This window comes from Ylistrum balloti, unplaced genomic scaffold (genome assembly GCF_031769215.1).
Source record: "Ylistrum balloti isolate Yb309-2 unplaced genomic scaffold, AGI_CSIRO_Ybal_v1 Utg371686, whole genome shotgun sequence".
NCBI classification, from domain to species: domain Eukaryota; kingdom Metazoa; phylum Mollusca; class Bivalvia; order Pectinida; family Pectinidae; genus Ylistrum; species Ylistrum balloti.
This window is the reverse complement of record NW_026782852.1, coordinates 103,362-175,450: the sequence shown is the minus strand read 5'-3', so window position 1 is coordinate 175,450 and position 72,089 is coordinate 103,362. Positions and strand designations below refer to the sequence as shown.

The following is a 72,089-nucleotide window of genomic DNA, read 5'->3' as shown; positions in this document are numbered from 1 at the left end:
CAGTAGGTACCCTTGACAATGTGCATATACGACATTTCTTGTCACTGTGTCCATGCAGTTTCACGGATACCATAAACCAAGTTGTGTGAGTAACAGAGTAGACCCTGGTGATTAGACGCCAGCTCTGTCGCAATATCATGCTTTGTAAACAGCAAAAACCTCCATATTTGATAGTTGTTTGTTTTAATATGAAAATGATATCTTAAAACATGGATTGCTTTCCAGTATTTAGTGACTTAGGTGTAAGCTATATTTTGACTTTTTACCTGCCAGAGTGACCTACTTTTCAAATCCACGTGAAATGAAGCATGGTATTACAGGAAAATCATATTACAGATACACCTAATAGCTGGATTGCTTTATTCGGCTTTATATCTATACCAAATTTGTTTTCTCAAGGTTTTTCATTGCAATGATGTGACGATATGATCGACAAAAACAAAAAAAAAAAAAAACCCAAAGCACGTGGATCCTAGCTTAAACTATACTTTTCCAAAACACCAAATAAAATTAACAAAGTGATAATTAAACACTTCTAGCATGTCTCATTAAACATTTTTTTATCATTTATACATAAGTAGTTAATTTACTGATTCCTGGAATGTATAGATAGTGTACTCATAATAGCTTCAATATTACTGTAGTTTTATGGTATACTTACGTGTGTTTTTCTTTGCATTCCTTTCCAGTAACGTTTGCGTGTCCTACAATCGAGTCTATTGCTATTGGTGTCGTCGTCGTTGTTGTTGTTGTTAGGCCGTTTACAATGTGACATACAAGCAACACATATGAACAAATGAGGAATTGCACGCTTAAAAACCTGGGTCCCGTCATCATTGTGTCAGCAAGGTATGTGTAGAAGTTCACAGCACAGAAATGAGGGTGAATATGACAAATATATAAACTTTATCTCTATCTTATAGTCCCTCGTGAGAATTCGTGTGTAACGACAAGAAAATACCTGTGATTACCCTCTGGCGAGTTTGTCAGATTTTCTGCTTTTCCTCATTTATAACAGGCATCACTCTACAAATACACAAGAATGTGGCTCTGTCAGACGAATCTGCAAACAACATGAGGTAAAGCAACCCACTAGTAAATGTTATTGAAAAAGTGTACATGTTGTAGATTACTTTCATTCACGGTCCAATGGAGATTTTATTTATTTACGAGTATACAGCTTCATTTACAGTTTGAGATTCAAAAGTCACGGTTGACTTGCTTCAATATATTCATTGTATAGACGAAAATAGTTCACGGGCGTATATAAACTACAGAAAAATAGTATACTTTTTTAAAAAATTCATATAGCTTTAAGGAACAATCGTTTTATGACCATTTAGTAATCTACTACGTCTATTCATTCACATGACAAAGAATTATGCTGCATATTTCTGGTAATAAAGAACACATATACAAGTTTGTTTTCGTTTTGTGTAGTTAAGGGGCAATGAACCATTAATAGGGAAGTCAATAAATACATAGATACAACCATATAAGTCTAATTGTTAGTCTTAACATCCTATTTCATTTACTCAATTAAAAATGCAATATTTATCTTTATGATATATCTAAGACTGTTTATTTATCAATTTCCAAAATAAAAGATAGGTTTTCTTATGATTAATCATTCGTAAGGGTTACAGCTAGCTTTTTCTTAAACTGATTTTGTATGCATGATATTATTGAGCCGTTGGCAATCTTGATCAAATCCCTCTTTTGATGTCACTATCATCTCTAAAATATCTCGAAGATCGGACAACAATTGAAATCAAAGCGATATATATATATATAATTTTTTTTTGGAAGGAGAAAACATTTAAATTATTAATGCTAAAGTAAAATCATACGTATATATACGTGCGAGATATCTTTTGCATTCACATTTCAATGTTATATTTCAGTCTTTGCTAAGGGAAGGATCAACCAGTCTTTATAGATTTATAGACAAGTCAAGCATGCCTGTTTCTGGAAAGATTTGTTCTTCACAAAGGGATCAGACGGTAGCTCTCTGTACCATCACATCATACTTGTATAAAGCATCGTGTTTTTTTTTTGTTCATCGTTGATGATTGTGCGGTCATCATATTAACTTTTAAATAGGATCATAATGATTTAAACATTAAAGAAAGACAAATGAAGTAAGTACCCATTTGTTGTACAGACAGATAATATTTCTCGACGAAAATTTAAATCTAAAGGGGAATCATCTTATAATCAGAAATCGACCTTGTTCCCTTTGTTTGTAATGTTTTCTCATTAATTCTATCCACGTAATGTTTTAATCAGTTGAAAACCTTGGTGTCAGGGGAAACCCAGATGGTGTTGTATCTCGTCAAAGTTTATTTTGATATTAAGTTTATTTTGATAAAGTAATTTACAGGTTTGATTACATGTGGCAAAATGCTGATACACTATTTAGCATGAGTCAATGGGTGAGCGGCAGTGTTGTTAGCCGTGCTCATATCTAGTTTTAAGAATGCCTTATTATTTATTGTCAGTACCCTTTTCATCTTTACAAAGTGTTTTTAAATATCGTATTATCTTATTATTACATCTTATTTCATTATTGTTGGATACGTATAATATGTATGATAATATAATATGTCATTTAATTCGTCAAAATAAATGACTAGTTATAAGTTATAGAGAGTTAAAACAAAGAGTATGATACAAATGTACAATTTTATTGCTCTTACAAGTATACTGAATGTCATTCGTTTAACAATATACAGAAATGTACATGATAATGATATATTACAACATACTGAGTTCAAGGTATATATGTACAGAGGTTATATAAACTGCTGCAAACAACATATGCCGAGGGACACGAGACCGTATTCACGTGTTTCAAGGTTTAGTATCTCTAGGTACACATTTGTCATACTCATTACCTATCACCGTTGTTATCTTGCTGTTATCACTTTTGGGTGTCATGTGATCATACTGACCGGAAGTTGTAAGATTTGACATCTTAACACTGTCATACTCAGTTCCTATCACCATAGAAGCCCGACTAGTATGAAAAGTGTCATACATTCCAGAAGTCATTTTCATTTTGTCATAGTCTTCTTTATACGTTGAATTGTGGACTGGTTGCTGGTCATTAAAGGAATTATAATTTCCTTCTGCATTTGCGTTATCTGTGTGGTTTGTGATGGTGGAGTAGTGGTCATTTACGGAGTAGTGGTCATTTACGGGATGAGGTGATTCTGTGGAAATGAAATTCACGTGACATTCATAACATATGCTTGCATAGTTTTTTGACCTGGACGACTGAAACTTCAAACGCAATAACATAAGAAATAAATATTACTTTAAACATTATTCACACCATTTAAGATATGTGTATATAGAGAGAAATACTGAAATATTGTATACAAATGGTAACAGAGACGAACATCAACATCAATTTAAAATAAGGAGATGTCGACATCGTTTCATCGTTGATGAGCTTTACATTGAAAAAAAATAATTTGAATTAGTTGATGTTGCGGTATTTTTCTTTGTTAAATGTATTTATCTTAATTATTTAAAAACACTGTTTATGAACAGGATATGAAATCATCACCAACTCCTGTATATGCGTGAATAATATAGTTAAAATTTGATTTGACATGTTAAAGTGCATAATATTGAGAAAAAAATAGTATGATTATACTTACCTGATTCCAGATTGTTTAGTAGTATCTTTTTTCGAATCCTTGCTCGTCTAGATGTTGAGAAAATAAAAAAAAAAAAATAATAATAATAAAAAAAAAAAAAAACGATTGATTAATTGATGAGTATCCTTCATAGCTAATGAGTTTAAATCAATCTATAGATTAGATAGGAGACGAGGTGTTCGGAAAGTGCTTATCAATAAGTGGTATATAACACTTATATCAAGTCGAAGTATGTGCACAATTTGCAGACTAGATTACCTCCCTTAAGTTTGTTCAGTGATGAAGCTGCTAATTACCTCTCTGTGATTTGAAAGAAAATAATTTCATCTACACGCCATGACATCAATATATATAAATTCCTTATCAAAGAAGTCGTTTATGTCTTAAGTTATTTTCACACTTTTATCAGTTCAGTACCTATACAGCTGATTTTAACTAGTTCAGAATGAAATTTTCTGTGTACCTGATAAACAAATAGGGAGGTAGGTCGAAAGAATTTTCGGTAAAATCAAATGTTTTATAATGGTGAATAGTAACTGTAATAATTGATGGTTTACGTTACAGTCTATATTCAAGCATATGAATAAAAATAAGTTGTTGCAATAAACAGTTATGAGTGACTTACCTTGTTAATATGGCTATACCTATAAAGACAGCGATAAGAATGCCACCCAATACGACTACAGACGCGATAGCTACCCAAGGCATTGCGTGATGTGTGGTAAGTACAACTGTGTTCGTATCATTTAAATCTGAAATAGAACATTGTTGATGAACAGCTTTTTTTTTTGTATTTACTGCCAAATTATTAATATCATTTTGACAGCCGTTTTATATGATTATTTTTAAAGCAAATTAAAAAAATTCCAGAAAAGACCATCTATATAATTAAGAATGGTTAATTAAAACATATTCAATATTATCACATTTGCTATGCAAAATCCCTAGATTTTATTTATATTTAGCATGGATATCAAGCTTATATGTAACCGTGTCACTACTTTGTGTGTGTAAATGCGCGATGATTACTTGCATCATTTGATAGCATAGAATTATTTCAACGTGAAAGAAAGGTGTCAGACATGCTTTAAAAAATTCTAAAGTCAATAAAAAACGATATGAATACAACAATTGCTTTTTAAACTTTTTATGAATATCCGTGGCTATCAAATGTAATTATCACAATTGGGAAAAATACGATTAACTATCATGATAGATGTACACAACCTTGAAGTTAAACTTTTTTGTTTTCTAACTAAAGGTCAATAATTTCTCACTTAGTAACTAAAAAAGGGCTCTGTATCACTTACTTATGTCACATTTGTCACCGGCGAATCCTTGTGGACACTCACAATCTCCACTTACTGGATGGCAGACCTGATAGAATTCACACTGACAAGTTTCGTTACAGAATGATCCGTATTTACCATCACTGCACACTAAAGAATACGTACACAAAACAATAAAATAAATATATATATATATAACAAGACAATATCATTTAAGCGATTTCAAGAAACCGAAATAGCCTGGTCCAGCACTAAATGTTTACATTACTGAAGTTAATGAAATATTGGGCTAGTGAAACTCCTCGTCTGCATTTTGACATTTCTTTCAATCAATTTTGGTTTCAAAATTTCGGCTCTTGACAAGTCCAAGAAGGATGGATGTGCTATATAATGCAGTTTCATTTATCATTTGGCTCTAAACCTAAATTGGTATTGAACTATGTTATTCACCGATGTGGTTTTTGCGAAATAATCGTAAGCAAATGAATTAAGAAATAATTATGTAAATAAACAACAGATATTGAAATCCCTATGGTTTTGCACGTACAGTACTAGTTTGTTTTCTTATAAGTTAACCATATAAGTTAGCAACGTTAACACTGCAATATTAATCAAAGGGAGATAATCATGAAGACAGTTTAATTCATAGTGAGGCTGCTGCATCATAGAAACACTCACACTCTGTGCAATAGTGTCCTTGCCATCCTGGCTTACATGTACACTCTCCAGTCTTGGGGTCACATCTCTCAGATCCCATTTGTTCACAAAGACACTTTTCACGACAGGCTGGTCCGTATGTCCAATTACCAGGGGCGCACACTGTAAGGGAAAATTAGTCGTAGTATGTTCTATTTACGGGTCTCTGAACATTTTATTTTAACATGTATAAACATATAATATAGATAAACATATACCACAGTCACATGGAAACAGTAAACCTACGGAATGACAATACACAGAAAGATAATTAGATATCAAATGAAGAGAAGTTATGTAAACACTATATAATTCTTCTTAAGTATTATCATGGATACATCCTGATGAACTGATGTATATTGTTTAAAATGAAGTGTTGCTGCCGTGTTTTGCTTTTTGAAAGAATTTCCATTTAAAATTTCATGTAATGTACCATCATGGTTTAATTATTTTTACAAAGTTGCGAAAGTAGCTAGTAACTTGTAGAGTTTCTTGACTGAGGCTCAAGTTGGGGATAACTGTGAATCAGACAGGAATACCCGACAAAAATTACCCATTTGGTACATTTCACGTCCGATCGAACTCCGGGCACCTAGGTGAAAAGACGGCTATGCTATCCGAACATCCTTCGTTTTCATCTTTATATCACAACTGTTTTCTATGTAGTGTTACACATATAATCTTGGTCTGATTATGTGATTATGTCAGGGTACATGTGCTCACATACAACTTTCGGCGTATATTTGTATTGGGGAATGTTTCACCTCCTCATAACTGCTGTTTGTATATGAAGATGTTGATCCAGTCACTAGGAACCCTTTGTAGTGCTATCATTGTCGTTTAAGTATATCACACATGGTTTTCAATGAAAAAACGTCACTCCTTTGGCAAATGATTCAAAGACAACATAGCTAAAAGTAGATTTGAGTGTCAGTAAAACGAGTTTTGTGACTTTAAGTTGTAAGCAATGTCAAACCATATAGTTCAGTAAAGAATGCTTTAAAAGATAGTAGATATCTTTAATATTCCTTGCCATTTATCTCCATTTGATTCTGCTAGTGCACCTATAATACCACCCGTCATACGACATGGCGGTATCAAAAACATAACACCTTGGCCTTACCAGCCGGTAAAACTAGCTGTTGCAAGGCAAATATGGTTACCTTCATCGCAGAACTCTCCTGTGTATCCATTGTTGCAGATGCATCCATCTTCTGGATCACAAAAGCGTTTGGAGTCAGACAAACAGTCACAAGTTCCAGCACATAACACTCCAAATTGATTTGGTGGGCAAGCTGTAAAAAGTCAAACATGCAAAAAACAATGATAAAATGAAATGGAAATTGCGTTATGTTATGTTATGAAAGTTTTATTGTGTTACATCTTACACTAGAACAGGACGTATGTATATATATATCGATGCCAACTATGATGAAAAATCGACAATGTACGTCATTCAAATACTCAAAATCGATATATGAGACTAAAACAAAAGAAAGATTCACACGAATACCATTGTAAACGGACAATGAGAATATGACATTCAGGAATAACAGGCGTCTTGTACTTCACCAACGACAATACTTGTGATGTAAATCTAGGCAAATCTAACTAACTACGACACGTTTGGGGGTTCATATAAACTAATAGTTGATTGATCTTTTATAATTATCAATTCTTTGTCTTTACATGTTCTCTCCAATAATCTTATTTCTGCATGAAAATTTGAAATCGTTGGTCTACAAACCCTCTGTGCATGATATGCCTGTCCATCCCGGCATAGTACATGGACATTGTCCATCGGTTTTGTTGCAAGTGCTGTTGTCTTTACAGGTACATGGGTATCTACAATTCATTCCAAAAAAGCCGTCGGGACATTCTACAAACAATGATATCAGTTTATATTAACCTTTATATCTATACACATATAATGTTTTGTGCCCAGTACCTTTAATTGTTTATTCCATTTGGGTACAACAAAATTAAATAGATATCTATCGTTAAGACATACTTGCGAAATTCAAGACCACCGTTGAATTGTTGAGTATTAGATATGCTCTCATAGTTAGTTTTCCCCTTAAATGACCTTTAAACACACCAGATTCAACACTAAATCAATTCGTAAGTGATCTTATGATGTAGCACAACCTATTTGAAATAAGAATAGCCTCTATTATTTTTACCATTACTAAATAATAAACACATATTTACTTTGTTAAAATGATGTCAAACAATGCCACATATATATTTTTTCATACCGTAAAAAACAGTCGATATTAATACTATATTGCTCGTAATTTTCGAGGGTTAAATATTAATGAATTAAAATTTTGCACTCTGGATTTAAAATTATATCTTATACAAACGTTTCTTACTTTTACGGATCAACTTTTCGTGATCAATTTGATGTACTGTGAAATAGTGAAAATATCATCCCCGAAAAAAATAATCGGCAATAAGGTATTCTGAATAACAAACAAAAACTTTAGTTGACTCGTTCTCCAATAGTTGTGAGAATATTTGCTTCATGTCATTGATAGTGTAGAGGAAGAATACCTTAATTGTTTTGAACATCCAGGTGTTGAGCTTCCAATAAAATACATCTTCTAATCAAAGTCCTAGATATAAAACTCGAAGCCTTCCGATATCAAACCAGCCAAAGCCAACATGCATATTATATATGACAATTCATATAAAATAGATATCAACGTGAATGTAATTAAACCCGTATGGATGTATGGAATATGACAACTTACCAGAATTACACTGTGGTCCGTCGTATCCTGATTTACAATAACAGGTTCCCGATCCCCTTGCACATCCGACATTTGCATTCTCCCTGTTACAGTCACATGGCTTGCACTCCCCCTCAGTTCTATAATAGTTCTCATCACAGCCTTTTCACATTTGTTATGGAAAGTAAAATTACATTAAGCATGCTACGAATATCTAAATTAGTGAAAAGGGACTAAACAGACAGAAAACCTGAAAGAATTGTATAATTACTTAATATAACAACAAAAATATAAATACAACAACATTTAGAAAGATTCCAGTGACAGCCGATTTCTATTGAGATCTGAAAGCTACTTCCTGTAGTATAAAATTGATGCCGTTCAAACAATCGTGTTGTTTTTGCCTTTTGAAAGGATTATTGTTAAAATATCATTGCTTATCAAATCAATATCCAGCTAATATGTTTAAACACCAACAGCCTTTTAACGTTTCGAATGTTATCAAATGTCAAGGCAGTATGTCTATAAACTATAAACAAGTACACAATACAAGAGATAATTTGCTAAAATATTTTCTGATACGTGAAAAGTATGGCAGTATCTAGAAGGAATTACGCAAAACGGAATTGTGAATAATGCTATAGGTATTCTTTCTTTAAAAAATTAAGATTGGTATTGTTTCTTTACTATCTTCCACGTCATTTTGTCGTTCATAATAATAATAAATCTTAATAAGTCAATACAATGCTTTTTCACGCATGCGTTTAATTTAGATTTTGCGAATATCTTATCCCTAAATTAACTATACACTTAATTTAGCCCTTCAGTATCAGACAAAATGTCTTACGGTTTATTTTCTATACCTTGTTCTATCGGTGTGCATACATCTCCTCCATTTTGTTTTGCGTAACCTGGACAACATTCTGTTCCGCTGAGTTCGTAGCTATAGTACATTTTGCTTTTCAATTGGTAGCTGTAGCAAAGACATAAAGAAATATTTTCTCTTCTCGAAATGTGATATATAAAATAATTTGTTTTTAAAAGATATCCGAATTATTTTGATGGGTTGAAGTCGATGGACGTCTATCCAGACCGATAAGAAAAAAAATCATCGGACGTCAGGTAAAATAAATCATTTCATCAACATTGCTGCATATATTAGTTTATATTAGTGTATATATACATAAAACCAACTCTCCACTCGTTTCATACCTGTTTGCCCATATGAGAAATAGTACCGACTCTAATCTCATTATTCGATATACGGTTTCCATCTTGCGCATGCGCAATGGTCTTCTAGTGAATTCTTTATCCGAGTTCATCGATGTAGGTACAGAATTCAGGTCACGAAATCAAAATAACCAAACAAACAAAGCAGAAACAAAATAAAATTAGTCTGGGAATCACAAAGTTGAGGTGTATGGTGATATTTTGTGGTGTAAGAGACAGAAGGAACTCTATTTCATTGTATGCCTCTTGCATGGCAAATATATGGCAATTTAATGTTTGATTGTCCTTATAAAACTGTACTTACTCTGGCCTATATCCGTTCAATTTGCACATGGGTATTACCAAGAGTTCACGGGGGAAACAGGGAACCCATTCCAATTGGTACCCAGTGTAGGAATAAGTTCTTCGAGTCCTATTTAAAAAAAAAACAGAAGATTTCACAAGTAATGTTTGAGGATACAGAGAACATAAAATTTCTCCAATCTATTTACAAACTTACGTTAAGAACGTTTTTGTTTTCAAATATCAAACAACAAATAGGTTAACATAAAAAGGAGACATTATGAAACATTAAGCAATACTTGAAGCAAGCCCTGATTGGGACTTAAAGAAATTACGTGCAGCCTACTGAGAAATTTAAGAATTTAGATTTGAATGTGCTAAACTAATCCGTTTTTGTTTTTTTTTGTTTTTTGTTATTTTAATTGATCGCTTCCTCCACTGCTCGCGCAAACTGTGTGTCTCATAAATAAGAAACAGAAAATGATGAAATGAACACACTTTGAACACATGAAAGGATAATTACGTGGTGATTAATACAAAATATACGTTACTTACAACAAATGTATCGTACAAGTATCCACTGTCTGGTGAAGAAAATAGATAGATAATACAATTTTCAGGATAAGAACACTGATATACATATCCATGATCTTTGCTACAGCCTCCTCTCACTATAAAATATCCTGATATATGCTCATTGGGCCTTAAATATATTAATGTTTGTAGAATTACGGTAAATGTCTTCAAAACAGCACACTCAAATTCTGAAGCATTTATCTGTCGTGCTTACGCCATTTCAACAATATACTTATATCAAAAACGGAAATTAATGTTAGTTGTTCTGTGTAATAATGAAAACATTGGGTAATGCTCCAATCGAAATGATCTCTCAAAGAGTAAATTAAATACCCTTTTTATAAATATGAAAAAAGAAAAAGATTTTGAATATTAAGTTTTGGTTTGACATAGGAAAGGAAAGGAAGTAACGTTTTCAGGTATTGTCATCTGTGTAATAACGTATCTATTGTATACTTCGCTGAAGAATTAAAGATCAATTGTGTTTATATAGTTTAATTCACATTTGTGTTGCATTGACGTATCAAATTTGCAATTTGCAATTCCTGAGAACATTTGCAACCTGATCATCCCTGAATGTGACCATACAAAACCTACAAACATTCCTTCTTCTTCTTTTTGTTTTTGTTTTTTGTTTGTTTGTTTGTTTGTTGTTTTTTTTTGTTAAAGATATCCTTTTTATCTTTTTTTTTTTATACTTTTAAGAAAAAAGTGCTCCTTTCACTTACATAAGTTTTTTTATCTATATGGACATGAATGCATCTTCTTGTTGTATGTGTCCTTCAAGTAACCCATTTGCGGGTATTAAGATATTTGTGAGGTCCACCCTGCAAGCTTTTACATCGGACTCATTTCTTAAAAATCTCCAGACTTGGTTCTCTTTCCAAGGTGTTCTGATCTGATGTACACATTGTTGCTAGTTCAATGAAAAAATATTGCAACGTATCGCGAAACCTTGGATATTTACCGTAACTAGTCGATATTTGCTTAAATATTATGTAGATACACAATAACAAGAAATGATAGAGTAGGCAAGTGGAGAAAGGACGGACACCATGATTAGCGAGATAGCTATAGGACATAAAACGGAAATATTTTTGTCGTGGCAACACTTAATACATATTCAAGTGCGAATGACCTTAAAGTGAAAAGTATTTACAGTTTATACAAAAATGAGTAAAACTGTCGACAACTCATCAGTGATGCTAGTGATCAAACTAGAGGGGAAAGGGGGTATGGATGGGGAAACCGATGTCACATTTCGTATGAAAATAGTGCGGTCATATCGTGATGCACGTTCACTTTGTATGGCTAGTAGTGTGTACAGTAAAATAAAGATCATAGGGGAAAATTGAAAGTACATATTTATTAATATAATATTTCATAGTTATTAGCAGTAGTTAGTTAAATAGATGCTAGAGAACTATTTATATACTTTATTTTATGTCTTGTATTTTATGTAACCTCTGAATAGCCACATACAATCACACTCTTTCTATTCCCTCCTCTCTCTCTCTCTCTCTCTCTCTCTCTCTCTCTCTCTCTCTCTCTCTCTCTCTCTCTCTCTCTCTCTCTCTCTCTCTCTCTCTCTCTCTCTCTCTCTCTCTCTCTCTCTCTCTCTCTCTCTCTCTCATCCTTTTAACCCACTATCCACGTTCTATTTCTGTCCCCTGTCTCGGATTCTCTCCCCTCTCTCTCATCTTCTTCCCATTCTCCCCTTTATTGGTACAGTGAATGCTATCATGTTTAAGTGGCCGCACGAGTTGAAAAAGTATTAAGGCGGAATGCGCTGTCATTTTATATGTTATCTAATGGAGTAAAAAATGTATAAATTGGTTTTTAAAAATATAGGAACAATGAAGTAACGTACGAATATTTTAACTCGAAACCCAGATATGGGGGAACTGACATGAGTTTAATCAACTGTGGCAAGGTGCATTCTAAACCATGCACGAGGCAGTGAGGCTGTGATCGATGGTCCTGTGGGGGTGGCATCTTTAGGTTCTAGGTGAACCGAGTGACTATATATTCGCCATAAATATCATGAATCATGGGAAGAACTGGTCCTGTTTGGTGTCTCTCTGTTTAGATATATATGCATGTCTCATTTTACTTGATATGTCATATACTTCTGACTGTGTTCTTTTTTTTGTTTCGGTCCTGTTGTTTGTATCCGGTGTTATATCATTCTTAAAGAAGGGGTGATGGAGGGAAGAAATTCTTGGAAGTTTGGCTGGAGAATTCAGACAACAATAAAGACCAGGGCCCGTATTCATGAAACCATTCTCATGCTCAAGCATATATTTTGTGCACAAGCAAACTCTTTTGAAATAATTAATCTCATCATCTAAAATAATACAAATGTCAAATCTAAACCTTGAATATAGCTTTGACTTGAAGCCCTTTCAAAATTGTTTTTAAATATATGGCAAAAATCAGCCTTAATTATTAATTTCTAACTTGAGCATGAAAACGGTTTCATGAATACGGTCCAAGACTTATTTGGAGCTTCGTTGTATCCAGGCAGAGTCTATCCATCTGAAGTGATTGCTATCTTGTGTAATAAGTATATATTTTCTGAATGATTGTATGACCGTTGGATGTGTGTATTATATATATATATATATATAATTTGCAAAGTATAAAAAAGTGTATATTTTGTACCGGAGACTTGTCCCAGCATCACTATTTTCTTGCAAGGTGTCGTCAACTGACGGACAAACTCAAATCACAGGGTTTTAAAAGATGCAGATTGATTTGAAAATCATGGAGAATATAAACAATATTCATAGTAATCTCATTAAGAAATGTAAATATTATATTAGAGATATGAAGCTGGACGTATTTGATGTTCCTTAGTTGCATGTTGGTTTCGTTATTGTAAAAACATTATATTACTTACTTGGATTGACCAAGGTTTAAATGTCTGGTGTTGCCGATGAAGCAGAAGACGTTTACTCTACCGGAACACTTGGTCTTATTCTCCTTGTTCTTTCTTTTGTTCATATTTTCTTCTTGTTTTGTTTATGATTATGTTGAGATTATGGCATTTGGTGCCACGCCAAAGACAAACCAAGGAAAGACTCGTTTTAATCACCACATCTGTAAATTGTCTACGAAATATAAGACTGCTATCAGGGATGTACTACATCCAGACCTGAAAAAAAATAAGAAATAAATAGCCTCTCTGATGGACAATTTTAGCACTGGATACTGTGATGTCAGCATTATGGTTTACAAAACTGGTGTTTCGTATTATGAATTTTCACCTGCTGCGTAACCATGGCAATGCAAACATCACCAGACAGATAGAAATGTCTGTTGTATTTCCATAATTTAAGTTGCGTTTTTACCAGTAAAAAGATACCACATCTATTGAATTTGATTATTTCCACTTATCAAATAAATTGTAAATCTCGATGCGTTTTGAAGTAATAAGCTTGGCAATGTGAACTTTGAAATTTCGTCCCTGAGTTAAAATGTACGAAATTCAAGATTAATGCTATTTCTTAAAAGATGTCTGGTTATAATTCTATTTAAACATAATTGTCATTATTTGCAAATAGATCATGCAACAAATATGTATAACATAACGAATAGCCTTCTCAGAATTTATTACCAGATATTTGTTTTGTGATGACTAAACCATTGACCTTCAATACACCAATACATTCCATACCTGCGGCGGTTTGAGTTTCTAAGGAAGCTGAGAAACGAACTGGTCTTTACTGACGTGATCGTGTCTTTTGGGTGCGGGAGTATGGATTCATCTCATTTTAAATAAACATTAGAACCTCTTCATGATAAGAAGAACATTACACCCGAGTCATGTCCGATGTTAAAACATAATTCCAAATCATTCTATATCTATGGCCACCTGCGCGCCGTGCAAGTCTCCAGCGGGTTACCTTACAACTGTTGGATGTTGTAACGGTTTACTGTCTGTGGTCCACCGTTGTCCTTCCGGGTTCTGGCGTACAAAGGCGTTCGAACCTCCAGGAGTAAATGTTCTGACAAATAAGCCAACGCTATCTCTGACAGTTTCCACAGTTTATTTACAAAACAGATAAAAGACCAGTAGCAACAGGGCAGTGCGTCCTATTATGCGGGCACCCAAAGATATCTATGTAGTTAGTCACTCGGTGCCGTGAGGATAGCAACGCAGAGGCTCCGGCATTCCCAAACGCCGCTACGGCGTACCCGGCGACGACCCGTGCGCCCGCCGACGTCAGCCCTCTGCCGTTCCGGTCCACTGGTCCCCTCACGTCACCGAGTGCTCACCTGTCATTGCTCTCACCTGTGTGTTCTTCGCTGGACTGCTCTCCCAGAGATTGAAACCAGGTACAGTCAGCGGTATATATACACCTGAGTGAGCCCACATAATATGACGTAATCAGTACACGTAACAATACAGGTGACACACGCTTGATACAAATCACAAATGTTTACGTATTCATTACATTACCCACGCCTCAAAAAAATATTGGTCGTCCTGACCAATGCACATAAAACACATATATCGGCAATACAATGGGACTTCTAAAACAAAAATCTCTCAACCACACCGTCTGGTACCCATCCATCCATACTCGCTTTCCCTTGCGCTTTAAACGGCAAAAAAAAACTTATTTCAATCAGAGCATGTACAATACATATACAAATGTACGCCTGCTATAAATCCAATTACAAAAATGCATTCAGAAACAAAGAAACAATAAACATGGAATAAATACACTCACACACACAAACAGTTTCCAAGAAATCAAAAGGCACAAATCTAACGCATATGATTCTATCTCGCACTCTTTCACGCCAGCTACCAAACTATCATACAATATAATTATCTGTTACAACATTTTGATATACCTTTAAGACAATTATGCAATATCATACACAGACACATTCAATAATTCGACATAGAACGACAAATGCTATTTCATTATGCAAAATATCAATATACATAATACCTCCCCACCCCCCAATAATGGGTGGACGTCTCGTCCAAATGTCCCTAAAGAAAAAAACACACAATAAGTCCCGCAATCGGCCGTCCCGCGATAAGCGCGTCCCACGTCTTTAACCTTTGCCATTACCAACACGTCCCATGGATTCCTTCAGGCAACGTACTCCTCCCAGTCGACTGTGTGAGACGATCTTGTCACAGTCGTCTCACCATCCGCTCCCACGGTGGTCTTCGTCGTCGTCTCCTCCCGTCTATGCCTTTTCACGGATAGGTAACACTGTATGCCCACGTCGTTGGTCGTGACGTGCTTTGTTGACGTTCCTTCCCCTGGCGTCTTAGAAATTTCTTCCCCTCTCGCACTTTTCGCACGCAATGATCCATTGCCGTACGTCCCTTTGTAGGCCAGGCCAATAATAGTTTTGTCGCAACTTCTTCAACGTTTTGCGGATGCCAAGATGTCCACCTGTCTTACTGTCATGTGTTTGACTTAGTACCTTTGTGCGCATTCCTTTTGGTACAAGAACTTGCCATGATGTATTTTTCTTTGCTGTGTCTTTCCATTCCCTAACAATGACGCGGTCTCGTATTCTGAACCTGTCGAACTGAGCCCAGAGAGATTTAACCTCCCATCCTTCAGCTTTGATTTCCTTGGAATCGGGGCACTTGCCCTGTTTAATCCAATCATCTAGTTTCTTGATGGAATCATCTTTCAGTTGAGCTTCACCAATCGGCAACTCCTCAATCGGTACTTGGGTTGGTTGTTCAGATACAGAGATCGCAGCGCGAACGTGGCTCCAACCTGTCTTTATATTTTCTATAGGTTTGATTGTACAGACGTCACACGGAACTCTGCTTAAGCCATCGGCGTTTCCATGATCTTTACCCGGACGGTGCTGGATTTCAAACTCGTATGCTGACAATGTTTCGATCCAACGAGCTGTTTGACCTTCAGGGTCCTTCTTTTGCATAAGCCAGCGCAGAGCACTATGTCCGGATCAAGAACTTTTCCCCGGTAAGATAATGACGGAAATATTGGACAAAGTGTACAACTGCTAACAATTCCTTCTTCGTAACGCAATAACGCCGCTCGGATTTCGAAAGCATCCTGTTTCCATACATTATCACTCGTTCTTTCCCATCCTGCACTTGCGACAGAACAGCACCAACGCTTACATCGCATGCGTCCGTATCCAAAATGAACGGCAATTCAAAGTTTGGATGGGCTAGTATTGGCGCAGATGTTAGTTTAAGCTTCAGTTGGGAAAATGCCGTCTGGCAAGATGGTGACCACACAAACGCATGCTCCTTTGACGTGAGTGTATGAAGGGGTTTTGCAATCTGGGAATAATTGTATATAAACTTGCGATAGTACCCACACAATCCTAAAAACGACCGGACCTCAGCGACATTTCTCGGCACTGGCCACTCCCGCACTGCTTTTGCCTTATCCGGGTCCGTGGCAACTCCATCTTCTGAGATTACATGTCCCAAGAATGAAACTTCCTTGGCAAACAGTGTGCATTTGCGAGGTTTCAACTTCAAACCCGCGTCTGCTAGACGCCCAAATACGCTGTCTAGATTGTTGAGACACTCCTCGAACTCACTACCATGAACAATGATGTCATCCAAGTAGATCAAACATACTTCCCATTGCAATCCTGCCAACACGGTCTCCATAAGACGTTCAAATGTCGCAGGGGCGTTGCACAACCCGAACGGTAACACCTTAAATTGAAACAGCCCTTTACGTGTCGCAAAGGCCGTTTTCGCTTTGTCTACAGGATCCATGCCTATTTGCCAGTATCCGGACGAAAGGTCTAGGGTCGAAAACCATTTCGCACCACCTAGCTTGTCCAGGGAATCGTCAACACGGGGGAGCGGATAAGAGTCCTTGATCGTAGCGTTGTTCAGCTGTCGGTAATCTACACAGAAGCGCAGGCTACCATCCTTCTTACGAACAAGAATAATACCTGATGCCCAAGGGCTTGATGACGGTTCAATGATTCCCCTTTCCAACATCTCGTCGACCTGCTTGTCAGCTTCCTACAGTAAATGATGAGGCAGTCGGCGAGGTGGTTGCTTGACAGGTTTCCTAGTTCCAGTGTCAATCGTGTGTTTCACCACATCAGTCTGTCCTAGATCTTTGTCATCCTTTGAAAACAAGTCCCCATACTTGCAGAGAAGCTTCCTTAACGCTTCGCTCTGTTCTTTGTTCAATTTACCAGCGGTGTCCTGGAAAAGTTTCTGTAAATGTCCAGGAATTACATTTGACTTGCTAACTGGGATTGTCTGTCTGACTACGTTCTGTATAGGTTCAAATTGCCCTATTGCTGTACCTTTATATAGGACATGAGCTTCCTCATCTGGGTTTATCAATCTTACTGGTACCGTTCCTGCTGCCTGTGTAAGTGTTCGACCTACGATAGTATTTCCATGTTTTCCTCCTTTTGCCAGAGGTTCTAACCAATGCTATTGCTTGTCTCTGTTTCTAGAGCTGCAGGTGCTACTACTTCGCTACGCGGAGGAATTGTGACAGTTTCGGCGACATGTACGCGACAACAGCCAAACCGGCCCGCTAACCGACACGCCAGAATCTCGCCGTTTACTCTAAGCTCCTTCTTATTCAAGTCGATATGGCAGTTTTGTTGGTACAAGAAATCAAGGCCTAAAAATAGCGGAAGTCGTAATATCGGCTACAATTGCCTTGAACCGTAGTGTTTTCTGACCAACAGTCAACGTAAACTCGGATTTCCCTAGTGAGCGTATTGCCTCGCCGTTTGCCGCTATTACGTCTTTCTTTACCGGTTCTAACTTAGGACGCTGCGCTGTTGGGATGCGATGAAAAAGATCGATAGACAGCAAGGTAACACTTGCACCGGTATCCACGAGCATCTCTGTATACATTTCGTTCAATGTCCCGGAAATGTAAACGCCCGCCTCAACTTGTTCATATCCGGTACCCATATTTGAATACGCCGTCCTATCTTTATTATCTGGACAATTTCGCCGGAAATGACCCTCCTTCCCGCACTTAAAGCATTTGTTGTCCTTCGGTCGGCTTCTGCTTGATCTACTTTCTTTCAGTTTGTCTATCTCGGATTTCATGTCAAGAATCATCTTTTGCAGTTCCTTAAGAGTGCTGACTGTGTCGTCTTGAACGGAAGTCTCTACCGTTATGTCTGCGGCCCTGGCGTAACCTTTGTATTCTGTCCTAGAACGTTCGGCTTTCTCAAATGCTTCTAACTCTACAGCCGTTCTTACCGCTTCATTTAACGTTCCAGGTCTACTTTGTTGCACTTTTAGTCGCAGGTCAGAGCTGATCAGTGCGTCTATAAAGGAGTCTTTAGCCAAAAACTCCCATAACTCAGGCGCTGCGCCTGGGTAGGCCAGCTGTGTCAGCCTCAATATTCCCTGTCCTAGCTCTGGCAAACTTTCCCCTGCTTTCAAACAACGACTTTTTAACTGTGAGCGGTACAGTTCTGTTTGGTTTGTCGGAGAAAATCGTTGCTGTAGTGTTGAAGATAATTTAGTAAAATTGGCCTTATCTGCAGCTGGGAGATTACCCATTACGCCTTGCGCTAACCCCCTTAAGTTTACAGCGAGGTGGAGACCCTTGTCAACGTCAGACCAACGATTTATAGACGCGCACATTTCAAAATGAGTCAAGTAATCTATCCAGGACGTAAGACCGTCGCATGTTGCTGGTTTAACCTTCATTGTAGCCCATTTGGGTTCTTCAGCTGCTGTTGGTGTCCTTTGCAAATTTCTTAAATCAATTATTGGTTCTTTCTTATAAGGCCTATTGTTTGGGGAAGTCACGTTGTTGCCGAGCCTATTCCGTTCCTTTGGCGGACAAATTCCAAACTGTACGTCAATGCTTCTTTCTTGATTGTCAAATTCCTGCCACCTCGGGGTGCTTGACATGACGTCATCACCGCTAAGATATCCCACCTGACGTCGGCGTTGTGTCTTCGGCATACGCTCTTCCATTAGTGAAACCTTCCGGCGCATCTTTGCATCATTTGACTCCTGTTCTTGTTTCGACATAACGCCATCTGTTTGCATAGAGATATGTGTCTCCCTTTTTACTGGAGCTAATGTACCGCGTTTAGGTTTTCGGTGGTTTGTCTTTGGTCTTGCCCCATTGTTTATAACCTCGTTTTGTTGCTCCGTTGACTTAAAATGTGTTGTCGGCGTCTGTTGCTCTAGTGATATATTTAATTATGAGAACGCCTGCTGTGCCGGCGATAACGCTGGATACGCCTGTTGCGCTGATGATAACGCCGTGTATGTCTGCTGCGCCGACGATAACGCCGGTTCATTATTCTGTTGTGATAGTAGCGCCGGTGACGCCGCTTGTGCCTGTGCTTTATCGCTCGACATACTCATCTGGTCAATCTCCGCTTGCAGTCTGTCAATAGTTACGTATAACTCCTCAAGTCTCGACGTCATATTTACGCCGTACACCGCTGCCACCAATTTTGTAACGGTAAACTGTCTGTGGTCCACCGTTGTCCTTCCGGGTTCTGGCGTACAAAGGCGTTCGAACCTCCAGGAGTAAATGTTCTGACAAATAAGCCAACGCTATCTCTGACAGTTTCCACAGTTTATTTGCAAAACAGATAAAAGACCAGTAGCAACAGGGCAGTGCGTCCTATTATGCGGGCACCCAAAGATATCTATGTAGTTAGTCACTCGGTGCCGTGAGGATAGCAACGCAGAGGCTCCGGCATTCCCAAACGCCGCTACGGCGTACCCGGCGACAACCCGTGCGCCCGCCGACGTCAGCCCTCTGCCGTTCCGGTCCACTGGTCCCCTCACGTCACCGAGTGCTCACCTGTCATTGCTCTCACCTGTGTGTTCTTCGCTTGACCGCTCTCCCAGATATTGAAACCAGGTTATTATTATTATTATTATTAAGAGATTAGCGTCCTCTATTATGGCCTTTCGGCCTTTCAGAGGACGAGGTACAGTCAGCGGTATATATAGGGCCTACACCTGAGTGAGCCCACATAATATGACGTAATCAGTACACGTAACAATACAGGTGACACACGCTTGATACAAATCACAAATGTTTACGTATTCATTACAGATGTGATACCCAGGTCCGGTCACAGTACGCTTCGGTCCCGTATTTATATTTCAGGAACCACAAGTCCGGCGGCAATATGAATTTAAACACATTCGGTAAGTTTATTCGTATCTTATTCTTAAGAATTCGTGTGATGAAGTGAGGGTGCATATTGTGAACGACTTCCATTTTGATAAACAACAGATACATGCTTGATCATGGAATACAGAAGTGACGTCGGATGCTCACTTCCGCTTGATATAATTACGACAGCACACAGTAGACGGCACTGCTACAAATTAAGTAAGGCAGTAGTTCTGAGTGGACGACTCGTCGAGATATCAAAGTGCAGAAGACTACACAGAAGACCGAACGTTATCTGATATAATACAAATAACCACGTGACACCTTTAACACTTCTATACATAGCGATTCCCCTGCATAGATTATTGTGTGACATTTACTTACGAGAGGTAGTTATAGCACGTGTGAAATAGATCCCTTCTTGTTTCTCGAAATGTTGACACCTCTCACGTGGAAAATAAATTGCTGTCGATCAAAGTTCACTACACATCTCGCCCCTATCTAAATTATTGGTGTATTTAAATTATAAGTGCTGGAGAGTTACATTTGATATAATTGCATATTTTAACAAACTAGATATACAAAAAAATGTTTTTTTTTAGTTTTAGTTTAAACATATTTTATTGCCAAAATAAATTTGAACAAGGGAATTGGGCACAAGTTATTACAACTTATTGGAGCCCTCTCCCAACATACATTTTCAAATACATGTTTATAAAGAGATAGGCTTAAACATAAATTATACATATTAAGCATTCACACACAGACATAAATACGTCATCGTATAAGAATCTTTTAAAACCTTTTGCTGGATTTAATGAAATTTTGCACATGTGTAAAGACAAAATAGTTTAGGTCCTCAGAAAGATCGTTATTACCAAATAAAAGAAGCTCTAAATTCAAATCTACTTCTAACTCAGCCAAATTTTGAAACAAAATGTGTCTTTCATTTCTGAAAGTTTGACACTCGAAGAAGAAGTGAAAGGCATTCTCACAAGGATGTCCACAGGAGCACACTGGATTTTCAGCAAGATTTACTCGATAAAGATCGTATTTAAGGGAACTACAACTGTGTCTAAGTTTAGTATGTATTATGTTTAACTTCCGTTCACCATAACTAAAATAGATAGGTGGGGATTGTTGTGTATTTAAAGTAAGAGAGGTTTTAAACAAATTTATGGAAGGCAGTGACCGTACAGAGAAATCTAACAAATTCCAGCTACGAAGTGTAGAAGGTATAAAAGAGAGGTTTGTAAGAGAAAGCCCAAATAGAGGAACTCTATAATCATTGTTATTTCTAAGATTGTATCGGTTATTATCTGCAACAATAGGTGGCAAGAGATCGTTTAAATAATCTGGAGTTAGCTTGTTATGCATTTTAAATAAAAGTTGAAGTTTTCTTCGTTTTCGACGATTCGAAAGTGTATCTAAACCAGTTTCAAAATGTAAATTTTCTATACGTGCATAAGAAGGAAGGCCAGTTATAATACGAGCAGCTTCTCTTTGGGCTTTCTCTAATTTATCTGATTCAGTATTAGTGCAACCGTCCCACAATTCACACGCATACTCTAAAATTGGTAAAATAAAAGCTTTGTAAATTTTTAGGAGACTATTTCTATTTAACAAATATTTCAACCTTCTTAAAACATTGATTTTCTTCATAACAGACATATATGTAGCAATGATATGATCCCCCCATTTTGCGCTAGAATTAAAAATTACCCCCAAATGCCTATGATGATCAGTAAAATTCAAATCTTTCCCATCTAACTTCAGGTCTAAATCATCATCTATGTCAATCGAATTAGAAACAAATATTACCTCAGTTTTATCTGGATTGAAAGTAACCAACCAAGTTTTAGCCCAAACGTTTAAAGAATCAAGATCCCTATTTAAGACAGTTTGGATTTCAAGACATGATGAGGAAGACTTTAATAAAGAAGTGTCGTCTGCAAAAAGGCGAGCAGATGATTCAAGCACATCGGCAATATCATTTATGTATATAAGAAACAAAAGTGGTCCAAGAATGGAACCTTGAGGAACCCCTGCTGTTTTTTTTTCAAATACTATTGTAAAAAAGTATAAGGAGCGCTTAGAAAAAGTATCAGTTAAAGAAATTCTGAGTATCAAATTTAATGTTACCTCTTCAGAATGATCAAGTATTTGTTAAATTCTAACATTATTTATTTACCAGTAAGGGGATATAAAATTTCAATGTAAAGTTAGGTTAAAGATTAATTTATAGGCCACGAAATGCCTCAGGTTAAGTAAGAGATCAAGATCTATCAATAAGGATGTGATGTAAAGTAGGGCAAAAGTCAATATATAGGCCACTGGAGGTCATTAATGACCAATACACATACGCTAATCCCCTTCGGAGGCCTCAAGCTGTTTAACACATGTGTATGGGCATCAGGACCCACGCAAGGATTACATGACCATGAAAAGTGACTGTGGTAACAAACATGTAAGGAAAAGGGAGATAATAAGTTAGTAATGATTAAGTCGGTCATAACTATACCATTAATGTTTTCATTCTTCCGGTTTTTTTTTTTAAATAATATGTCAATTCCCTTGTCAGTTATGAGAAAGTGAAACAACTTTCTCCTCTTTTTGGGGAAAAGCATTCACTTTCCAGGAACTATTTTCACCAAAAGACACGTTCAAATATACCATTCTTTTAAAGATACACAAGGCTTACAAAGTTTGGTAACATAATTATATTACCGTACATTTGTGTTGTTTGTACCAAGTTACATAGTTACAATGTAAAACAATTATTCCCTTTAAAAAATAACCCGGAAAAAATATATCACCAGATACATATGGGTTCCGTTCAGTGAGTTACAAACTTATCAAGATATTTTTTTTCATTAAACCTGGTATCATTTTGTTGTTTTATCTCCACAGATACAGAAATACAGTCACTGGTTTCCGCAGCGGTCGAAGCCAAGGACAGAGCTTACTGTCCGTACAGCAATTTCCGGGTCGGCTCAGCAGTCCTCTGTGCTGATGGATCTATTGTCACCGGTAGGGTTGTTTATTTGAGAAGATACATGTCACCTCGGATAATTGAATTACTGAGGGATGTTTCTATAGTGCTACCACACTGAAATGTCATAACTTTGACACGGTAGCTGAGCATCCCACTCGGTCTCATTACACTACAGGGGTATTTGTACCAATCATTAAAGCTGATAAAACTGATGAGCGTTATATTATAAATTAATTTCAAAGATTGCTACAATTTTTTTTACAATGATTCGCATTTGTGTTTTGAGAGGACGATTCCGAAATATCAAGTATCATCCCGAAACAGCAGTGGTACCTTAACATAATGCCACCTTGCCATCCGGTCGTAGAACTGCACCGTAATAAATTACGTCATCAAACACTGACCAACAGTACTGTTAGAGAGGGTAATGCCATTTCAGTAAAACTGCTCTTTTAAGTGTCCCAAAATTTAACCCTTTTGTCAACTTATTTTGTAAATAGGATACTTACATATCAATAAGGAAATAGATAAAGTTTTTATCTGTTTTACATGATTGTAACACAAGTTTAGCATATAAAAAGTATTATAAAATAGTTATTAGATATTAATATTTAATATTATTATTAATTATTTAATTATTATCATGTAAGTTAATGTGAAATTAATAAATAAAAATCATCAAGTTACATTTATAAACTGATGTAAGCAATTAAATTGAATTTATATTTATACCTGTAACAATATGCACATTTAAGCACTAAAATAAAATATTATTTTAAATAAACCTGTAACAATATGCACATTTAAGCACTAAAATAAAATATTATTTTAAATAAACAGTAAACCCCTAAATGAAGCTGAATTATCACTGACTCGTTTATCTATGACAATACATTATCCACTTTATCTAGATGTTATGTCCTTTCGCAGCCTTTGATAGTCAAGTACTAGATAAGTCTCTACTAGAAAACACAAAACACTCTAATCCAAGATGGAGAAGCTCGGATGCTGAATCAGCATAGGTCATCGGGTCGATCGTCCCAGTCTGATAACGGTCCTTCAAGGTGGCCAGGCGTCTGTCAATGTTGGCGTATTTCTTCTTCCGGGGTTGAATGGTACATTCGCATCTCTCTGAATCAAGCTGATGTCACTCATGCTCTGTGTGTACTTAAGCGATTGTATGATGGTGTAGATGTTGGGGTGAACTGAGTTTGAATATCTCCAGAATGTCCTGTTGTCATGCCTTCAAATCTGTCTGTAGATGAATCGCTTAACGTTGATCTGAGCGTAAGCCATCCTGTACATGTATCAAACCACACAGATAATAATATCACTCAAATTAAACACACTTGGCACTAAGCTGACACTAGGTACAAGATTAATCATTATATGTGTGACAAAAGTTCAGTAATAAATCAAGCAATGAGAAATTGATGCTTCAAAGTGCAGATTGAAATACGAAAATTCTCCAAAATGTGCTGAGACTTTATACATTTCCCATTGAACAGCTTGGGATTGGAACAGATTTAACAAACATATTTGATTCCTTTATTTTACAGTTATTCACAGTTTTCTGAACAGTTATCAGAACTTGTTATCTGATTTACCTGTACAAGTTACCTGTACAACAATTCTGCACCAGACTATAACATACTTTCATCACAACTGACCTCCTATGTAAACATGTTGTCGTAGGCAGAGTTGGAGTTCAGGGAAGACCCCTTTTCCATTACGGATACTTTCTGGTTATGGACAAACCATGTTAATTGAAGCGTCACTGTATGTAGCGAAGTCTGTGTCTCCTCAGAATAGGGTCACTTTTTATATACAAAACGTATTTAACAGAAAATGGCGAACACTTCCTTGTTATGCCTGAACATCGTATTATGATAACAGTAATATAATTGGCCATGATGATGATGATGATGTAATGATGATGATGATGGTGATGACGATGATAGACGTAAGAATTGGCCAGGATGATGATGTATGATGTATGATGTAATGATGATGATGAAATGATGATGATGATGATGATGATGAATTGGCCATTATGATGAGGATGATAATGTAATAATGATGATGATGATGTATGTAAGAATTGGTCATGATGATGTATAGTTGTATGTGTATGTATGTGTGTACATATGATGATGGTGATATTGATGATGACGCCACTCTTTATATTAATAATATGTAGAAAGATTTTGTGCACTAATTATATTATGTAATAAATGCTTATGAAAAATAAAACAAATACAAAAAAAAAAAAAAAAAAACAATATAATTTCATTCTATTCCGTTACTTAGCTAGCAATACAAACTTCAAATACAATGTGTAGGATGACAGAAAATCGTCTTCATTTTGGAGACTTTTGAAGTTTCAGAGTCATTGAAATGTTTTGAAGTGAATCTCACACAGCTAAATGAACTTCTATGAACAACAGGAAGTTTTACAAGCGACCATTGTTTATGTTTGTCTTACTTGCTCAACAGGCGTGAACGTGGAAAATGCATCCTATGGCCTTAGTGTCTGCGCAGAAAGGGTAGCGGTGTGGAACGCCGTGGCCCAGGGTCACAAAGACTTTAAAGGCGTTGCCATATCATGGTATTTTCTCAATAAATTTCTTTATCAACCCAATTTGCATACTTAAGATCTGTGTGACTTTATTATATTATTGTATTACAATGAAGTACACGTTGCCGTTAATGTCAGCCCCCGATCTTCTGTCATGACCCAGTGCCTGTCCGCACATCATTTCTACAGAATGTCTGATTGACATACTTATTTTGTTTGGAAGATATTTCATTGAACAAGGAGTAGAGGTGACAGAGATAAATCTGTTTAAAAAGGGGGACTTTCACAAATTATTACACCCGGCCCGAAGGGGCGCAATAGGGGAAATATAGCAAATTCTTTAAAATCCTACTACTCCTGTGGGAATGTTGTATAAAAGATAGGTTTCGGACCCCTAGAGTGGGAGAGGCGGGGCCTATAATGAAAACAGAGCGAGTTCTTTGGAATTCTGCTCCTCCTATAGGAGTGATTGAATTTGCCCAAATTTGGTCTGAACCATCCTGTGAGAATCGGATTTGTATTATGTGTGGGTCTCGGCCTCCGGGAGCGGAAGGTGCAGGGCCCAATAGGGAAAATACCATACGCCCCCTGTAGGAATGATTAGATATTGCCTATAACTGGCCTGTTGACATTATGGTATTTTTTTATTTACTTTTTGTTTTGTTTTTGTTTTTATTGTTTTTAGTCTAGTGCAGGTCCTCGTGCATCACTATCATTTTTATGTCGGTTCCTCTTGGTACCTGGTTGCGTATTTTGGTACTGATAAGAAAAACAAGATGGTTGACAGTAACGGGCGGCCTTCTTTAATTTGACAGTTAAAAATATCATTGCTATTTCTTACGGGAATTCTCAAATTTAGGAGTAAATGAGCAGACAGAAGACGATATAAAGGGATAATATCCAACTTTTAAAGAACAAATGCAGATCAAACAATGGTTTTGTATGTTGTATATATTTGTGTTTTCCCAGTGACGTGAAGGGAGACTTCAAGGGATCGTGTGGTGCTTGTAGACAGGTATTTGCAGAGGTAAGAAAACAAGGGTCGAAATATTGACCACGGGAAAATATAAAATGTTCACCTGGTCCAAACCAAAGAAATTAACAGTTCAGGTCTTGTTTATTTTTTTACGTTTATAAGCAGTTCAGAAAAAAGAAAAACACGACAAGTGAAACATGTATGTATGACGCCTAATGCTTGTAAGATGTCTGATTTCGTATTTATATATGTTAATATGGAACGATATTGTTGATGTAACTTTTCTGTTTGTTTAGTTCAACTTGGATATGCCATTATACCTGGCCAAGCCGGACAAGACCATAAAGGTGGTCACAGTTTCAGAGTTACTTCCCATGTCCTTTACACCGAAAACTCTACAAGAAGAGCGCATTTAGCTAGGATGAACGAATTGACTCAAAGGATATTGCAGCCCAACAAAATGACTACTAACTGATCGAATCAGATAACATGAAAATATATAATTTTGAAAGAAAAATGTCTTACGAGTTTTATGTCAAGAATAAAGAGAATCCACAATGGAGGTATTACATGAAAAATTTGGTATCCTACATACGTTATGTAGTTCAGTGATATATGTAGCTCATGCCATGTTGGTTCGACACTGTACTCCAGATAATGGCGATGTGTTTAACATATTTTAAAGAATATTTAATCAAATATCTAAAATAGGATTTGGGCTCTCGTTGTGAATGTACTGTAACTTAATACGTGGATGAACAATGTGTCTTTTTTTGAGTACAATGTCGGTCAACACATAAAAGCTCACAAGCGCCATCAACCAGTAAAACATGCTGTGATCCAAAAGGAAATAACATTAAACAAACCAAAAGGTGAAAGACAAATGCAAAAAACTTAAATTGGTATGTTAACATAAAAGATTAAAATATTACGTCATAGTCTATTATATAGACCAACAACTTTCAGGTAATGTAGAATTTTACAAATCTCAACAGTTTCAAAAAGGGTTTTTAGACATGTAATTTTACGATAAAAATATTTTCGAGTAGACAGAAGGTCAATACTGTCCAAGAAACGAGCACAAGGAACAATCAAAGGGAACATACGTATGAAATTTGAGAGATATTCATTTAGTACTTCTTAAGAAATAGTGCTAACAAATAATGTTGACGGACGGACGGACCACGGACGCAGAGCGATCTGAACAGACCAACACCTGATGACTCAAGTAGTGGAATGCCATACAGACTACAGTAACGTCCCTTTAGTCAAGTTCTTCGGAGTGACGTCCCCTTACCCAACATGGCTGCTTCCTTGTTTGACCGGTCCAGATGCACCTCAAAGATATACTGTTACTTACTTTTTTCACTATTTTGCAACATTGCAATCGCTTCTATTGATAGCCACGATATTTTCACACCAAATGACATTTTATCGTCCGTTGACAACACCTGCTTAGTATTACTGACAGAGTTTTCAAACATGGACACGTCAGATTTATTTGACAACCTGGCCATCAAAACGTTCGTGAATGAACCGCTTGTGCAGTTTGGTTTAATTGAAACAACTACATTTGTATGGCCAGGCGGAAAGACTTTATCTGAAGACTCTACTAAGAGTAAATCAGAAATAATTATTTTTGAAAGGAGAATTGCGGACAGGACTTGTTTGCTTATGAGAAAAAATCCGTCATCTCTTCGTCCAATCTTCTATTCTGGTTTTTTAAGTCAAGCAAGTTTGATTGACTTTATTAACACTCATTGTCACACATACAGGTCACCTGATGGAGGACTCAGTATAGAAGGTCACCATAGAAAGGAAATATTAAATACACTTTTCTCTGTAGCTCAGGTGTCACGTGTAACTATGGGCAAAATGATGGACTCGCATAATACTCCAGCAGATATTTCTGAAGAAGCACTGCACAACCAAGAAAAGATGCAAAATAATAAAGATATACATGAAGACAATTCCTGTTTTATTCATGAAGATGGGAAATGTGACAAGAAGGATTTTAATGATAAACAATTTTATAAACACGAAGATATACCACAATGTGAAAGGATTAGTGAACCAACTAAAGAACAATTTTTCCACGAATACTTAAAAATTTCAAAACCTGTAATTATAGAAAAAATGACTAAAACATGGCCTGCATTTCAGAAGTGGACAAACAATTTTTTCAAAAAAGAATATGGAAATCGTGATGTCTACATAAAATTGACACCAAAAGGAGAATTTGAAGGAGTGGAACAAGCCGATCTATGGGATAATTTCAATACTTTCTCCATCCCACCTGAAGTTATCGTTCAATTGCATCATTCAGAATTAGTTGTTGTAAGACCAGCGTCTTTAAATTTGAAGTTTTCAGAGTTTTTGGATACAATTGAAAAAGTAACCAGAGGAGACTTGAAAAATGTGTCAGCATATTTAGAATATTCATCAATCCCTCAGCATCTGCCAGAATTAGAGGATGACATCAGAGAAATGCCCTTTGTCAATCCAAGGGTCCATAAACTGGAACATTTGAACATATGGCTGAGTGATGGAAACACCCTAGGAAAACTTCATTTTGATCCATATGATAATTTTCTTTGCCAGGTGAGATATAATATATTACATACGAGTCTCAGACATCAGTGCAGCTTTTTGAAAAGTGATTTGTTCCGTGTTAAGATTGTTGATAACCCATCGTCTGCTTGTGGACATTACTGTGAGGACGTTGGTCATTTTTTCCCAGAATGTAAGCTTTATAACAGAGTAAGAATAACACTTTTTCAAAGTATAAACATGTTGAATATAGATCAAGTGAATTTACATCTATTTTTATTTGGAAATGAAAATCTCTCCCTAACTACCAATACAGAAGTATTCAGACACGTGCAAATTTTTATCAAATCCAGCAACAGATTTTCAGTAAAATGTACTAACTGTTAAATATATTATGTATGCCTTGTTAATGTTATCATGTTAATATTATCATGTATTGTATAAGAGGCAGTTATAAGTTGAAATAACACATGCCTAGTCCTCTGCTCAATTTTGGGGCAATAAATATGTTTAAATCAAATCAACGACATGAAGTGATCAGTCAGCCAATAGAATATACTGTTAGGCTTCTTGATTAAACTGTTTCATTTTGAATTTAAAAGGAAGGTAAGAAGAATTTATACTTCTAAATTTCCATGTAGTGAATAAAGTGATTAATATTCTTTCAAGGGTATATTGATGTGTTCAGTAGAGATCCTCACAATGTGTGAAACATTCATTGATATGAACTTAAAAATAATGTGATATTGTTCTGGTAAAATTTGACAAAATAACAACATTAAATCATTAAAAAAGAAAAAATTGTTCCTTAATACCGACATGCTTTATTAAAAAAATTTACTTTGCTTGTGTATTTCATTTTTAGAATACCAAATCTATCAAAGATGTATGATCATTTAAAAAGTACATTTATTAATGCGAGCAATAAATGTTAGCACTTTTTTGTTGACAGGTTCATGGACAGAAACAAGTGATACTGTTTGAGCCACATCAAAATGAGAATCTCTATGAGGCCCACATACAAGAAGCAGTTCTCTCTTACAACGAAACAACAAAAGAATTCCGCCGGAGCAACCTTGTGGACAGTACATCCATGGTTATGTCCCCTGTTGACATTCTGAAACCAGATTTTGAGGTTGTACAATATGTTTTCTTTTAAATTCAAAGGGAGGTAACTCGAATTATGATTATATAACTTGCATAAGCTATGAATCCAAGAGTCACTTTTGAAAATTGATTTAAAAATACATATTTTATGTACCCTTGGAATGTCATAGCAAAAGTACTTGTTATCATACAGATTATTAATGTTGATTATTTAGAAAACTGAAAGAAAACATCTAACATCTCTTTGATAACAATGAAAAAATTTGAGTAGTATTGTGAAGGTGAAATGACAGGTTTTGTCTCTATTGGTTAGATTCTGATTTCAAAAACCAATCAATTGCCATTGTATTGGGAAATGCAAGGTTTAAAAAAAAAAATTGAATATAAATGTTGATGATCATTTATTGTAGTATTCAGTACATAATTCTATCATGTCAGATACAAAATGAATTTCTGATAGGTGATAGCTTTAACAATTGAAATGATCATTTGGTCTGCCATTCAGAATATGCTTGAAATTTCATAAACCAGATACCCCTCCTGTAACTTTCAGAAGTTTCCACGATTCCGATCGGCCATGCCTCTGAACTGCACATTAAAGGAAGGAGATGTTCTTTTCATGCCAAGTTTCTGGTGGCACGAGGTCCAGTCATCCCCTAACGGAACAGCTGGACATAACCTTGCAGTGAACTTCTGGTCAGTCTTAATAATAACATAAAGGGAAATTAGGTTAATTGAAATGTTTGTAAATAACTCGGGGTAAAAGCCAGATTTCATAAATTTTTATTCAAGGTTATTCCTCGTAGTTTACTATTTGATTATTTTCCTTCTGAATGTCATAATGTAGCACTTTCTAAAATTAGATTGCCACATTTTATTCACAAGTGATTGTTTGAAAGTATCACATACTCAGATATGATGTCTTGGTTCTAAACATAGTAATATATGTTGGCCTGTGCTTTTCTGATACAAAAGTCTATACATTTTCTTTGGAAAGTTTCTGAGAGAAAAATATTTGAAGCAATTCCCTTCTTACCTTACCCTTTCCACCCCTGTTTTTTTTTGTCCCTATTCTTTCCCTCATATTACATGAGCTCTCCATACATATGTTGACATGTGGTATGGACACGACAAATACTTTCCAAAGAAATATCTCAAGTTAGACTTATTAATTAATCTTATAAATTACTCAAGAAAGTCATTTGTCATCTATCAATCATGGGTTTTTCTTGATGTGTGTGTTTACTTATTGCTATGCTTTGTGCAAAAAAGTTTTCTAATGGAAAACTTTGTATTTAAATCTTAACAGGTATGATCCTTTCCTAACTAAAGAGTACCCATGTCCAGAGTGTCGATTGGACATCAACCCAAGGTATCGCCACCTGCTATGACCTCTGACCTGTCATTGGTGATGTGACCTTGATGTGACCATAGCATTTGACCCTTCAGTGAAGATGGAGGAGATTTACGTTGGAACCGGGATGTGTCATTGATAATGTGCAACTGTGAACTGTCATTGGTGTTCATGATTTTCAATCTTTATTCTGAGATCACATTGGAATGCGTGACCTGATTCTTTTTTCTTATTCTTTTTTCTTTCTTTTTTAGGGTTTCAAATTGTATTTTTTTAACTCTGAGAAAATGATTTGGAGGGATACCAAGGTTGGGACCCTGAATTCATCTCCCCCTTACATCATGGAGCATTTCACACTTTCACTAGTTCATTTTTATCACATTTACTCATCCACCATTTATTCTTCCATCAAATTCATACACAAGGGAAGAATAACCAGAGAAAGTAGATTTACACACATACATGCACACATACATAGCTATAAATTCTAACTTTTTAAGGTATCATCACCTGCTGTGACTTCTGACCTGGTGGTGATGTGACCTTTCTACACCATGACATTTGACCTGTCAGTGAAGATTAATGATATTTACTTTAGATCCAGAATGTCATTGATAATGTGGGACATTGTTGCTGTGACTTGTCAATGGTGATCAGGATGTTCAATCTCTGTGACCTTATTTTTGTTATATCTTACTATAATTGGTTCATTGTGACCCCTGACCTTCATTGTAGATCATGATGTGTGACCTTTGTAACACTTAACTTTCATTGGTTCTTTTGTGACCCCTGACCTGTCATTGTAGATGTTGATGTGTGACCTTTGTAACACTTAACTTTCATTGGTTCTTTTGTGACCCCTGACCTGTCCTTGTGTGACGTTTCTGTTGTGATACTTCTCCTTTCTTAGTTCTGTTTTGACCTCTAGTCCATCACTGTTTGTGTTGGCCTTACTGCTATTAGTGTATTTTATTTTTGCTTTAAATCATATTAACAGCCAGGATCATTTAAGGACGTGCCATGCTTGGATGATGAAGAAAAGTCGTGAGTTCTCGGAGAAAAACCATTGACCTGAGACCATTACCTGGTGACTGCCCTGAATAGGCCTTGAACTTGCAACCCACAGGTGGAGGGTTTGTGATAGAGACAGTCAGAGTGCATGTATGCTTTAACTACTCAGCCACTGCAGCCCCAACTTACTACTCTGATCCTTGCCCTTGTATGACTTTTATAATGTGATACTTGACCCTCTGTTCTTTTTGCATTGAAATTTGACCGGTCAGTTAAAATTCATTATTCTTGATCTGTCAGTCATGCTGATATTTGTACATCAACCACTGGGTTGTTGATTGACCATGTGGTTATGCACTGGCCTTTTTTCAAAGGTGACCAAGGTTCATGTCGCTTATCATACATCAGGAAGTATGGGTGCTATCTTCTCCCACTGCAATCCACAAGAGTGATTAATGTAAGCTATATTGACCTTTTTTCATAATTGTTGTAATTTTATTCAATTTTATTTTCAACACCAAGTCATTTAGTATCCATGATCTGTGAATTCTCTTCTTTGTCCTCTTATCAGTCAGTGGTATGTGTAGTGACCTTTCAGTTAGTATCCCTGACCTGTCAATGACAGTTTGTGATCCTTCTATGCTGTTTTATTGGATATTTTTCTCCATGACCCTTGACATCTTCACTTGTAAGGAACCTAAATACCTGAACTGTGGTCAGATGAAGAGGTCAGTTGGGTGGTGCAGTAGTAATGCACTTGCCATTCACCGAGGGGTGCAGGGTTTGATTTTGATAATGTTTTGTGTTTATCCTACAGCCCATGGTATCAACACCTTTAATTCTTACTGAAAATCAGGGCAGCAATATGGTCTTATGGGATGGGCTTATTACAAGACGTGGGCTTATTCCCAGATAATTATGTATGTGAGTGAATATTTTTGACATTTTCAATGATACATGACAGCTGTAAAATTTATCAGTTTGGAAATATATTTTGTACCTATAAATAAACAAGGTATGCTGGATTATACCAGCTTCTCTGCATTCTGTTACTGGCTTTCAGTCAGTATACTCAAAAGTTCATTTAAACCACAATCTAATTGCAGTTTTTTATATCCGTTTGGTTTTTGTAGTCGTGAGAATCTGTATTTAAGATGGCATCCATGGGACCAGAAAATATGGAAAATTGCTTATTTGACCACTTAAGATACATCTGCAGTTAGTGAGAACTTGATTTAAGAAATAAACAGTACAAGAAGACAAATTTAACTACGATACTATTATTAAATCAAATAAATATATATTAATATGGCTTTAGAAGTCTTTTTAACTAAATGATATTGGATTTTGTATATGTTTTTTAAGCTTTTCATTCAGAAAATGTTATTTTTTTTATATTAATCTCCATAGCACCATTAGTTTACAGTTAACTTTAGGATATACCAAATATGGAATTATTTTCCACAACATTGTCATTCCTAGAACACCAACTCTGGAAAATTAAAAGGAAGTTGTTTACAGAAATGTATATTGAAAGTCCTTTGATGTTTACTTATAGTCTGTTTCAGCTAAGATTTTATCGACTCATTTTGCAGATATGTTACTACATTCAGCAATAAAATAGACAGAAATTTTTATTTAGATGAATTATTATGATAGACATTTGAAACTACACTAAGTAATAGAAAACAATGTTAGATATTAAAACGTACATATATGTATATATTATATATTATACACTGTGTATGTATATATGTATATTATATATGTATATGTATATATTATATATTATACACTGTGTATGTATATATGTATATTATATATGTATATATATATATTATATATTATACACTGTGTATGTATATATATTATATATATATATATATATATATATATATTATACACTGTGTATGTATATATATATATTATATATGTATATATTATATATATTATATATATATACACTGTATGTATATTTGTATATTATATATACTTATATATATCTACTACAATAAACTTAAACATTCCACAAAAACATATACATTGTATTTTTTTAAATTTGCTTAATGTGTATATTTTGTATTTTCATCTAATCGTTTGCGCAATTACTGATAATCAAACTGTGTTCATGTTAATTAGTGTTATTTTTGCCAATTTTCATCACGTGAATTCCATGTTGTAATATGCATTAACAGGTTATGACTCTGTCCATGTCATAATTTTTATCATTTTATGAAAATCACTGACAATTGTTTGAATTTTGTGCGACGGGGTTAAGAATATGACATAATTTCAGCATTGATTGTGATGACTTCATACTTGAATACTTTCTTGAAAGAAGTGAGAATTTGATATCACTTTTACACAGGGATCATGTAATAGATCAGACCTTGATTTAATATCAATCCTCCCTTACATTTGTTACTAAAACTAAAAATGTCTGTTTCTGTGTCCACATGTTCTGCTAGATTCAATCAAATGTACAGTTTACTGTGTCATATATTTTTAAATCTTAACGTCTTTTTTTTCATTTTTATTTGTTATATAGTTCTTATGATCTGTTGAAGTCCAGCATAATTTTACATGAGGAGGGAGGCAAATCTACATTCTTGTAGATTGTCCTTCACAAGAGTTACAAAAAGGGAAATAATTCTGCTTTGTCTTCTCTACAAATAACTTAAGGTTTTATTTTATTGATTTAAACATTGAATTAAAATATACTAATAAACAGTTGTTTGTCTTCAAATCGATATATATGTATTAATTTTAAAAAATCGCAACATTTTGATTGTAAACACAGGTACAACGACGTGTACTTCTGAAAATGAATTAAATTCTAAAACAGATTATAACTGAATATGGATGAAGTTTATATAGACTTCAGAATTCAAGCATTTAGCATCATTGACGAATTCTAGAAGAACGAAGTGGCTGTGTAGTGCACTTGAAATCATTGTTTGACTCTACTGTGTCTAACTAAATTTGTTTTCAAAGGTGCTATTCACTAGCGTGTCTTTTGTACAATCTTCAATATGATAAAATATAATTCATTTTATTTATATAGTTTTCTTATTATTTTCTTAAAGAAAAATGGTGTGGAATTTACAGTTACGGTGATATGTGACCCATCACTATTGAGCTTGGAATGTTCAATTTCTTATATACGTTTGTGTGTCGTGTCGGATTGTACAGAAATACTTCTAGGTTACGACTCAATTTTATGAAAAAAGGTCCCTATTGCAGTTTATGTATTTTAAATATTTTTTTTTTATCTGAAAACTACACACATAATTGTGGTGTACGGTTCAGCATCAGTGTTTTATCATGCCTACAAATGATTGGCTGTACCGATCTGATACCGGTCAAGTTGCTTTTGGTCTTATATATATTGTAGTTTGAATTCAGACGTTGTTTTGTAATATCTGAAGTCGATGACTTCGGAACTGCTGGCCTATAAAAAGAAACAATATATGGACCGCGCCTAGTGCCATCCAAGCGGTGATTTTGAAAACTAGTCTTTTTCAGATACATTTTTGTGATAACATGGGTCAACACTATCTTACTCGAGATCACTTTTCATACGTAAAGGTTAAAAAAAAAAAAGAAAAAAAGGTCTAGTCGTAGGCCTTCCTGTGTTAAGTGAGTTTCATCTTCTTAGTCGATTGAAACTTGTTTTTTGATTTCCCCATTTTTCACGAAAGTGGATCCGCCTGAGTACATACACATAAACAAACTGAAGAGAAAAAAAAATCATTAAACAGTGTCCACTATATCTAAAGGGTGAGAGGGACCTGATAATTTGCCTATCATGGATGGATGTTTTTTTTTACCGCATGTTGATCAGACACCACGACACATCCAATAACCTCGTCAAGCACCCGGGGCAGTTGTAGATTCATCAAGACGTAAAGAATATGGGTTATTGTGAAGAGATTGACCACAGTAGAGATTACTATATATAGAAAGTGCTATTGTAACTATCTACCGTATATCCTCATGAAAACATCGACAAGAGTAGATACATATGTAATGCTCTGTATATACATTGGAGTGACATTTACAAGACATGGTTTATTACCCAAATCCTTTAAAATATGTAGATTTTGCTATTGTCTCATCATCTGTTTTTGTTACATAATCTCGCACGAGAAGCCATGCTGAATTACAAATTCACCCAACGAGTGTTGAAACTTCCGGAATCTTCACTGAGGAATGCACAATGGGAAAACGATTGTCGGATCAAATGCACGTGTATGGTACCACTTGGTGTAAGACATCATTTCTTTGGGGGATCTATTGATTGCAATATCGAAATCGATCAAATTATCTCGGACTACTGCGTTACATTGCTACATCAGCATTGTTATTTGTATCAAGGATGTAGGATTATCTGCAACGATCACTTTTCCATTGTATGTGACATAACTATCTGGCTAGAAGTCCCCCAGCGGGAAAGGACTTCAAATTTTGTATTGTGTCCGTCCTTCCGCTATCTTGTTCAGGTCCTGTCTTCTACAAATTAATCACAGGAAATTTATAATTTGGATATTCTTTCACTTTGGTGAGCTGATGTGTCGCATATAAAAAATATCACTCTGATCTACATTCACACCTGTGACCTACATAAAAATAGATTGTCCAAGCCCAATCTCCGACACTACCAGTTACTGGATCTTCATACTTTGGAATAGGTCTACCACGCTGAGATTTTGTGTCTCATATCAAGGTAGGTCCATCTGACCTACATTCAGACCTTTGACCTACATAAAAATAGATTACCCAAGCCCAATCTTCTACACTACCCGTTACTGGATCTTCATACTTTAGTATAGGTCTACCACGCTGAGATTGTGTGTCTCACATCAACGTAGGCCAATCTGGCCTACATTCTGATTTCTGAACTGCATGAAAGCTTCTTCTCACTGGAACGCCATACTTGGAATATAGTTTCACGTTGCTAAGGCGGTGTGTCGTTTATCAAATATCATCGATCTTAGTCCTTTGACCTACATCAAAGTAAAACTTTCTCCTACACCACTAATCACTAGCACTTCAAGCTTGGTGGGACGGTGTCGGCGGAGGACGCATTTCGGTAAATCATCTCTGTGGCTGATGTAAATAATCCATATTCAATCAACGTCACGTCACGTTAGAGCATAACAACCAATGGGATTTGACGTAGACGTTATTGTAGTCGTTCTTTATCCATTTCTCGCCACTTTAGACCAGCACAATAACAAAATCAGGGACTGGTTTGAAGGCATGCACAATTCACGAAGATTCAGGAAAATACATCTACAACTTGTAATTCAAAGTTTAGCTCTGTGCTTTTTTTCAGAATACCTTTTGTACAAAAGCGTCACACATAAATAGTGTACATCGGTAATATAGAGTTGGAAATCCTCATGTTTGCAATGTTGCATTCTTTCAGAAATTACGAAACAATGAGAGCATTTTTACACTGCATGAAATGATTTTTGAAGGATCATTACTATCAGTGTACTTTAGCTGAAGAAAAATGACGTATCAAAATTTGTTGATAAATTATACATCTCGTATCCCTCACGATTTCTTCATGATCAAGGCAAAGTATTTTCATTATCAAAGGCAAATTCATTCTGTTTAAGACACTTTAAATAGTTTTAATGAGCTCATTATATACAAACGAATCCGAATACATAATGTTCCATGTTTTTTAGTGGGGATTGCGCTTGCAGTCATCGAAATAGTCATAAAAACACATATCGAGTCTTCCCTGTGACTTATCATTTATGAACTTATATAACATGTTTCTTGTACAGAGCATGGCGCTGTGGAAAAGTAGTGTGTTTTTGTTGCAGAGGAAACGATATCCCAAAAGGAAGATTTAAAACCTCTTCCGGAATCATGGCCCAACGCGCAGTATTACAACAAACCTCGAGCAGTAAAACATCCACTTTTAAAAGTCGCATCTTCGCAAGCCAAAAAGGGACTCTACCCTAGTAACCAAGAACCCTATGAGGAAACTTAGGACATCGAGACAAATAGATGGTCATACAAAGAAGATTTAATGAGACCACAGATGGGACAGAGTAAGTTCCACCTACCGGTTAGATTGTTGTCTGTATAAGTTAAGTTTTGTAGGGTACGAAACATATTTGTATTTTTACTCCAGATTATGTTGTTGGTGCGTACTAATAATGTGAATCCCTTTGACGACAAATTCAGAAAAAAATGTGAAGACTTTAGTGTGATTGGCTGGTAAACGGTAAGCCAGTATTTTTTATACTGTATCCGATATTGGCGCATCATTACTGGCGATCAAAGTCCATTGTTTGTTAATTTGTTAATTTAATCCTCATTACACACCTATTAAACAACATTTTGCTAAACATTCCAATTCGCCAAAGAATAAAGACTGGCGGAGTTACGCTGTTGTAGAAAATCTTAAAAAAAAAAAAATGATAAACGTTCTGTTCATATCGCATTAAAGGAACAAGAGATCCATAGAACCTACAGCTTCTATCATTCACCTGGACATATCAGCAATCGCCTCAAAACATTCAAATTACAAGCATAGTGGCGAATTAATCCTAGAAGGTGAATTTAAAGAATTATTTTACATCCCATTTATCTAATGATACTCATGACCATATTTGGTAGTATTACCGTTATCCTAAAGAGAAAAGAGATTTAAAATAGCTTCCTCTATGATTCTAACTGACCTACCATTCATTCGCTGTGGAATCGTTCCCTTCCTCCCCTCGTTTATACAGAGGTGAGCCCTCTCCACACGAGGGTGCTTCAGACCAAATTGGGACAAACATGAAGAAAAAAGACTCAAAAGAATTAGAAATTATCTCACTTTATAGCTCATTCCCTCAGAACCTGCAGGCCGAGACCCACTGTTTACTCAAAATTGAGTGCTCTTCCCACAAAGATGCTTCAGACTAAATAATGTCAAAATCAACTAAATAGTTCATGAAAAGTGGACGGACCTTTCGGACAAGGTTGAGTTGAAAGTATGAAGACAACTGAAGTAACATCATAGAAGAGCAGTAAGGACAATGATGAAAATTGGATGAAGCATAAGTAACGACATGAGAGGATTAATACTAATGACCTAACTACATGTATGTGACATCGATTGGCTTATTGAGGCTTATTTTCAACGTCTTTTGTTTTACTGGTAAACACGGCTATCTCACGGACAATCAGCCAAAATGCTTGATCCTCAGTCACTGTCACACGAAGACATTGGACTGTAAACGGGCCAAGTTTTTTCCCTAAATCTGTCACTTTTACCATTCCATTCTGAAATGTTCCAAGAAAAATGTCATTTGTACACACCGCGTGTGTGTCTGTTTTTTCGACCAGACTAAGACTGGCTTCTAGCTTGCCATGCTCTAGACGGTCAGTCGGGTGTTCTTTCGACCCGGTATCAATAATTACTTTGTCAATATGCTGCGGTGTGTTGAACACAACTGTTATAGTGTCTTTATTTCTAGGTGCCACGTGGGTCCAAAAATAACCATCGATCGAATCATATGCCATATTTGGTGGAAATTCTGGCATAGTTTCTATGGTTGTGAAAACTTTTGCTGGCGGATTTTCTCCATTAAGCTGTTTTTTCATGACATCAAAAAATCTGTCTTTTAATGGCTGAATTTTCCCAGGAAGTGATGATTGTACACCAATATGTTGAAACAACGTCGGATGGATTATCCGTCTTTGAAATTGTAACATTAATATATTGAAATACAAGTATGTGAAATCTACTGGTTGTTCTTCATAGAACAATATAGTCATTTTCGCTAATTTTTCCAAATCTTTAGAATGAAACAATTTTCCTATGAATCCTAATTCCGAAAATTCCAGACACACCCATCCTTCTGACTCATTTATAATACGATCACTAATGCTCTGCATATACCCAGGTACGGTGTAAACGTCATCTTCTAGCTGCATGTAATAGGTCGATAATGGCTGGCTGTACATAAACAAAAATGCATAATCGGCGTTCTGCTTTGAACGCCACTTTCGTTTCTCTTCTGGGTCGTTATAGGTATGTTGTAGATTTGTTAACGAAGGGTAGAAGGTTTGTGGTGCCTGTATGACCTGTAGCAAGCCTGATTGGATATGATTTGGGTACTTCTGTTTCAGTGTTTCGGACATATTTTTCTTCCATTCATCATTAAAGTCAGCAAGGAAGACAACAATGTACATATCCGTTAACTCGGCATTTGTAGTATAATTGAATAGAGACTCCAACGTCTGGAAAAAGTAGGAACCTTTTTGTCGTTCAATTGTTGGAATACCGATCGTCAACATACCTGTAACAAGGAGATAAAGTGTTTGTTTATATGACATCAGTTTGGAGGTGTTGAATTATCATACAGATGTAAAGTGACTGATATTTTCTTTATTTATATACAGGTAAAAAAAAAAAAGACAAACCAGGCATTGCGCGGAATTACGTCTCGCGACATCTAGATGACTAAGCATTTGTAGATATACTGTAACACATTTATATTTCGCGTGGGGTTTATTTTCGCGTCAACACGCGAGGAGAGTCAATCGCCAACTCGAAACCTTCTTAATTGTTTTTTTTACGAAAATAACTCTTGATGGCATTTATGTTGATTTGGTTACCGATATCGGAGTCTTAAAGAGTTAAGGTCTCTCATAGTTCATCATTCGCGAATTTAAAGTCATTTCTAGATCAGCGTTCGCGAAATCAGGTATTTGCGAATATGTCTGAAGAGGTATGTTCGCGAAATAAAGTATTCGCGAAATCTAAATGAAATCCGGTATGTACAATTAACAATGTTTATTGAAAATTGTTGACAAAAATAAAAACAGGAAAAAATATTATGAAGGAGTTCTTTCTAATTTCAGATTTCACCAATTTTGTACCAATTTTGTACCTCTCGATCATTAAGCAAAATGGTCAATTTTGCTCTGATTTGCTTTGTTCTCTAGTATCTAACTATATACAAAATTTGGTTGCTATAGTATTTTCTCTCAGGAACTCCAGAAACCGCAACTTCTTAACTTTAATTAGTAGAATAAATCCACTTAATATTAATCCTAATCTTATCATGATATGCGTTGCACGTCATATCATTTACTTGTATGTGGTATTCGATCCAAAACAGAAATAAAATCACCTCAATTTAACTACAGCTAAATGAGTCAAGAACACGTATATACATTAATGGAAGGCGCGTGGAGTATTTTCATTCAATATGAATTTTGAAGGATTTCGTTCCAATTCTCAAAGCATATCAAAATCCCATTCTCATCTAACCCAAAATACACACGCACAAATACATTACTAGAGTGATCAAAATCCTATTTCTTTGTCCCTGATTTTAGTTACACGTATTTAAACCAAAATGTATTGCTGTAGTACTGGTAATATTTCAGTCTCTATGCTGATTCGTTGGTGCGTAAAATACAATAGGAATATTAGACATAACTAGCATAGCCACATGTTACATCAGTGATAAAACTTTAATGAATTATAAGGAATATGCGATAATATGTATATATATATTTAAAAGGTACACGTAACCAAATGAATGTAAAACAATATAAGCAATGAATATGATAAAGTGATCATATTCATATCTCGCTATCTATTGTTTCTTAAGTGGTATCATAATTTAATACATCCGAGATACAAAACTTACGATTTGTCAAGTTCCCCGTGGGGAAAATGGTTGCCTCTTGTCTCCAGTCACCGGCGAGAGATTCGATTCCTGACAAACGGGCCTATACAATATAAAATATATATATATATATGTTATCAGTAAAACCGATGAAACATGAAAAATAAAACGCCAGACGAACAGGGAGGGGCTTCAACAGTCGCTTGTTTGTACAGATGTGAATATGCTATTTGTCTTTTCTTTGCACTAAAACGTTTCTGACGGACATGTATTTATCTGTAAGCTGAATCGCAAAACGAAATAAAAATCTGCACGACCTCGCTGCATATTTAAGTGTTCACACTACGCTACTTTATCACGTGATCCTTTCGTGGAGAAAAGTAAGTTTATTTTGCTCGACTGTCATTTTAACACAAAGACTTAAAAATCTTCCACTGTAACATTGAAATACTATTGAGTATAGAAGATCAATAAAGTTTTCCTTCTCTGTAGAGAAAATAAGTTAGTTAAACAAGTGCCGTATAAGCTGTGGACCCGTCCTGTATCCTTAATGATTAACTCCCCAGAAATTCCGATGTGGGCTAGGCGTCATAATGGGTTATTGTTATGCGTTTTCTGACCACAAAGTCTAATACTACAAAATTATAAGCTGACACAGACAGAATCTGTCAGTTAATTCAATCATAAATATGTAAATACTATAAATATGTTGTTTTCTTATTAAGAATTGTGTTGCATTGTTAAAAATGAAATAAAAACTGGTAAATTCTTCATTTCTCAAACATTCCTCAAACCTTCAGTTGATATCTTTATTCCACATCCCCACCCCCACCGCCTAAAAAACCCCACAAACACTTCCCCTCCCCCATCAGAAAAAAAATGTCTCAAACAAGGAAAAAATACGAAAAAAAACACTTCCTGCATAATGTACATAATTCTAAAGAATTTAATACTATTTTTTTTGAAAATTTTGTTTACAAATATTAAGTATCAGGGTAAATACATGTGTGTTTCCTTTTGTCAGTTGCTAAAATATACATTGCTAAACGTGAATACCAAATGTATGAAACAACAGAAATTAAACTCCGACTATTTTTTCTTGATCTCTAGTGTTACTGACTCCTGATTCCCTCTAATTCGTTAACCTGTCGTGCTGGACCGTGTACGAATTACATTCACCGTTAACTAATGCAGTAATTGTTTCAGTGACTTTAAATATTCACTTCATTTCAGAACTGAACACCAGGCTTTCCTATAACGGTACTTTTGAACGGCAGTGTTGTAATACCTGGTACTCGTTTGAAGCTTTGTCGAGTTGTTGCTATTGAGAGAAAGCATGCTTGCAGAAGGACATGGACTTTTCTAATCGTGCAACACGTGGTAATTAAAGGAATCCCGCTGAATTGAAATGTCAATATTTAATTAGCGCAGTAGGATGCCGTAATGTAGGAGACTGATGAGATGCATGGTAGTAACTTAGATATAGGTGTTGTCTTCCACGGCGATGATACAGACGCCTCTAACCCTTAACTCATTTATTTCAAATATGATATGTACAATAATGTGCCTTTCAAATAGTCTTATCAACACGGTATATGTTATGGACCATGAACATATCAAGGACTGACGAACATTAAACACGTGAAGCATGCATACACAGGTCTGACGGACATTAAACACGTGAAGCATGCATATCCTCGACTGAATGACATTATACACGTGAAACATGCATATCCAGGAATGATGGCCATTAAACAAATGAAATCTGCATACCCATGACGGACGGACATTACACATGTGAAACATACATATCAAGGACTGACGGACATTACACACGTGAAACATACATATCCAGGAATGACGGACATTACACATGTGAAACATACATATTCAGGACTGACAGACATTACACAAGTGAAACATACATATCAAGGACTGACGGACATTACACACGTGAAACATACATATTCAGGACTGACGGACATTACACACGTGAAACATACATATTCAGGACTGACGGACATTACACACGTGAAACATACATATTCAGGAATGACGGACATTACACACGTAAAACATACATATCCAGGACTGACGGACATTACACATGTGAAACACACATATCCAGGACTGACGGACAAAGATAACCCGATATATTATTACTTACTGGTAGAAAAATGTAATAAACAGTTAGAATATATTTATTGTTGATTACACCAGCCGCTTATCTCGATTGTTTCCGACCACGAAACCACCATGGACAACGCCATCATGTATATTAAATGCGATGATTTTAATTTCCCTGGTTATGACATTTTGTCATTGCTGGATAGCAACATACCTGCATCCAAAACCTATGTTGTTTATACGTCGTCAATTCATGATTTTCGCGTTAAACGTCGACAACTGACGGACAAACTCACAAAAGAATTTTTGTAGACGCAGGTTGATGACGAAAACAGTCATCACAATGATCTCATTGGGAAATTATATATCTTTGAATGATATAAAGCTGGACGTGTTTGATTTTCGTTCGTATGTCTGGTTGTTCCGTTTTTGTTGCCCTTGCTCTCAATTGGGAACGTGACATTACTTACTTGGACTGACCAAGATTAACATCGTGGGTGTCGTTATTGGAGCAACCTTCCGGAACACCTGGTCTTATTTCTCCTATATTCTGTACAGAGTCTCTTTCTTTTGTTCCTATTTTGTCCTAGTTTTATTAAATATCAGTTTGGTAAAAGTTAATGTTCATATGTTGGTATTTTCTAACAAAGCTGATAAGCTGAGAAATTTGTGAATATGAATTACTTATAATGTAAATACATTGAACAAGACTTAATGGCGGGTGTCAACGACGAAGCAGAAGACATATATTTTGAACTGTCTCATGGATCTCAATGTCAATTTTCCATGTTTTGCTCTCGTTTTAGCGATTTTCAGTTAACATACTGATATCATAATTTTTCCAATATGAAATTAAAAGAATCTTTCACGCGATTTAATGTTTATTTTTACCAGTAAAATCTTGTATTATTTCGACATTGATAGAAATCTGTGAGGATTCGCCAGTTACAGGACTTGAGAAAAATTATTTCTTCATTTCCGTTAAATAACTTTAACTTACTTATACCAAATTCTATTGCTTTAAGTGGGTGCTATCTCAATTGTCGTCAGATGTCAAAATCTGTCCATATCTGCCAGAGCTACCACACTTTAATGATGAAATGAAAATAAGAAATGAGGTAAAAACAACAAGTCGCCAATTTTGTTTGTTGGACTTGGATGTATACTATAATTGCATTTTGCTTTCCTTAACTTGTGGAGTTTGTCCCATATTCTCCATGCCAATCCATATCTAATGCTATGTTTAGAACACATCCTTGTTCACCACATACATTCCTAATGACTTTCCGCTCGATTTTACCGCATAAGTTCACCTTCACCTTCAATGAATTGGCGAAAATGCCTTTCAGTTAAATTTCTAAGCCCTCATGTTTGCTTAGCCTTCATAAATTGCTTACTATCAGGGACATTGTGTTTCTCAAACATATCTTGTCTGTGATATATATCGTTCTTTATCTCCTCTGTAAATTACTACAACTTTGTCGCCTGTTCAGTGTTACCCACTATCTATACAGTAATTTGTAGTACCTTCACTGGTTCCCTTTGGCTGACCGGGTCCCCATCACTGATGTAGCGTTTGGATCCGAGTGGTTCACGGTAGTGCTGGTCTGTAAAGAAACAAATTGAACATTGAGCATAAAGGATAAAATTCGCACCTGTAACATATCTTGTTTTTTCAAACGCATGTAAATATTTGATCCGAATTATTCTGACGTTATATCGACGTTTTTATATCGATCTAGAATCGATAAACATAAAAAATCTGGCGCTATATAAAGTGAGGGATATAAGTGGCCCAAATCTTGATCTGCATTCAAACGATAACTGTGGAAGGAAATCTTTATTTCACATGTCACCGAAATCACACATCAATATCCTTCATACTGTAAAATAGTTAAAATTCGTAGAGGATTTATTAGCTTTATCTTATTTTTGCGGTTATTAAAGCTAGGCTAGCATGGAATCAAACACCCCGTGAACACTTCCACAATCAATTAAAAAAAATCACAAAAAAATAAAATTTAAAAAATTAGAAAATACATATATTTGTTATGTCCGTATACATGGACACCATCACATTGCTATTTTCGAAATTAAATAGCCGTGTGCTAGCCCGAACACGAACAACTTTAAAATAAAATAAAAAAAAAATTAAACAATTATATGTAAACATTAAGGTACAGTAATATCACATTGGCAAAACTAATACAACAATGGAAAAACAGATTTCTTTACGATCACGAATCATAGCATTTACGATGAAATATTACACGTGCACCAAATGTATATCTGACGTTTCTGATAATGAATGATATATATGCTTGTCTGTGTTTAAATAAATGATAATTTTTGACTTGATAAAAAGTACCACGATCTCCGTGATAGATTTAAAACACAACACAGGGTTTAGAGGAAGGATTACTGACCATAAGGACCATGGGGAAATTTACTGATCGCCTTTACCATGCTACTTGGAAATAATTTATATCTTTGTGTGAAATGAAAGTCATTGTGTACGATGCTTACTAAAATGTCAGACAGTAACGTAACTTTGTCAATATCACATTTTTCTTTCGAAAGATTTATCATCAAAGCAAAAGACGCTAACACGTTCTTTTTTAGATTACATTTGAAATTTCCTTCAATCACTTTAAATTTTCATTTTTAGTATCAAAAACGAATACTAGAACAGTTGTATGATGTAGAATCACTGACGAGTACTAGGAGGATGAAACAGCTGTATGATGTAGCATCACTGACGAGTCCTAGAAGGACAAAACAGCTGTATGATGTAGCATCACTGACGAGTCCTAGCAGGAAACAACTGTATGATGTAGCATCACCGACGAGTACTAGGAGGTTGAAACAGCAGTATGATGTAGCATCACTCACGAGTACTTGCGAGGTTGAAACAGCTGTATGATGTGGCATCACTGACGAGTCCTAGAAGGACGAAACAGCTGTATGATGTAGCATCACTGACGAGTCCTAGAAGGACAAAACAGCTGTATGATGTAGCATCACTGACGAGTCCTAGCAGGAAACAACTGTATGATGTAGCATCACTGACGAGTACTAGGAGGTTGAAACAGCAGTATGATGTAGCATCACTCACGAGTACTTGCGAGGTTGAAACAGCTGTATGATGTGGCATCACTGACGAGTACTAGGAGGACAAAACAGCTGTATGATGTAGCATCACTGACGAGTACTAGGAGGTTGAAACAGCTGTATGATGTGGCATCACTGTCGAGTACTAGCAGGAAACAACTGTATGATGTAGCATCACTGACGAGTACTAGGATGTTGAAACAGCAGTATGATGTAGCATCACTCACGAGTACTTGCGAGGTTGAAACAGCTGTATGATATAGCACCACTGACGAGTACTAGGAGGTTGAAACAGCTGTATGATGTGGCATCACTGACGAGTACTAGGAGGACAAAACAGCTGTATGATGTAGCATCACTGACGAGTACTAGGAGGATGAAACAGCTGTATGATGTAGCATTACTGCCAAGTACTAGAAGGACAAAACAGCTGTATGATGTGGCATCACTGACGAGTACTAGGAGGACAAAACAGCTGTATGATGTGGCATCAATGACGAGTACTAGGAGGATGAAACAGCTGTATGATGTGGCATCACTGACGAGTACTAGGAGGACAAAACAGCTGTATGATGTGGCATCACTGACGAGTACTAGGAGGACAAAACAGCTGTATGATGTGGCATCACTGACGAGTACTAGGAGGACAAAACAGCTGTATGATGTGGCATCACTGACGAGTACTAGGAGGACAAAACAGCTGTATGATGTGGCATCACTGACGAGTACTAGGAGGACAAAACAGCTGTATGATGTGGCATCACTGACGAGTACTAGGAGGACAAAACAGCTGTATGATGTGGCATCACTGACGAGTACTTGGGAGGATGAAACAACTGTATGGTAAAACATCACTGACTTATTTCTCTCTATTCTAGACGATCTAATTCCAAATTTGCATTGAAAGAAACCACTTGTACATTTATGTCTCTTGTACAATCATCGTTAATAATACATGTAAATCTTTTGTACAATCATCGTTGATAGTACATGTAAATCTTTTGTACAATCATCGTTGATAGTACATATAAATCTTTTATACAATCATCGTTGACATCCTTACTTATATTTCTGCAATATCTTGCCACTATCACCGATATTGAATATAGAATTTAACTATACTTAACGTTAAAGGTTTTTTTTCTTCCTTTTTTTTTTCTCAATAAAAATTGTAATTAATATACACACGCTCTGCGGTGTAATGATTGATAATTATCTGTTATTTAGGGATCAGACAGATGTAAATACAGACACACCTAGTCTAGAGGTGGAACAGATGGTTCAAATACGGCGATACCGTTCGATATCATGAATAATATATAACTAAACAAGCCGTTTCTACTTAACTTAAAGTATCACTTCTAGCTACTTCACTCGTCAGCTGTCCCTCGCCTCCCACAATACATGTATAAAATGCATATCACGTTGGTAAGATATATATTACAGCCTGTATCGATCTATATCTGCCTAGGACGCTAATCATGATTAAATCTTTCAGGAGCTGCCCTTTGGTACTAGAAAAAGAAAAGTATGCACAGATTAACCTTAACGCTATTGATGTCCATTTGCCTAGTCATAAACAACCAAGACATACCCCATTGTAACTATTGACACAACGTGCTGTTGACAGAAAGTCGTGAGTCACTTTTTGATAGTGGCAAGTATTGTGAGGAACTCTGCAACAACATGCTAATCAAGGAAGAAAAGCAGTGTTTCTTATAAACAAAAACAATTTACACGGGTGGATTTGTGCATTTCTTAAGGATTTAACACAAAGTCATGTTCCCCTTAAACAAATACTACAGACCATGAAATCTCTATCTCCATCATGTTAAAATATTACTTGATAAATATTTCTGGCTATTATCGGTCTTTATTTTATTAGATGATCAGGCCAACATGCACATTTCATCAAACCACAATATTTAAATAGATCTTATTTCTTATTAAAAACATGGATTACACATTCTTTATGAGAATTACAGAAAATCCAGAATAATATAAGTTAATTTCGTGATGCAAGAATGCTGATTTCGAGGTTTTTCTGTTTTGGTATGAAACACTATAAACGAACACGACCAACACCACATCTCCAAATTAAACAGTTAATATAACTTTCATCTTAATTGGTTTGGTCTAGTTAATTGTTGCTTTACATCCTAGTAACATACAGGGTCATTTAAGGGCGTGTCAGGTTTGGATTCTCGAGGAAAGCTTGTGGTCACGGAGAAAACCCTCGACCTGTGGCTAATACCTGGCTGCGGTCTCATGTAAGCCTCGAACCGCGACCAAAAGGTGGAGGACTAACGATAAAGACAGTCAGATTCCTTAACCACTCGACCACCGCGACCCCTTTCAGCCTGAATGAACAGTAAGGGTTCGATAATCAATTACCTGTGAAATGGATCTCGTACGACAATGTCCAGGGCATGGAATTTTAATATGATGTAACTATGACAGTGCCCTGGAGTTGCCAAATATCCTAACCCAAGTTATCGCATGCTTATATAAACATAGTATATACTGATACATGTATATTTAATGTGTTTAACAACAAGTTATTTTCAAGTGGTGTCATCCTGTACAAATAAATGTACGAGCTGGTGTCAGTCTCAAAGATCATTCGTTCATAGTCTTGTCGCATGTCATCCAGTGAACGGTACGAGATCCCATCATAATGAAACACACATTCTGCCAGAGATATTACATACGGATCGAATCACACACATGGGACCTTTGCCCGGGGTTATTTTTGTTGTCTGAATCTCTACCAAGTATGATATCATAGCCCCTACTTCTAAAAGCTTTCAAAAGTCATAGAACAATTTCCTCTAATACCTAACTGTTTTAGACAGCTGAGTTTATCATTTTGTCCTGTTACAACCCTACACGACCATTTTGTATCGGTCTGCTATGAAATAATACAACAGAAAAAAATACAAACCCATAAAAAACTTTAAAACCGACCTTTATAGCGATATAAATTGAGGTGGATATTTCCAAGACAGTGTTTTATCACTCGAGAATATCGATTCCTGATGTAGATGGAATTGGTACAGAATATCAATGTTCATACAGAATAAGATATGGTGTGTCCGAAGATACAAATAGAATATAATCAAACAGCAATTATCAGGACATTCCTCTACTGTTTTATAGACACAGATCAAGGAACCAATGGAATTCAATGTCTTCGCAAGACTGCTACATTCAACGCCCAACAGATGGTTTCATGACAGCTATGCTATAGACACTGAATTATTAATTCTAATTCGGAAGGGTTAAGTAATAAAAACCGCATTTTGTTGTAATTAGGATTTGGGCAAGAGACGAAATGTCGGAATGTGGGAACAAAAATAGGGCAAGCGAACAAAAGCCATTACATTGTGTGTCTTTATATCAATTCGACGAAAAGGAGAGAAAACGCCATATCTTAAAAAATGTGTCATGATGTTGGAAAAATGATGTACAACTGATTCATGATATATATTTTTTTCTTTAATGCAAGCTTACTCAAAACTTATTGTGAAAACGTAAATGAGTACATAGCATTTGAAATTTGGGCAATAATATCACGGAAATATTTCGTTTAGGGACACGCCCACGAAACGGCATCAAATCGATAAATATGGAGTTTCACAAAGTTGTGTTGAAAAAATACAGGAAAATAATTCAATATTTGATACTCCAACATATTTATTAACTATAAGATTATCAATGAAAACTACCAGTGTAGGTGTGTAATCCAGTCAAACTCTTTTGCTGAACACTTAATGAAATCACTTTTAGTTTACCATGTACAAAATAAGATATGAATTTCAATATCTCATAACATGGACACAAGGACACTTATTGATTCCACCAGGGATGATCACTGTGTACCTAGCGCCTCAATAGAGAGCGTATAAATACATAACCTGTTCATATCTCTGTGTATCTTGACATGAACACAAATGTCTTGTATATCATTAATCATAATCATTATGCATTTACACGTTTTTCCCACTTTGTAAAAATTTTGTGTTTTACGTCATTCGCTCACATCTCGTTTGACTGAGAACGTAAACATAATGTACATAAACAGTATCTCGTATGGAAAATTAGTAAACAGTAATGAGCACCAAACTAACACTGACATCGCATGATAAAATATTGAGATTTCAAATAAACGTTTAAGTTCCAAGCATTAAAATGCTTCAGATGACATGAAGATATTGGAGTCTTGTGAATTATCTCATGGAAAGTTTCTACTTAATAGATAACGCCCGCCATGTAAAGTCTGGTTAATTCAAGAAAGCCATGTCACGTTCCCAAATTAGAACAAGAAAAAAACCAGGATGTTCATAGAGCCTGCATCGCTCTCCAAGGTTTGCTTTATCCAGACAAAAGTATGAAAAACATTCTAAAGGTTGTTCCCTTTTGGCCCTGCCTTTACAAAATTTGGACAAAATACCGTAATTTCTACGACACAAAGATTTCAGAGAGTTAGGTATGAATCCACTAATGGGACAAGTCTATCCAGCTCCTAGGGGTCCCCTTTCATCTAAACATGCTCCAGAAAAAATTAGGACAGTTTCCTGACATTCATACAGAAGAATTTTAAATAATGTGCTACATTTCTCCTATATTTTCCCGTATTGAGTCCACTTTCACCCTAGAGACCCGAGACACACCTTTCAAAATCGACTACCTTCCATCCAAGAACATTTCAGACCGAAGTAATCCCGGTATCACTACAGAAGGCTTTTTGAGAATTTGCTCTATTTTTCCTATTTATACAAAATTCCCCTGCAATAAAGGATACTTCAAACCGAATTTGGACAGAATCCAGGCATTCCTACAAAAGAAGGATTTAAAGAAATTTTTCCCCTATTCAGAGACCCACTATCTATACAAACCCGTTTCCCATTTGCTTGACCTAAGCATGCTTCAGACTAAATTGGGATATAATCCTTGCATCTCTTCAGGAGAAGCAAGGATTGCTTCAAACATTTGGTTCCGCCCCTTCCGCTGCAGGGGGCCGAGACCCACCGTTTATACAAAATTGAATCCCCTTCACCTAAGTATTTTTAGACCAGTTGTGACAAAATCCGATCATTTCTACAGAAGAAGGATTTTAGAGAATCGGCTCTATTTCCAATATTTGGCCCCGCCCCTTCACACCAGGGGACCCCAGACCAACCATCTATACAGAATCGGTTCCCTCTTTACCAGACGAAGCTTTAGACGAAATAGGGACAGTCTTAGCATTTGTTCAAAGGAAAAAGAATTGTACAAGGATTTACCCAATTTTCCCTATTTGACCCGCTCATCTCACAGACCACATTAAGTTTTATCCCATTAATTTTCCATCGATGATGGTAAACATCACTGCTTAAATTCTTACAAAATATCCATATCAATTTACTTTTTTCACCATGAACTTTTAATCTAGAAATTTTGGCAAAATTATCTAGAATTCTAAGTGCCTTATCAAAGAAGTTTCTGGTTCCACCTAGGATAAAAGATTAGTCGTCTCCGAATTGCGAGCGTTTGTGGTTAGTTTTCCTAATATTATTCATTTGATGCCTTCATTGTTTTTTACCATAATGTCTGAAATTTCAGCAACGAATAAAACAAATAAGGAGACATTGGGTCTCCCTGGCGGCAACCCCTTTCAATACAAAGGAAATATTATTCATAAGGACTTGAATCTACAGTTTTATACGGTGTGCAAAGTTGAAAATTGTTATAACTTTTTAATGGGATGGCCAATAAATCAAATGCTTTTGCAAAGTAAATATGTATCATTAGGCATGGAATATTGTGCAAATCAATATCAATTAAGTCGTATTTAAACCTGGTATTTCGTTCAATATATATACCATTAATATAACCTGTCTGTGCTTCAGAAATAATAAAACCTATTTTTTCAATTTATTTGCTATGCAGGTAGAAACAAGTTTAAATGCTTCATTCAACAAGGTAACTGGTCTCCAGATTTTTTAATTATCATAATTTATCACTTTTAGAAATATTACTGGTGATACCTTGTCTCCTATTTATAAACATTTGCCCAAGGCCATAGCCACAATCTAAAGCATTTACAATGCAATATTTAATATTCAGGCCTAGCATATCAACCAGACCCAGAAAATTGATTTTTTTTTCATATATTTCATATATTTTTTAATGCGAGAAATATTTCTGTTTCTGTTAGTATGTTATGCAGTACTTTGCTCATCTGTAAAGTTTTTCAAGTCCCATCCCCCGCTCTCTACATGTTCAGCACAATCAGAACAAAACCGGTTGAATATCTAAGAATTTCGCCTGCTCATGCATGTCCTTCCTGTCTTCCTTTTCTATTTAAGTCAATATGTTATCGATAAAATTTGGGGATTCTAACTAACTGAATGTTGTTTCTCACTCATCTACCCGGATAAATTTTGATCTTGTTTTTTTCTCTCTTTCATTTCCCAGACTTTTTTGTTATTTCATACACTTATAAATGTTTCTTCCGTGTGCTGTCTGAATCTTGAATACTTGAAATAAGCTCTTTTGTCCATGCCTTTTTAAAACATGAGCGAGATATGGCAATCCCTCCTGTTTCCATGTAGAGAATTAAATTTTCTATGATATGTTGTAATAGACCATTTAAGGTCATTACATCATGGATTTCAAACTCAAAAATCTTATGAAATAAAATACTCCTTTAGACATTGAACGATAAGAATAAAAAGTACATTTGTAACCACATTTCGCTCTAGTTGTAGTCCCTATGTTTCTGTAATGAGTAGTTTGTAGCTATATAATAATTCAGTCTTTACAATTTGTTTTGAAATAATTAGAAACATATTTTCCTTTTTCCATCCCCGGAACCTAGCAACTTCCAGTAGCTATCTCAGTAGTATAGCATATACTATATTAACTTTTTGTTTCTAGATTTGTCCTGATTTCATTAAAATGTGTATTTTCTATCGCATGATACGGAGCTGAATGCTGCAGACATATACATATAAAGGTTTGAAGCAAATCAGACTTGGCACACAAATAAGGGGGTAAACAAAAAAGGAAACGAGTAAACACACGATCACAAACAGCATAAAAGGATGAAATTGATATCTAATTAACTCCATTCTGAAAGGACACCATGTTTGACAATACTGGTGATGTAAATATAAATCTTATTGTACAAACGTTCATTAAAGTTTTTTAATAAAAGATATTTTCATTCTTATTTCAATTTCTGATAACGTAAATCCAAGTCCTTTTGAAGTCAAACCCGTTACACAACGTTGAAGGGGTTTTAGTTTGGCGTCGCATTGTTTATAATGTAAAGTAGAAATTCACATTTTGTTCAGTCGCATAACATTTGTAACTTATTAACAACAATTACAGAAATAGGGGCAAGATATGAGTTGATGTCGATTATCTTTCTATTTGTTGTCGCATTTTAGAGAAAGAAGAAATAAAACCTAACTGTAAGGTGAAGAAAAGATGGCAGACGCGAGTCAATGGACCATTGTACTAGCTCTGCTGGTCTTTCACTAGTCAAGGTAAAAACTATTAGACAGAAGATGCACACTAGACGTTACTGCTCGTAAATATATTCAATTATGTAGGCACACATAAAATGTGTTAAATTGTGACACACAATACCTAAATGAGTGAACCTCCAAAGGCTTCGCTACAACTGTATTGATGAAAATGTACGAAACATCTACCAGATAAAAGAGTTTCAATGTTTTGAAATTTGACGCCAATCAAAATAGTTCAAAATGGTTTGACCTTGACCTTATTTATAACCTTTGGTTGCATGACTTTACCATGTGGGTGGGGGTCAGGGGAATTGGGCTATGTATAGTTTTTTTTCAAATCATGGAAACAGTAGTATTTATGATTTACCCCAATAAATTTGAAATTACGTTGTCTGGCGGACACAAACAGTGAAACCATGCTGTATACTGAGGTGTGTAATTCTTAACCAATGGAAATAGCTTTTACATCTCCACGAAACACTATGATACCAATAGGACTAGTCGGCTTAAAAATCCGTACACCTCCGGTGTAATACTTATCACGCAATTTTTCTGTTCAACATATAAATCCAAGAGTATAGTATTGTGAGTAAATATGTAAAAAATGCGTTTTTATGTCTTGTATATTTTCTGTATAACATTTTCAACATTTAATTGGTCATTACTATGGTACGTCTCTAAACACTATAGATAACACGTACGTGTATTACGCTAGACAGGCCTTGCACAGAATTAAGTGTATCGTAAATCAATTTTAAGAGGTTGACCCTCGTGTTATGTAATTCAATACTACAATAATGGCAAGTGTCTGAAAATGGGAGGGGAAGCTTTGAATCGAAACGTATACAGCTTCAGCTCATGTGTCGTCTGCTAGGCCCATCGAACTTCATATCAGGTGACGCCATATCATATTTACATTGTATATATGGTTTATAGATGACAATAATAATTAATTCAACATACAGAAAATCTTTTATAAGATATATGCATTCACCACATTAATGATAACGGCTATTCTGTGGACTATATTGTGCTGGCGCATTGATATTCCGAAAGGTTGTGTTCTAGCCTTTTTTTTTGCAACCCGTGTAAGTGTTGTCTCAATAGCATGCTATCGAACCTGAACCGGGAATAGGGGAGGAGATTGGGAAACTTTGCAAATCAAGATGCTTTTATATTTTAAGTTTATATTTTTTAAAACTTGTAACAGCCTTTGATTAAACTTCTATTTTGGTAACAGAAAGGCGTTTGCGCTGGCAACCTACTATTTCAATATCGCATATTGTCATTGAATATAGGGCACATCCATTATGTAACAAATCATTCTAGCGCGTATTTTACTGCATGCCATTTTGTAAGATGAAGCTTTTGCATCTGCTGAAATTTATCGTTATCGCATTCTTTTATAACCACATCATGCATGTATAAGCTTACATAAATACTTTCACTGGGTACTGATATCGAGTCACATATCTGATTACAGAGGTCAGATTAATACCGTAAGTCATGTGACCGTCTAGACCGCAAATAGTAATATGCTTGTTATCAGGACAGTATGGAAATGTTTAAAATGAAGGAAAAAATATCATAAAAAGATTGACATTCAAATCCTGCACTATCAGAATTTTCACATTGCATGAAAACACAAACAGCTTCACCATCACTTAGATTCTTGAAACACAAACAAATGGATAAAACACTTGAAACAAACAATACACACAAATAAAGAATTTCAAAGATCATACAAACACTTAGAAAATATCTTTTCCCTAAGTAAGAGTTAACAGAAAAAAGTAAAATGGATTATCAAAATCGCACAGATAGCATGTAGACAAAAATAGTTCTTGTTAATCAAGATTGCGTAGGATTTACGTATGCATGCAGGTGTGATATAAAACCGACTTATCAGCACTGACATCAAACAGTTCCGAATAGTTCTATTTATAGATCTCGGCCAAAGTATAATTACATATTCATGTAGATTGTTAATTGTTAATTTTACCTGTGTTACCGTGACCTATTGAAACAAGTCTATTGTTGTGTGTCACGCACGCGCAACTGTTATTGCTTAGTCTATGAAAATATATGCAAGGGTATGCTTACTTAAAATATAGTCTGAAGTCATTGTGAACAACTGGTGTTAATTTTTAGAAAAAAAAAATCTTTTTTTTTCTTTTCGTTCTTATGAATAAAAGAAAACAATGTTTTCGATTGCTTTTCTCAAAAACAACATAAACTACTATAAATGCCATGTTTAAAAATGAATTTTCATTTTGCGAATTTAATAACTTTTTATCTGTGTGGATGTTATCTGATGTAAGATGAAATCACACATTATATTCATACAGCGCCGTTCAGAAACTCAAACGACTTTTAATGTTTTTTTACTCTGATATATTGCCTATTTGTACTGAGTGTTTGAGACTGTGTGTACAGAGGCAATTCTGTATTGTTGGAAAGAACAAAGGCATGATAGAATTTGTAATAAACTGTTACTTTTAATTGATATACAAACGATTTTTGTTTAATTTTTCGATTAATCGTCCCTTGAACAGCAAGAATTTTGAGACGTGTCTCATTATAGAAGGATGAAATGATTTCAGTGTACAATGTGTGGGAGGCAGGATATTCAGGTAACCATGGTAAAATGCTCTACCAAAGGAAAACCAAATCATCACAGGATGGTCTAGCTATGGTCTTAACTTGTGATTAACAGAAACCATCTTTCCTATTATCTAACCCCATACCACGGATCTTCCCCTAGGAACCCTAGAAAGGTCAAATAGCAATTTCCTTGAAAGCATTTCTTGCAGATGTCGCACAACATACCTGAATCCTAGTCTTATAATTAGTTTTGAAGTGACCGCGTCAATAGCATGATGTTTCAACAATGGTCTTTAGTTAGAGAGATTGTGTAAAGTGTCAGCTGACAACGTGACAAAATGAAAATAAATTTTCAATTACATAGAAAAAATATATTTACTTTATTTTTTTTCTTATTTTTTTCCCCAAAAAGACGAAGTCGCTCTGCTTTCAGATGGCTGGAATACACAAGATCGATAGATCTAATTAGAATTATTCTGACGTTCTATAATCTATTTTATATCGATTGATCATCGATCATGACGCCAGACCGATATCAAAAAGTCGATAGAACGTCAGAATATTGTATATATATAATGACGTTTAACTCGTCTGATCATTAATTTATTTATGAATGTATACCCTTAGGTACAATAAGGTCAGATAGAGTTGGCGTGTAGCAATTGTGACGTCATTCGCGACCAAGTGACCAAGTTCAGGAAGGGCTTGGGAGCAGACAGACTGGTCGTTTGTGAAAGTTGTTCACAAACCGGAAGTAAACGTGCGTTAGATGAGGAGAGTGAAACTGAAAGTAACATGATGAATTTTAAAAGATATCATACCGAGTTGAAAAGTAACAGGATGTGAAATATACATGTATATGTACATATCGAAACTCTCTACACACAAATTTTACACTTTGAATAAATTTCATAATGTTTTCTTATTTGTTTATATCAGAAACCGTTATTAAATATCCCTGTTTATTTCGGCGATTTGCATTTTTGAGGGGTGAAAATTTAAACGTGTCTCTCAAACGTTAAATTGTAATCAATTAATTCAGAGTTTTAGATATTTTAAAGCATTTAAATAGAATTTTAAAGAAAATTTGAAATTTATTTGAATTTTCGTTCTTGATATATATCATATTTATTATAATCCTGAACTGGGTTTTGGGTCCCAAGGCGAGAATGAGTAAGGCGTACGCCCATTGATCGGCGATATTAAAGAAAAGATCACGGGTGTTGTGGAAGATATTGCCCACCTTGCTGTTAATTTGGGATTTCTAAAACGAGCATTGAAATGGGCATTATGTGTCGACACGGTCATTGGTACTCTATACCGCTACAATTACAAACACATAATTTGATAAAATATGCTTAATTTCCCCTTGTCGGGAGTTACAACCCTTGTCAATACATAATACATATATCTGTGGTCCGTGAGTCGGGAATTCGGACCAAGTCCCTGTGGAAAGAACTTAAGACAAGAAATATATAAAAGTTCAGCGTCTGTTACAGACCTGTGCCATAAAAATGCAGTTCCATTATTATCACGTCCTATTCAACTTCAATGGTATCTGGCCATGTCAAATTTATCTACAGCACAAGAATTGTGAAACGGAACTATTCCAATGGCTTCAGCTTGATACTTAACATCAATACCAAAACAATTGTTTATCCATTGTAAGACATTTTCCATCCAGACAATGAAACAGGGAATCGGTTACTACAAAATAAAAGCTACAATACACAGTACAACGTATTATCGTGTGAATTAAGACATTAAAATCCCCTTTATCTGTAACCTCGTGCGTGCGTTTCGTAACCGATATTATACATTACGATTTTTTTTTTTTTTTTTTCAAACAGACGCTTTGCATAAACGTGACTTCAACAAATTGTTTCTTCATTGATTTTCATAAAGATTATTGATAAATGTCCACGTGTTGTTTCTCAATGTTAAATGGTCGATATGAAAACTATTGCATTCTATCGTGTTTATCTTCATGTAGCATAGCTCTAACGTTGTTAAACTATCACAATAGAAGTAACACATGTCTTTCATTGATTTTATGCCTCGGTGGTATCGTTCACAGGCACCTGAGAATTTTCGTGGTTATTACGGTCCATACATAGGGACTAGGTTTTTCTGTTTAGTAAACCATGCTTTTAAGTTGTAATTTCTTTTAGAATATATTCTCTGCGTCCCATTTAGAATATATTTTAGCGGAATTGCTCCTTAAAAGCCTAGTTAACTTATGAATATAATCAAATCCTTTATTTTTACGTCACTGTCTTTTCATCAAATCTACTGTATAACAATCCTTGTTAGTACATCTACTCCGGGACAGTCGCTCATTGGTTGAAGAGGGTTTAATGAGTAGACAACTATTGGTGACTCTTCACGACAAATTGAAAATTTTTCTTCCGCGACAATAAAGATGTTCCCTTTGTAAGTGTGATAGTTACAAAAACAAAAACAAAAAAATAGAAATAAAAATCCGATCATCATATTTAATCTTATTTGAATTTTAATATATGTGTCTTATTTGATAAATGTTATGAACAAATACGATTATATATGAATTTGGCGGAAATAGTTCCTGTAACATTTTCATGCGTAAGTTCAAAGGTCAATGTTTCCAAGCTAGCAGGGTAAACATTTTAATCTAAATATTTAAAATTTGAATATATGTTGAAGTTTTAGAGTTCTAACATCAACACTTAAACCCGTTATGACACAAAAACCTACATCACACGATGGGGAGCTATCTTTTTGCACTGATGAACCAATATCTTCCCGTACAGACTAGGATTGGACTATTTTTACCAAGACTATAATACATGTATATTACCGGACCCCTCGGTACGCCAAATTCATCCTATATAGTCCAGAATGGCTCCGTTTTTTACCGAAACTCAAATATATTATTGAAAATCTGCGGTACGCCAGTAGGAACACGCCAATAACTTTTCAAACATACCAGGATAGTTCCGTTTTCACCGAGACTAAAATACATTGGCGGGCCCCTGTGGTACGCAAATATCATTCTATTATAGTCCAGAGTGGGCCCGTTTTCACCGAGACTAAATACATTGGTGGGCCCCTTGGTACGCTTATAACATCCCATACAATCCAGTATGAGTCCTTTTTCACCAAAATTATATAATATTGACGGACCCCTGTGTACACCAATAACATCCCATGCAGTCTAGTATGGGTCTATTTTGACCGTGACTATATAATATTGACGAGCCCCTGTGTACACCAATAACATCCCATGCAGTCTAGTATGGGTCTATTTTGACCGTGACTATATAATATTGACGAGCCCCTGTGTACACCAATAACATCCCATACAATCCAGTATGGGTCTGTTTTGACCGAGACTATATAATATTGACGGACCCCTGTGTACACCAATAACATCCCATGCAGTCTAGTATGGGTCTATTTTGACCGTGACTATACAATATTGACGGACCCCTGTGTACACCAATAACATCCCATACAGTCTAGTATGGGTCTGTTTTGACCGAGACTATATAATATTGACGGACCCCTGTGTACACCAATAACATCCCATACAATCCAGTATGGGTCTGTTTTGACCGAGACTATATAATATTGACGGACCCCTGTGTACACCAATAACATCCCATACAGTCTAGTATGGGTCTGTTTTGACCGAGACTATATAATATTGACGAGCCGCTGTGTACACCAATAACATCCCATACAATCCAGTGTGGGTCTGTTGTGACCGAGACTATACTATAATGACGAGCCCCTGTGGTACTGTTGGCAATCAATGTAAATAAAAAGATGACATAGAGTAACATTTGGTCTGTGAACGGCATCCGTATCCCTTAAGGCTGTCACGATACCACAGCTGTATACCATCGAAGTCAGTATGTAACGAGATAATATCAATTAGTAATATGAGAGTTTAAACAAACGTTTTCTCCAAGATAAACTCAAACATTTGCCTGTTATAACTATAAACGCCACATCATGACAGTTAAATGTTTACATTTACATTGTTTCAGTACACTTAATATTCTAAATTCTATGTCTTATTTGGAAATATCTAAATATTTGTAAAAGTAAAAGTTGCACGTTACTTCTTATTCTAAAGAAAATGTTGGCAACGATCTTTGAATATGACAGGAATGACGCTACCATTGTCATATTTCTATAGTCTAGTCCACAGCTGGTGGGTATTGTTTGTATCTATAACATTAAGATATTATATATGAATCCTAGCTCCCCCTGTTGTCTCTATTCTTCGTTTTATTTGCTGTTAATGATTTCTGACATTGAATTAATTACGTGATACCATCATTCACGAGGGAAATCTATACTTGGAAAATTGAGAAAAGATCCGCCGGTTTCTGTCTGACAGCTAACGATAAAATGTGTACATATGCTAATTAGTCTGCCTTTCTGTCATCTTAATTGACTTCGAACCAGCCTAAAAATTAAAGATGCACAACTAAGGGTAACGATCTCTTTGCATGTAGCTACCATTTTCAGTCCCAATCGGCTGTCAAGCTTCTCGCTTACTATCACAATGAAACAAGGGGCAGTAACCCTGGAACACCAGAATGGTTAATACGAAATGGTCATCTGTCGGTAAACGGGATTTCCCCCTCAGCCTCACGTCCACCTAGGAAGGTACTTAGGATATCTGAGAAAGTTTCAGAGAACAAAAACTAACAAACATCAAACACTCCCGGCTTCATATTTCACAAAAAATAGAATATTTCTCGAGAACATCATTAAAAACTACTATTTTTTCTAAGACAGAGCAATAACATTTTGGATTGTCGAAAATACTAAACATCTGTCAGGCGACTATTCTATTTCATATCCTATCATCCTCAAAACTGAACATACCTGGTTTGTCTGGTTCAAGAGGAGAACAGTCAAACCGAATTTTAAAAAGGTTCGTTTCAAAACTAGCGAGATGCACGGATGAGAGGCGATATTTGAATAAAATTTGAATCTGATCATAAATAAAGAAATAGATTTGCGAATGAGGTACATAACGTAACTACCCCATATGAAGCTAGCTTAATAAACAGAATATGAAATAATGACAGGATAAATAAACAAACAAATGCTTCAATAAACAAACAAATGAATACATTATAAGAATAAGCGGATTGTTGAAAATTACAGATATTGAAGTAGAGACGTATTTGATCACGCTACAATATATAACCACCTGCAATTGTTACAAAATGACGGCAACTTTTGGCTTTTGTTACACACTGTGAGAACGTTACGAGGGAACACCGACACCATCAGTTGGTCACGTGTGAACACACTGTGAGTACGTTACGAGGGAACACCGACACCATCAGTAGGTCATGTGTGAACACAGACACTGTGAGAAGGTTACGAGGGAACACCGACACCATGAATAGGTCAGCGGAACAAAACCACAGACATTAAAAAAACGAGAAAACAACTGTCACTGGTACAGTAATAAGACGGAACGTTACCGAAGACATCATGCTACAGTTGGAACATTATCGAAAACACTACGTTGCGGAGCACTACCGAGGACACCCTGTTGCGGTAGAACACTTTTTAAGACACTATGTAGCGCGGAAACACTAAGGAAGAACTGGTTGCGGGAGAACATTACCGAAGACACAACGCTGCGAGGGAACAAATCGACAGATTATAAATAATCAAGAGACGGCACAGCGATATTGTAAAGTTTAATCAGTGGCTGTTTTCTGTGTCAATACTAAGCTACTTTTTAACATCCAACTAGACATTTTTTTTAAATGTCACGATTGAAGAATGATCTATACATATATTTAGCGTAGAACATGAAATATACAATAAATATCCATGATAGGGTGAGACACCAGGGGTTAAGTACAAAATATAATGTTTAGCGTTCTACCAACAACTTAGGTACGGCATCCAGGTGTAAGCGATGTGATTGCAAGCGTTTTGATGAGGTTAAGTTATGTTCTTGCAAGTTATTTTGTGATAGTGCGGAATTGAACATAATTTTACAATTTTTACACTGAAACATAATGTCTAACGACCCCAGCAGGACACCGAGGCGCTCAATTATTTAAATATAATTCTCATCCAAATATGTTCATAGTTGTCAAAATCGTACGAAATCGCGTATTATACCATACAAGAGGCATGCCACCTAATCATCTGACCGACAGATAAGATAATCATTTCTCCACACCTAAAGCGAGTCACATTACAAGAAGATATTTGAAATCTTAAAAAAAAGTTGAAGGCCACGTGTTAACTAAATTCCACAGGTGTCGTCCTGTTATTCACTATATCGTGCCAGGTATTGACATATTTGATATATAGTCCTTGAAAACAGACTAGTGTGCAGATCTCAAGAGAGTGGGATACTATGGTGGCATGTAACTGCCATCTACTTGTCGTGTTGCCGTGAAATGTATCTCGACAAGTCGTCATATGAACACGACTCGTCTCAATAAGACGACTAGTCGTGATAAAATTGATCTTTAAGTCGCCTTAAATATCACGACAACACGACTTTATGTCTCGATAATGCTCGGAAGTGACATGCGGGAAAACTTTTCTTTCTCTATATATTATTCAAGATTTGAATATGTTCAGTAATTACAGCACACATGTTCAGTAATTACAGTACAAATGTTCAGTAATTACAGCACAAATGTTCAGTAATTTCAGCACAAATGTTCAGTAATTACAGTACAAATGTTCAGTAATTTCAGCACAAATGTTCAGTAATTACAGTACAAATGTTCAGTAATTACAGTACAAATGTTCAGTAATTACAGTACAAATGGTCAGTAATTACAGTGCTGTAATTATCATAATTACGGTATTTTCAATAGGTCGGGGACATTAGAGAATTTTTTTTGGTTTATGCATAGAATAACTTTAACTTTAGGTGCTCTTTTATAAATCACAAGTTAGTGTGTGCCGTCTTTTCTGGTCCTGTACAGTGGCTTGGGTATTCAGAAGAGTTTGTAATTCACAAAGGATAGTAATTTATCAAAAATGGTTCCGCGAGTTAGAAGAATACCACACACACACACTACCCTCAATATTAATGAACTTCGCACAATCTGTGATAGAAAACATATAAATAGTTCGTTTAAATAGCCGTCATCACGATCATTTTGTCAAGACGTTCTGTGTTATGGTATCTGAAGCATTGAAGTGTTTATTATATATATTTTATTGGTAGTTTTCATCACAGATGATGAATAATTTTGACCAAGAAATATGACACCATCGCCATCAAACTTTTAAAAGACTGTGAAAGATCAGTAACCGAGAAATCAAGGAACTGACCGTAGCTGTGTTCTCGTCAACATGTTTGGTACATGTGGTTTTTTATCTTTGTAATTACGAAAACACATCCATGGTCAAATATGGGTATAGTGTTACGTCACTTTAGTTTGAGAATCTGATAATTTTTTAGAGAAAGCGCTAACACACTCATTTATTATTGAACCGCAAAGTTCTGTTTATCATAGTTATGAGAACTGCAACTATCAACATTTACAGTATCGTGCGGGGTACTGGGGGTGTCCGTACAAGTGATAAAGAGAATATATGGTCACTGTTTTAAAACAAGAGGCCCATGGGCCTTAACGGTCATCTGACAAAAAGCAAGCCAAACCTAGAAAGTGGGTTGAGGTCATTCATTTGAACAAACTTGGTAGCCTCTCCTCCAAGCATCTTACAGGCCCAATATCAGCACTCATGGACTTTTGCTTGTTGAGAAGAAGTCGTTTGTATATTTTAACATATTTGACCCCTGTGACCTTGAAAGTGGGTTGAGGTCATTCATTTGAATAAACTTGGTAGCCTTTCCTCCCAGCATGCTACAGACCCAATATCGGCACTCATAGACTTTTGCTTATTGAGATGAAGTCCTTTGTATATTTTAACATATTTGACCCCTGTGACCTTGAAAGTGGGCCAAGGTCATTCATTTGAACAAACTTTGTACGGCTCCATGCCAGCATGATATGGGCCAAGTATTAGCCCCCTAGGCCTTCTAGTATTTGAGAAGAAGTTATTTAAAGATTTTGACATATTTGACCCCTGTTGAAAGTTGTTCAAGGTCATTCATTTAAATAAACTTGGTAACCTTTCCTCCCAGCATGCTACAGACCCAATATCGGCACTCATAGACTTTTGCTTATTGAGATGAAGACCTTTGTATATTTTAACATATTTGACCCCTGTGACCTTGAATGTAGGCCAAGGTCATTCATTTGAACAAACTTTGTAGGGCTCTATGCCAGCATGCTATGGGCCAAGTATTAGCCCCCTAGGCCTTCTAGTATTTGAGAAGAAGTTATTTAAAGAATTTGACATATTTGACCCCTGTGACCTTGAAAGTTGTTCAAGGTCATTCATTTACACAAACTTGATAGCCCTTCATCCCAGCATGCCACAAGCACAATATCAGCAATCTGAGCCTTTTGGTTATTGAGAAGAAGTTGTTTAAAGATTTTAACATATTTGACCCCTGTGACCTTTAAAGTGGTTCAAGGTCATTCATTTGAACAAACTTGGTAGTCCTTCATCCCAGCATGTCACAGGCCCAATATCTACACTCTGAGCCTTTTGGTTAATGAGAAGAAGTTGTTTAAAGATTTTAACATATTTGACCCCTGTGACCTTGAAAGTGGGTTGAGGTCATTCATTTGAATAAACTTGGTAGCCTTTCCTCCCAGCATGCTACAGACCCAATATCGGCACTCATAGACTTTTGCTTATTGAGATGAAGTCCTTTGTATATTTTAACATATTTGACCCCTGTGACCTTGAAAGTGGGCCTAGGTCATTCATTTGAACAAACTTTGTAGGGCTCCATGCCAGCATGCTATGGGCCAAGTATTAGCCCCCTAGGCCTTCTAGTATTTGAGAAGAAGTTATTTAAAGATTTTGACATATTTGACCCCTGCGACCTTGAAAGTTGTTCAAGGTCATTCATTTAAACAAACTTGATAGCCCTTCATCCCAGCATGCCACAGGCACAATATCAGCAATCTGAGCCTTTTGGTTATTGAGAAGAAGTTGTTTAAAGATTTTAACATATTTGACCCCTGTGACCTTTAAAGTGGTTCAAGGTCATTCATTTGAACAAACTTGGTAGTCCTTCATCCCAGCATGTCACAGGCCCAATATCTACACTCTGAGCCTTTTGGTTAATGAGAAGAAGTTGTTTAAAGATTTTAACATATTTGACCCCTGTGACCTTTAAAGTGGGTCAAGGTCATTCATTTGAACAAACTTGGTAGTCCTTCATCCCAGCATGTCACAGGCCCAATATCTACACTCTGAGCCTTTTGGTTAATGAGAAGAAGTTGTTTAAAGATTTTAACATATTTGACCCCTGTGACCTTTAAAGTGGGTCAAGGTCATTCATTTGAACAAACTTGGTAGAGCTCCATGCCAGTATCCTCTGTGCCAAGTATTAGCCCCCTAGACCTTCTAGTATTTGAGAAGAAGTCGTTTGAATGAAAAGTTTACGGACGGCGCACGGCGCACGGCGGACGGCGCACGGCGCACGGCGGACGACGACGGACGAAGCATGATGACTATAGGTCATCGGACCCTTCGGGTCCAGATGACCTAATAAAAGTTGTATTTTGACGACGGTGTGGATGTCTTTCTATCCCTGAGCGCGTATATTATTTATCCTGCAACACTGATTGAAAATCTGACGATTGAAACAAATAGATTTGTTGTTCAATCTGTGTTTGCCTGACATTGATGTTACGCTGAATTTTGCCTAATGCCAAAATAATTCCTCCGCGCGGAAACATAGGTCCAAAGTTCATCGGAGGTAACAGCGATTTTATTAATTATCATAGATCTACATGTTCATTACAACATGTAAAATCGCTTGTTTAAACAACTTTTTATATGTTTGAGGTAATATTTAAGTACATTCAGATAGCGATTCTTTCGAATTATTGCACGTGCTAACATGCAACTGTTTTCCGTCACTGCCGAATACACTAAAAAAAAAATACATGGCAGGTGTATTCCGACAACGGTAGCGCCAGTTCCAGATTAAAAATCGTTTTGGGATATGGTACAATATACATGTGTGTTCTCACGAATCATATACGGCGCGAAGCTGAAAACGTGATAGGTTTATGTGAGTGTTGTGAAGACATTTGAAATAAGACGAGATATATAAACATGTATATTATATATTTGAAATATCGCACGAGGCAAATTGTGTTTCCCGATCAGGCCTACTTGTCTTATTTCTGTTTCTCTGTAAGCTCATATCTGACACATCGAATCCACGCGTAACGTTATCCACTTTCGGGGTCGTGATCATATTGTATGTATGACCTTGGTGATGCTAATCTACTATACAAAAATTCGAAAGCAATTTCGGATACTTACTTCAAATTAAATCAAATAGGTCATCAATTTCCATCGATATTCAATATTTATTTCACGGCAAATAATTTTTAAATTGAATGATATGTCAGAGGTCAACATTAAGATCACAGAAGTAATTCAATATTTATTTCATGGCAAATAATTTTGAATTGAATTTATATGTCAAAGGTCAAAATTAAGGTCACAAAAGTCATCAATTTCAATACTTATGATATGTTTTTCGTTACACATCTTATAATAATCTAGAAGTATGTCAAAAGTCACTATATTGATCATCAAAGGTCACAGGTCAAACAACTCATCACTGTTAAATCAATACAGTATACTTTCTATTTGCTAAGATTCCACAGACAGAGTTAATTCAACTGTTATCAATGATGAAATGAATATCATTAGTTAATAGTTGTTTATTTTTCTTCCTTTTTCCAATTATTCTTTGTTCTTTCTGATTAATTTTCAATATTTCAGTTATCATCTTATAATAAGGAAACAACTCACTTTACTTATTCTTTATCTTCGTCTGAATATCCCTTTTATTTAGAATAATAATCCTTTGATATAAGAAAATGTGTTTTATGTGTGCTTGCTCCCTCACTGAAGTGAGGGGGCTAACTTTTATATCATGGACATTGTGACCCAAACCCCTTTTATATAAGAGAGAAAGTACATGTAATGCACCTTTAATATCATAAGACGTAGTAAACTGAAAAGCTGGTGGATTGCTAATTATCGTTTTATAATCATAAGAATAAAGTATAAAAAATAAAAGAGTTGTCTCCCATAATTTAAAATCTATTTGTCTGTCAACAATAAATATGTGTGTGTGTGTGTGTGTGTGTGTGTGTGTGTGTGTGTATGTGTTTGTATTGTTTATGGTGTATTACGTTTATGTCTGAACACCATGTTGTCTTGGGAGAAGACTTATATAGGCTCTAGCCTGCTGCCTAATCCTAATGATTGGTTACATCAATAAAATATTCTGATACGAAATACAATATACTTTTTATTTGCAAAGATTATTATAATGTAAATTTATGCCTAAGGTCAACGTATAGGTCCCTAAAGGTCGGAGATAAGAATGTAGGACAAGAATTTCAATCTGTCCCAACAAAAAAAATCTGCCCGGTACAGCTTCTAACAGTAAACCCTGGCAGCAGCTTTAATTACAACCAAGACAGTTTAAATTCCTTAGCTTATTGTTGTGATCCAATATTTCATCTCTCCATGGTATGCGTACATCTTATTTCATATTAGCAAGTTCCGGCATTTATCTTACATTGTTTCAAAGGAGATTAGCGTACTTAAGTTTATTTGTAACCAAGGACAGAATCTATATAATGACCTGTCTTTAGGGATCGTTGTTGATACCAAACAAATCTGTCCATGGGTTTTCGTGACATGTATTTCAACATCTAAATGTTTCTATTTTAAATCTGTGCCACACTGACTCGTAATTAGCTCCGTGTGTTTTAACCACTTGTTCACGGGAAGCTAAAAAACTTTTCCTAACGTAAACTTGTGATCAGCTCCGTGTGTTTTAACAACTGGGAAGCTAACAAAACTTTTCCTAACGTAAACTTGTGATCAGCTCCGTGTGTTTTAACCACTTGTTCACAGGAAGCTAACCAAACTTTTCCTAACGTGTATACACATACTTTTTACAATGACTGTGCAAGGAAGCGTTCCACAGGAAATATGACAACGACAGGAGTATGTACCCTAGGTTTTCGAGTCTTTGTACGTAGGTCACCGTGATAATTTCATTTAGTGTAACATGACAGTGGTCACTGTTTATTGTGTGGACTGTCTGGTACATGCAAAAGAGGATTGGACAGGATGGAAACCTGATGACCATTTGGTGACACGAACTAAAAATCATGATTTTCACTTCATAGTTTAATTTTATTACATACACATGTACTATACACTCCGCTGTCCGCACGTACTTGTGTAACTACATGGCACATCCATATGTTTCAAATCACCGACTTCAAGTGTTATCTTAACACACCACAAAAACTATAAATAAGAAATTCCTCTATATAAGATAGCATGGACTCGTTAAACCTATAAAAACTTCGCACAGATATCCTTCAGAGCAACGATATAAGTTCTTCATATCGCTGTCACTTTTTCACCGCAAGCGTAACCCCTTTTTAATCACACAATTATTGTTCATAATGTACACACCACTGTTAAACCCAAAATTTAAGTTCACCAGAGGATAAAATAGCATAAGCTTCGACTCAGTCCTATTTTAGAGCACTGATTGTTGAATATAATCCTGAGTCGAGTTTTAAGTAAATACATATTGTACTAATTCCCTGTATTATATATAGACAACATGTATAAACTGTGTATTGTATTTGTCATACTGCTGTATATCGATGCTCTTGAAACGTACATGCATATTTCCTTTACTCCTACAAACATTTTTTTTTTCATTTTTAACATTATGATAATACCTAGAGAATAGAAAGTATCACTTCTATTTTATCAAAAAATGTAACGCAATTCAAACTTATTTAACAATCAACAACGGTTTGATATTAATTGATTACAAATTCATTTAGTGTTTTGTATATTTACATATATAATAATTCATATAGAATTACTTAGAATCGCTATAGAATCGCTTTAGACGTATGTGAGTTTTAAGATTCACTGGCGTGTTGTTCGTCGTGTTTACTGAAGCAACAACACACTTGATCATTTAGGGAACACACCTGAATGTTAGTGAATACTATTATCATCAGATTCATGTAGCCACAGATGTTCCGGTTGTGAAAAGGAATATATTAAAAAAAATAAACAAAGGATACTTACAAACATCACTACGGTAAAGAATAAGAACTTGTAACACCAACGCAACTACGGTAATTCCAGCCACGAGACTTAGCATCCGACTCCGTGACCGCCGCATCCTAGTGTGCCTCACGCAGTACATGATAACTGTTAACCGGACCACGCTCAGGCGTACGAACTATCAACAGGTGTCACGGTGAAATCTATACCCAAGTTATGAACGCCCGGCTATATTCACGTCGCTTTATAAAGGCACAGTCAAAAATAAATACAACCGTTTATTAATTAAATCTCCTTTGTAATGTTTACGTTTTTTTTATTTGCAGTATTTAGTCACGCGGGTCAAAAACTACACACGCGAAGACACTGAGTAAATCGATAGCAGTAATTCACGTGAACATTTAATTTATCTTTTCTTATTAAAATAAACAGCTGTTAATAATATTGTTCATATTAGGGAGTTAGTAATATTGTGTTCAATATTTTTGTTATACACTGGAACAAGTTTAGGCTTGGTCTGGGCCGTTTTTTCTTACACTATTCATCTGAGGATCTTATTTTTCGTCTGCAAAATGGAAGTATAATGTTTTTAGGATTATATTATTTCAAGAGGTTAGTACATAATAACTGAAAAATGAAAGTACAACGTAAACGACTATACAAAAACAGGAGGTTAGTACATAATAACTGAAAA

The 72,089-nt window shown here is 35.8% G+C and overlaps 4 protein-coding genes across 4 annotated transcripts; 2 read left to right on the top strand and 2 right to left on the bottom strand.

The window, feature by feature from the left end:
* Window positions 1–2,700: 2,700 nt before the first annotated feature.
* On the bottom strand, window positions 2,701–9,342 carry LOC132563354 (multiple epidermal growth factor-like domains protein 10). Its single transcript, XM_060228115.1, has 9 exons — window positions 9,252–9,342; window positions 8,410–8,550; window positions 7,401–7,532; window positions 6,817–6,948; window positions 5,636–5,776; window positions 4,979–5,107; window positions 4,294–4,420; window positions 3,669–3,715; window positions 2,701–3,215 (listed from the first exon to the last, which is right to left on the bottom strand). The coding sequence occupies exons 1-9, from the start codon at window positions 9,340–9,342 to the stop codon at window positions 2,854–2,856; spliced, it is 1,302 nt and encodes a 433-aa protein (XP_060084098.1). The 3' UTR covers window positions 2,701–2,853.
* An 11,227-nt stretch (window positions 9,343–20,569) lies between these two features.
* Window positions 20,570–27,562, top strand: LOC132563357 (cytidine deaminase-like). Its single transcript, XM_060228118.1, has 5 exons — window positions 20,570–20,629; window positions 23,508–23,627; window positions 26,089–26,200; window positions 27,140–27,197; window positions 27,443–27,562. Exons 1-5 carry the CDS (start codon window positions 20,611–20,613, stop codon window positions 27,560–27,562), a joined length of 429 nt encoding a protein of 142 aa, XP_060084101.1. The 5' UTR covers window positions 20,570–20,610.
* An 886-nt stretch (window positions 27,563–28,448) lies between these two features.
* Window positions 28,449–34,860, top strand: LOC132563352 (bifunctional peptidase and arginyl-hydroxylase JMJD5-like). The gene is made up of 4 exons (XM_060228112.1): window positions 28,449–29,747; window positions 30,649–30,831; window positions 31,357–31,499; window positions 32,113–34,860. The coding sequence occupies exons 1-4, from the start codon at window positions 28,449–28,451 to the stop codon at window positions 32,192–32,194; spliced, it is 1,707 nt and encodes a 568-aa protein (XP_060084095.1). The 3' UTR covers window positions 32,195–34,860.
* Window positions 34,861–38,780: 3,920 nt separating this feature from the next.
* On the bottom strand, window positions 38,781–71,513 carry LOC132563356 (alpha-1,3-mannosyl-glycoprotein 4-beta-N-acetylglucosaminyltransferase C-like). The gene is made up of 4 exons (XM_060228117.1): window positions 71,417–71,513; window positions 46,476–46,555; window positions 42,843–42,924; window positions 38,781–41,480 (listed from the first exon to the last, which is right to left on the bottom strand). Exons 1-4 carry the CDS (start codon window positions 71,511–71,513, stop codon window positions 40,300–40,302), a joined length of 1,440 nt encoding a protein of 479 aa, XP_060084100.1. The 3' UTR covers window positions 38,781–40,299.
* Window positions 71,514–72,089: the final 576 nt, after the last annotated feature.

Coding starts and splice junctions, on each gene's coding strand:
- LOC132563354 (XM_060228115.1), bottom strand. CDS start 9,342: ATGTACTATAGCTACGAACTCAGCGGAACAGAATGTTGTCCAGGTTAC. Junction 8,551..9,251: donor ATGCACACCGATAGAACAAG/GTATAGAAAATA, acceptor AAATGTGAAAAG/GCTGTGATGAGAACTATTAT. Junction 6,949..7,400: donor AGGCATATCATGCACAGAGG/GTTTGTAGACCA, acceptor GACTTTTTACAG/CTTGCCCACCAAATCAATTT.
- LOC132563352 (XM_060228112.1), top strand. CDS start 28,449: ATGGCTGCTTCCTTGTTTGACCGGTCCAGATGCACCTCAAAGATATAC. Junction 29,748..30,648: donor ATGATAATTTTCTTTGCCAG/GTGAGATATAAT, acceptor TTTTGTTGACAG/GTTCATGGACAGAAACAAGT. Junction 31,500..32,112: donor AACCTTGCAGTGAACTTCTG/GTCAGTCTTAAT, acceptor AAATCTTAACAG/GTATGATCCTTTCCTAACTA.
- LOC132563356 (XM_060228117.1), bottom strand. CDS start 71,513: ATGCGGCGGTCACGGAGTCGGATGCTAAGTCTCGTGGCTGGAATTACC. Junction 46,556..71,416: donor TCTTTACCGTAGTGATGTTT/GTAAGTATCCTT, acceptor GTTTCTTTACAG/ACCAGCACTACCGTGAACCA. Junction 42,925..46,475: donor GCCAAAGGGAACCAGTGAAG/GTACTACAAATT, acceptor TATATTGTATAG/GCCCGTTTGTCAGGAATCGA.
- LOC132563357 (XM_060228118.1), top strand. Junction 23,628..26,088: donor TGATGGATCTATTGTCACCG/GTAGGGTTGTTT, acceptor CTTGCTCAACAG/GCGTGAACGTGGAAAATGCA. Junction 26,201..27,139: donor AAAGGCGTTGCCATATCATG/GTATTTTCTCAA, acceptor GTGTTTTCCCAG/TGACGTGAAGGGAGACTTCA.